The sequence below is a fragment of the Zootoca vivipara genome, chromosome 8 (genome assembly GCF_965207765.1).
Source record: "Zootoca vivipara chromosome 8, rZooViv2.hap1.1, whole genome shotgun sequence".
NCBI classification, from domain to species: domain Eukaryota; kingdom Metazoa; phylum Chordata; class Lepidosauria; order Squamata; family Lacertidae; genus Zootoca; species Zootoca vivipara.
The window spans coordinates 30,736,934-30,809,022 of NC_142591.1; the positions used below are offsets into that span (position 1 = coordinate 30,736,934).

The following is a 72,089-nucleotide window of genomic DNA, read 5'->3' on the forward strand; positions in this document are numbered from 1 at the left end:
TTGTAAGTCGAATCCCATAGGAATGCATTGGGAGAAAAAAACCGTAAGATAAAGCAACCCTATCTAAAAATTCGTAAGTAGAAAAAATCCTATCTAAAATGTATCCAAGATGGTGGACGGAGCTCCATTCGTAAGTAGAAACATTCATAAGTAGAGTTATTCGTAAGTAGAGGTACCACTGTACTTGCACTTTGACATGCTTTCAAACTGCTAGGTTGGCAGGAGCTGGGACCGAGCAACGGGAGCTCACCCCCCCCCCGCCGGCCTTCTGATCAGCAAGCCCTAGGCTCTGTGGTTTAACCCACAGCGTCACCTCCGTCCCAGCAGTATTGAACATAGGGCCCACCTAATATTGAGTCAGATCATTGTTCTATCTAGCCCAGTATTGTTACTTGATCCGAGAGTCTCCAGCAATAGCATTACCCAGCTTTTCCACCTGAAATCCTTTCAACTGTAGCTCACAGCAACTGAACCTGATATTTTCTGTTGGAGCTGTATCATTGATTTGTGAATCCTCTTTGCGGGAGCAATTGTTTATATGGCAGACCCATTGTCAAACTTTTCTGGGGGGTTTTAACAGCACACTTTCAGCCACCTGGCCCTTCCAGCTTTCTGTTAATGCATTTCCGTGTGTGTGGTATATGAGAGGAAATCCCCCTTATCCTTTGAGTCTCTGTGCAGCAATTGGTCAACCTAAACTCATCCCAGCCTTTTCTATGGTTGTGCTCTCCGCTGTCAATGCATTCTGAGCACCTCCAACGGGAGATGGATAGTTTTAACCCGAGGTGCTTGGTTTTGTACTGACGCTTTCATTGTAAAATGTTAAGGGGAAAACTACTATGATCAGGACCCCTGAAGGGTCTGATCATACAATTGCCTGGAGGGTTTTCTTCATGAGATCTCTTCCCTATCAAAATGTCACCTCTATTTTTACTTTGCTTTCCTGCGAGCTGTGCCATGCCTCTGTGGTACTCCATTGTCTGACCTTTTTCATTGCAGGGGAGAAGGATGAGTGCTTATGCTGACATCTGTGCATCCAAGCAGGCGCAACAGGGTACCCCGGAAGGAGGCTACCAGCGCTATGGAGTTCGCTCTTACCTGCATCAGTTTTATGAGGACTGCACAGCATCCATTTGGGAGTATGATGATGATTTTCAGATCCAGAGATCACCAAGCAGGTGGAGCTCTGCATTCTGGAAGGTAACAGCTACCCAATATTTCTCCTGCAGCAGGTCTGCATCAACTATGACCTTAAAAGCCAGGTGGAGCCTCATCAAACATGTATTGTGGCCTTCCAGATGCCAGATGTTTTTGCAGTTCCAGGCAGGCAGCAAACAAGAACATTTTCTGAGCCCCTCTTTGGCTGCCATTGCCCTAGTACAGGGTCCCCAAACTACGGTCCGCGGGCCAGATGCGGCCCAATTGGCCTCCCAATCCGGCCCGCGACGACCCCCGCCGCCCGCTGCTGCCGCCCGCTCTTACGGCGCACAGCGCGGCGGCGCACTTCCAGATCGGAAAAAAGCGCCGAAAATCGTTTGTGTGCATGCGTATGGGCCTCTCCCGACCCAGAAGAGGTCATTTCCAGTGCACTTCCGGGTCGGGGGGAGGCCCATACGCATGCGCACAAACGATTTTCGGTGATTTTTCCAACCTGGAACGCACCACCGCGCCAGTATGTGTGTGTGCGGACGCGCACTCCCCCACCCTCCGACCCGCTGCGCGCGCACTCCCCTACCCTCCGGCCCAAAGCCACGTAAGTCTGAGGACCCCTGCCCTAGTAGAAGAGCTGCATTGTAGTGTCAGTATATTGTAATGAGGGAGAGTACTCTGGAGTGTTAGAATTGTGGAAACAAACAGACCATATTTTCACTGACCAAAGCAGGTCCAGATTTTCAGAATTAATTGATCCAAATTCAGCTTTTTATCTCTTCAGGCTATAATAATAATAATCATAGAATCATAGAATCATAGAGTTGGAAGAGACCACAAGGGTCATCCAGTCCAACCCCCTGCCAAGCAGGAAACACCATCAAAGCATTCTTGACATACGGCTGTCAAGCCTCTGCTTAAAGACCTCCAAAGAAGGAGACTCCACCACACTTCTTGGCAGCAAATTCCACTGTCAAACAGCTCTTACTGTCAGGAAGTTCTTCCTAATGTTTAGGTGGAATCTTCTTTCTTGAAGTTTGAATCCATTGCTCCGTGTCCGCTTCTCTGGAGCAGCAGAAAACAACCTTTCTCCCTCCTCTATATGACATCCTTTTATATATTTGAACATGGCTATCATATCACCCCTTAACCTTCTCTTCTCCAGGCTAAACATACCCAGCTCCCTAAGCCGTTCCTCATAAGGCATTGTTTCCAGGCCTTTGACCATTTTGGTTGCCCTCTTCTGGACACGTTCCAGCTTGTCAGTATCCTTCTTGAACTGTGGTGCCCAGAACTGGACACAGTACTCCAGGTGAGGTCTGACCAGAGCAGAATACAGTGGTACTATTACTTCCCTAGATCTAGATGCTATACTCCTATTGATGCAGCCCAGAATTGCATTGGCTTTTTTAGCTGCTGCATCACACTGCTGACTCATGTCAAGTCTGTGGTCTACCAAGACTCCTAGGTCCTTTTCACATGTACTGCTCTCAAGCCAGGTGTCACCCATCCTGTATTTGTGCCTTTCAATTTTTTTGCCCAAGTGTAGTACTTTACATTTCTCCTTGTTAAAATTCATCTTGTTTGCTTTGGCCCAATTGTCTAATCTGTTAAGGTCATTTTGAAGTGTGATCCTGTCCTCTGGGGTATTAGCCACCCCTCCCAATTTGGTGTCGTCTGCAAACTTGCTCAGGATGCCCTCAAGCCCATCATCCAAGTCATTGATAAAGATGTTGGATAAGACTGGGCCCAAGACAGAACCCTGTGGCACCCCACTAGTCACTACTCTCCAGGATGAGGAGGAGCCATTGATGAGCAATAAAATGAAGGATATGCATAGTTAACATATTATAATTAAATGCAATCAAACCATTCCACTCGGTTCCATTCCCCCCATATTACATAGCTACATTCAGAATGAGTTCAATTCAGAATCACAGAGCTGGGAGGGACCATCTAATCCAGCCCCCTGCAATGCAGGAACCTTTTTGCCCAAGAAGGAACTCGAACCCAAGACCTTGAGCAGGCATCCCCAAACTGCGGCCCTCCAGATGTTTTTGCCTACAACTCCCATGATCCCTAGCTAACAGGACCAGTAGTCGGGGAAGATGGAAATTGTAGTCCAAAACATCTGGAGGGCCGAAGTCTGGGGATGCCTGACCTTGAGCTTAAGAGTCTCATGCTCTACTAAGACACTTTTTCCCAAGTTCATACACACGTATGCATCACACCCCAAGAAACTTACTTTGAATTTATTGGCACGTCTAATTTTTCAAAGGTAATATTTTTCTGTGTGTGCCTTGTGCTCAAATACTGTTGATGTTACAGGAGCTTAGGTATCTGTCCCTATGCACTGGGTTGCGGCCTTCATGCATATCTTATATTATTCATCCATGTAACAAATTATGGCATAGATTATTCCCCATTTTACAGATAAAGAACTGAGTATTCAATAGATCCACATTTGGAGGAATTTGACTACCGGTCCTCCAAATTCAAAATTTCACTTAAGCTTAAGGTGATAAAAATAATAGAAAAATTTATGGGCTTCAGCAAGTCTTGCCTATAATATCTGGGTAGAGGGAAATTAATGCCATGAGAACAATGATGAGTGGGTCAAATGTCTGCCATTTTGAATTATAGAGTTGGAAGAGACCACAAGGGCCATCCAGTCCAACCCCCTGCCAAGCAGGAAACACCATCAAAGCATTTTTGACATATGCCTGTCAAGACTCTGCCCTATTTGGTAAATTCTGGGGTCACAGGAGACAGGTGACTGCCATTTCCCTTGCAATGTCCATTTCCTCTCCCAAAGTTGTGTTTCAGATCCCATTTCTCAGGAACCCACATATTTCTAAGCCTACGGATTTATTTATGGACACGCACATTTCCTATTTCTGCCCCACATCCCTGCTGAATTTCCACTGTCTTTGTATCCATTGACTGCGTGCAGATGCTGTTAAGGTTGTGAAAAATCATCTGCCGACTCGAATTCGACATGACAGAAGCCTCCAGGGGCTCACGATGGCACTGCACGTTTCATTGGTGTGATGGCAGGTGTCAGTGACATGCCACGTAGATTTAATAGCTAAGACTGGAAACAATAAAGCAAAAAACTGCCGCCACGTCTTTGCTGATTTCTGAATCTTCTTTTTGTCTTCTAGGTCGGACTCATCTCGGGGACGGTGTTTATGCTGACAGGGGTCATCGTTCTCGTCGTAGGTTTTCTTGTGCCGCCCAAAATCGAAGCCCTGGGAGTAGAAGATTTTGTGGTGGTGGATACCCGTGCCGTGCAGTTCAACAGAGCCCTTGACATATGCAAGTTGGCCGGAGCAATATTGTTCTGCATCGGAGGAACCACAATGGCGGCCTGCTTGCTGGCATCTGCGTTTGCTAAAAGCTACTCCAAAGAAGAAAGGTACCTGCAGCAGAAATTTAAAGAGAGAATTGCAGACATCAGAGCCCATGCGCACCCCGTCACCAAAGCCCCGGCGCCTGGAGAATCCAAGATACCCGTCACGTTGTCCAAAGTTCAAAATGTCCAGCCGTTATCTGAAACCTGATGTTTGTTTTTCTCTTTCCTGACATACCCATCTTGTGAATTTGAAAAGGTCAGCTTTGGCCTGTGTATCAATCTGTGTTTCCCATGCAGTGTAACTGCAGCCAGTGGGGAAAGGAGCAGATTGGGAAGGAGGTGGAAATGGCTTGAAGGGGGCGGTTCAGCCACCAGTGGCTTGAGCAAAGCATTCATGTACGAGTTGTTCTCTCATTTTTAATAGTTGCATTGAACCCTTGCAAAGCACCAATTGATTGCCCTTCCCTTTAAATTTGTCACACATTTCGTGCTGCTTCCAGTTAATTCCAGTTAATTCCAGTTGATTCCTGTTTTATCGTGGACGGCTTCAAGTTATCTTCTCTTGGCTCTATAGCCAAAGTCCAACAAAACGAAATTGGAGAGAACCGTCATGCAAACAACGGGATCAGCTTTCTCATTTCCACCATGTGTGCTTGTACTACTGGGGAAGAAAGTTGTCTTGCAAACCAAAAGGCAGCTTTTCTCTTTAGCAGCATGAGCTGCTGTGGTGGGAATAATAAAGGGAGCCAGCCAATGCCCTCACTTGATCATTTGTTTGTTTTTAAATAGAAATGGCAGATCATTAACATGATATTCCATATTTTGCCAGTCCTGTTATAGAAGAGTTACAATAAGCCCTTCTTTATAAAGAAATCCATCCATTACTGTCATCTGAAGAGCAGCCTTTAGAGTCTACCAGTGAAATCCACTGAGCAGGGCTTTGTTCCATGTAAGTGTCTACCAGACTGCAGTCACTAGAATCCCATGCATTCTTGTAGCAACCTTATGGTGAGAGGTATGGTTCTCTAACCATCAGACGTTGCACTTCTCAGTATTATGATTGAAAAATATCCTGTTCTGAGCTGAGCCCCAAATTTAACACCTTCTTTTTCTGGGAAGTGCAATTTTGAAAGTTGCCATTTTAAAAAAGAAGAAAACTTTTGTGTAGAAGTGTATACCAAGTTAACCCACCTGCAGGTCTGGTCTCAAGTTTTCAGTAGGGGGGGGGAATGTAACTGAGGCTGTTTTTCCATACAGCGTGCGCATTTCGCAGTGGTACAAGATAAGAACAGTAAAAGCCCAGTTCTGTGCTTCATGTACTGTGCACTGTAGTGTGTGCACAGAGCTCTTGAAGTGTGCACAGAGTTCCTGGGCACATGAAGAAGACCTTTTACTTCAATGGTGGGAGCAAATGTATACACACAAAGGAATACATGTGTAGATCTGCTCCCTTTGTTGAAAAGGGCATCAAAGACCCTCTGCCTGCAGCAATTTCTGGACTGGGGAAGCCACGGGGCAAGTTCCTCCATGTTGTTGCCTAACTTCCATGAATTCCAATAGGATTTGTGCAGGAACATTTCCTGGTGAATCATGCATATTTTTTTAAGCTAAGATATTCTTCACTCCTTTAATCCGATTGCCTGAAAGAAACCATTAAATGTGATGCTTCTATTTTTCTAGATAATAGAAAGAGCTTATCCTTAATCATAGTACAGTACAGTTGTCTTGATGCTTACCTACAGATTTGTCCTTTCCACTAAAGATATAAATCATCTTTGTCTCTCTCTTTGTCTCTCTCTCTCTATAAAATTCTCCTCCTTTTATTCTATGGATCTAAAACAAGACTATGTAAAGAGATGTGACCTTTATATTCTTTGACAATATGTGCCCACCTTATAGTTCTGTCTATTTTTTTCAATGGATTAAATAAAATTATTAAGAACTGGTGCTGTTGATGGGAAATGTTTCCTTTCAAAATATCAAGTGGGCATAAGGAGCTGGTTGGCCCAGCACAGAGACGGGGAACCTACAGCTCTCCCATCAGCCCCAGTCAGCATAGGTCAGGGAGAGAGAACTCACAACGTAACACCGGCAGTGTAACCCCATTTCTGGGACAAGGGTTCATGACCCTTTTGCCAACCAGTCAAACAGAGGGGCCAGGAAATACAACAATGATTGACAGACACAGACACTTTCCTTTAACCCTGCCATAGGGCTTACGTTTAAGAAATGTTTTCGTTTACAAGTTGCATCTATGACAAAGTTATGTGAAGTAGTTGTTTGGGCAACAGATGATGTCAAGGGCATCATGTTCCTACCTTCAGTTTAGGTACCATATATATATATCTAAAATCAGCTCCTGTCAGGAGTGGTGTGTGCAATTTCACCCTCTTTCTTTTGCAACAGATGCACATCTGGGATTAGAAAGGTTTCCACATCAAATGGAAGCACATCTCTTCCCTCTCTAGTTAGATGCAGCTCCGAGATCGTGGGCAATACCATCCCACTATATCTCCAAGGACTGACTTCTCTCTTCTCTCAGCCTCTTAAGTCGTTCAGCTGTTATACTCGCCCTGCTATCATGTAACGTGTGAGGTCCAGAGGGTGGTAACACGAGAACAGGCCTTCTCTGTAGTGGCTCCCCATTTGTGGAATGCTCTCCCCAGGGAGATTTGCCTGGTGCCTTCATGATATATTTTTAAGTATCAGGCGAAAGTGTTCCTCTTCAACCAGGCCTTTGGCTCTTATGATGAAGGGAGATATATAAATCAAATCAAGAAACAAAATAATGCAAGGATGAAGAACCTGTGGCCTGTCAAATGTTGTCAAACTGCGTCATTCATCATCTCTAACCTTGGCCACGGTTTCTGTGGCTGGTGGGATGTGAAGTGAGTCCAACATTATGTGGAGGTGCAAAGGTCCCCAGACCTGGTTTAAAACATGAACTGCTAAAATTTCAATTGTACCATGAATTCCATGGGAGGCCTTGCGTTTGTCTCACAATATTAATTCCCCATCCACATTAGGGGGCTAATTCTGCTTGTCAGTCCTTATAGGGTCGTTGCAAGAGTTACTGAAATAATACGAGTGAAGCGCTTAGAGAAAGCATTCTATAAATATGGTCATTCTTCTACAGTTACATGCATTTATAGCCACAGTGTCAAATTTTAATGAAAGGACTTTGGTCTTGCTCTTTTCATGTCAGTAGGAACCTTGTTTACTGCAGTTTGCTTTCACTGCCATCAAGCTAGCAGTGTGTGGGCAGCAGCAAGGCAGAGCACAATGACCTTTTCCAATGTGATGTTTAATTAAAGATTGTGAGGAGCAGGATTGTGACATTTTGAGTATTGCAGTGTGGCTTGCTGAAGGACATTTAAAATGATGGCTGCAATATCCACTAGTCTCCTTCCATCTTCCCCACTTCCCTTTTGATAACATCATTTCTGAAATCAGATTGAAAATCTAATTTACACCCCTTTCTAGAAAAATAAGGCAAGATGATATATCTCAAAAATTATTGCTCAGAAAAAAGAGAGGCCCAGACGTTATCTTGCAGTGACCTTGTTCAGGATGAGAAACACTCTAAAGAATTGGAAACTTACAGTCACTGGTTAATAGAAATACTAATGCTGAGGCGATATCTCTGAACAGCAGTTGCTGGAAATCACAGGTGAGGAGAGGGTCGTTGCACTCATGCCCTTTTCATGGCCTACCAATGGGCATCTGGTATGCCCCTGTGAGACCAGGATGCAGGATTAAATGGGTCGTTGGCTTGATCCAGAGGCACAATCAGCTTTTGGCATTCAGTGATATACACACTTGTGTGAAGGCCTGTAGCTCATTTGCAGAGCAACTGGTTTGCATGCAGAATATCCCCGTTTCAATCCCTGGCACCTCCTGGAAAGGATTCCTGCCTCTAACCCTGGAGAGTTACTCCTATAGGTAAGGTAAAGGACCCCTGGACAGTTAAGTCCAGTCAAAGGCGACTATGGGGTTGCAGCGCTCATCTTGCTTCAGGCTGAGGGAGCCGGTGTTTGTCCACAGACAGCTTTCCGGGTCATGTGGCCAGCATGACTAAACCGCTACTGGCGCAACAGAACACCATGAGGGAAGCCAGAGTGCACGGAAATGCCATTTACCTTCCCGCCACAGCGGTACCTATTTATCTACTTGCACTGGTGTGCTTTCGAACTGCTAGGTTGGCAGAAGATGGGACAGAGCAATGGGAGCTCACCCCGTTGCAGGGATTCGAACCGCTGACCTTCCAATCAGCAAGCAGCCCAAGAGGCTCAGTGGTTTAGACCACAGCGCTACCCACATCCCTAGTTACCTTTTAGTTACTCCCATGCAGTGTATTGAGTCCCCACAGCAGATGATACCTAGCTGGCTGGACCAATGGTCAGTAAAAGGTCAATTCCCGTGTTCCACTGAAAGAACCCTGACTCTCTTTGGGAAACCTTGGGGACATATGGGAAACAGAGGCGACTTTTGATCACTGGGGTTAAGTTATTATGAAGAGTGTCTTTAGTTTTTAATCTAAACTTATTTTGGTTTGTTTCAGAGGGATATTTCATATAGGTTTTAATCATATTGTTGCCTATCACATTAAAGCAGGGGAAGCATCTGGTCCTCATTTGACCCTTTGTCAAACATAACACAACTAAAATAGGGTTCATACTGTTTTTCTTTAAGAGTGTCGCTCAACGCTCTAGAATTCTTCCCACCTTTCTAATGTCCTGAGCATGCAGACTGCAAGTGATCTTGTCACCAGTCTGTAAAGCTGACAGGTGGATAGAGGGCAATAAGAAGAAGAAGCTTGGGGGGAAGTAAATATATTGAACCACAGAAGAGAAGGAAAATAGCCTTGAGAATGGAAGGGAAGGCTGTTACCAAGCACTGGTGTGGGAAATCTGATTTCTGTAATATATGTGCAGCATAAGCCATGATTTTCCAGTAATGGTCTTCACGACCTCTTCTCTGCTTCTGTGTAGATATTAAACAAGTGACACATTTTTATTTTTTTTAAAAAAAGAAGAAGCTGCAATTCTCTCTGCTCTTCACTAAACATCAGCCTCTTATGCAAATTCAGAATGCTATCCTTCTTTGCTTCTGGATTAAAAACCCCGAAAAGCCATTTTAACAGAAGAGTAATCACTCGTGCAATTTGTGCTGAGATCAAATTTGGCGTAGCTTGATTGGCAATCACTGCCTTTTATCTCGTTTGCGTTGATGAACATGCTCTCAGGATGTTTGCCTCTGCCGCTTCCATTCGGATTTGCACAGCCATTTCGCTCCAGCCATCTGGTTGTTCTCTATGGGCTGCCTTGACCCTCTTTTTTTTTGCTTTTTATTCCCACAGTGCAGTGAGTCACACATGAAAGGCTAGGGAGTACATATGCCCTCTCTTCCTCAGCTGTGTGTGACAGCAGATTCTCCCTTCTGGGTTTTGAGGTAAACCCAATATGACTCTTTTGTAGTACTGAATCCCTTTGCACAGTAAAAGGGGGGGGGGAGTCTGCATCGTTCCTGAAAACAGACAATCAGTAGCTTAGAAGCATCATTAGTGCTGGTACAGTTATGTTATGATGAACAACTTATTTATACAGTGCTACCAATGGACATGGAACGCCACATCATTTCATAAACAAGGACATATCTCTACATTAAGAATATAGGAAAAGCCTGCTGGATCAGGCCAATGGCTCATCTGGTCCAACGTGCTCTTCTCACAATGGTCAACCAGAGGCCTGTGGGAAGCATGCAAGTAGGACTTGGGTGCAACATCACAAGACACACCTGCGATTCCCAGAAACTGGTATGAAAACTGGTATTTGCCTTGGTAGGGCCAAACTAGGGACATTAGCTTGCTCACTTGTCTGCTCCTTTCACACATTTATTATCTGTTTGACAGAATTTTCATCTTGCCTTTCCAAGCTTGTTTGAAGCCAAGATGACCAGTTAATTTCCCCCAGTAAAACCCAACACTTGCAAATTTTGGAAGCACTTTCGAAAGGGGAGCACCGATAAGGGAAAACAACCAGACCCTAATGCACCAGTTAAGCATTGTCAAACCAGTACTGTACCATCCTGAGGTGGTATCTGGTGAAAACTCCATGCTGAAAGATTCAGCAGCGGTCTTGCTTCCAAAACACTCCTCCAAACTCACAAAAACCTTTCTGAATGTAAGTTACTATGTTAACCGATTGTTCTATTCCAAAGCAGCAAAAATAAATAAATTGTCAGTCAATCTTTTTCAATTATATTTGAAATTTCTTTGAAAAGCAGAGCCTGCCACAGGATAACAAACAAACCCCCATACGTTTAATGGAGTTAGGGTGCAGAATTGTATTAAGAATTTTTAAGCTAACAAATAGATTTGACAGTTTTAGCCTTTTGTTCCCAAAGTTCCTTGAAGAACAACACAGTGAGCTATGTTTCATATTGGGCCAGACACAAGACGCAGCTTCCCCTCACCCATCTTTAGGTACAAAGGCAGTACAGAAAGACAGCCGGGGCCTGAAAGAGGACAAGAAAGATTTTCAAAGGGCAGCCTGTCTTTGAAATGTCAGCATACAATGAATAAAAGTGGCAGAATATCTGGTGACCAGGATGTGGGCATCTGCTGCATCATGACATCCTTTTTGTGCTTCTCACTGCTCATCCCCAGTCATGAAAGATGGTGGGTTGACGGTGACAGTCATCTGCTTAATGTCACGGTAGTTTATCTCAAATTGTGTTTCTGGGAGTTTGGACTGAACTAAACGGGCACATATTGGAGTCAGCTAGATTCCTCCTCCTAAGATAGCATCACCAGACTACACTATTTTCCAGATATAGAACAGCCTAATTGTGGATGTTATCTCATAAGGAGACGGCTGAATGCCAGGGCTGAAATTGAAAATGCAGGCCAGCCTAGGTATTCGGAAAATTAGCACCTGAAAGCAAATGCAGGGAAACTTCAAGAGATGGGTTAGTCTCTGATCTCGATGGTCAGATTCGATAGTGGTTGGTTGGGGGCATTCTCACACAGCATATTCAGATACACCCTCATGCATTGGCCCACCCCTCCCGCTGTCCTCTCTGCTGCAATCCTGCTCCCTGTAAGCCTGTTAGACAACTGTTTATTGAGCTGGGTGGGAGGAGGGTAATAATTTCAAATTATTTGGATGGGCCAAACAATGAGCATCCCATGTGCCATTGCCCCATCCCCAGCCTTTCAAAAAACCTGTTTGACTTTACCTGCAAAATCCAGTAGCAAGAGGAATTTGACATGAGGCAGTTTGACCTGTGGGGTTTGCCCAGATTCTTCTAGAAGATTACCAGTAGGAGGGGCCAGCCCAGGCACTCATTGCCCACCAATCATTTCTTGCGGAAGGAAAGGGATCGCTAATGCATTCACAGATTTAGACAGCTGTGTATGTATTATGTTTCACCTTTTCTTTTCTTTTGGTGATTTTTTTATTAGTTTTCAATTACAACAATCCAATAGCCTCATTATAGCAATGGCAGTTTATAATGCAATTAGTAATACCAATCATTCAGATGCCAAATTATACAATTTAGGTGGCCACCCGCATGTTATAATTGATGGTTTTGATGATTTATTTTATTTCTGTGTTCCAAAATCTTATAAATTTCAGTTACGCTGTGGTCAAAATAACAATCCCTTATATCGCAAATACAGTTTTGATGACATGTTTTACCCTTTCATTAACATGCACCATTTTAAAAGTCTTTCTATAGAATCATAGAGTTGGAAGAGATCACAAGGGCCATCCAGTCCAACCCCCTGCCAAGCAGGAAACGCCATCAAAGCATTCCTGACAGATGGCTGTCAAGCCTCTGCCTAAAGACCTCCAAAGGAGGAGACTCCACCACACTCCTTGGCAGCAAATCCCACTGTCAAACAGCACTTACTGTCAGGAAGTTCTTCCTAATGTTTAGGTGGAATCTTCTTTCTTGTAGCTTGAATCCATTGCTCCGTGTCCGCTTCTCTGGAGCAGCAGAAAACAACCTTTCACCCTCTTCTATATGACATCCTTTCATATATTTGAACATGACTATCATATCACCCCTTAACCTTCTCTTCTCCAGGCTAAACATACCCAGCTCCCTAAGCCGTTCCTCATAAGGCATCGTTTCCAGGCCTTTGACCATTTTGGTTGCCCTCCTCTGGACATGTTCCAGCTTGTCAGTATCCTTCTTGAACTGTGGTGCCCAGAACTGGACACAGTACTCCAGGTGAGGTCTGACCAGAGCAGAATACAGTGGTGCTATTACTTCCCTTGATCTAGATGCTATACTCCTATTGATGCAGCCAGAAATGCATTGGCTTTTTTAGCTGCTGCATCACACTTTTGACTCATGTCAAGTTTGTGGTCTACCAAGACTCCTAGATCCTTTTCACATGTACTGCTCTCAAGTCAGGTGTCACCCATCCTGTATTTGTGCCTTTCATTTTTTTTGCCCAAGTGTAGTACTTTACATTTCTCCCTGTTAAAATTCATCTTGTAGGAATTTGCATCAAGGACTATCTGGTTTCATTCAAATGGCAGAAACTTATGGGTTTGTTATCTACCTTTGAACACAAGCAGAATATTGATTAAAAATAAAATTCTTGGCATATCTGATTTCTTGTAACAATTCAGTCATATGATCTTCATGTGAACCTGACTTTTTGTGTTAATGGCGATGGTAGGTCTTCAGCCTAATCTCTGCACTATGCTTGCACTCAAGGGTTATTCTTCTTAAACACAGCTCAGTTTAGTGCAAGCGTATTGCAAGTCAAGTTCAAAGAGGAAAAAGAATGCGGAAGTCCCAAACACAGAAGTTGTTTGAACCACCATCTGTCACCATACATATTTTTAGAATGAGATAGGTAGGTTAGTCTTAAAATTCTTAAAAACCCATAGAATTAGAGGTTACATCCTAGTGATGAAAACCAAGAAAAAGCACACTCCACACACACATCATTGTGCTGTTGGTGAGGTTGCTATAGCGTTAGAAATTTTCATCTTAGGAAACAAAAAACTGTTTTATGGTTTTATTCCCTATATGTGGCACCTCAAAGACTTACCAAATTTATTTGGGCATAAGCTTTCATGGAGATGCATGATGTGTTTTCCTGAGTTACATGTACAAGGTGGAGTGATGGGAATGTAAAAAAAAAAAAGTGAGGTTAGAGGGAAACGAAATACAGAAAACAGCAAACAGTGATAATTACATCTTTAACAGTGGTGATTCATAAAACAGTTTTTGATCTTTTGTGAATTATTATGCGTGTAATTATCACTGTTGTCCTTTTCTGTATTTCATTTCTTTCTGATCTCACGCTTTCCTTTCAGTTCCCAATGACCTTCTCCCACGCAACTACGCATAAATGTACCCCACCTGCATCTCAGGAAACTGCGCCATGCATCTGACGAAGTAGGCTATACCAATTGAAGGCTGACGATGGAGTCTGACTAAATTCCATCTGATAGGCTAAGTAAGAAGGATGGAGAAAGATGGGAGATGGGAATCTACAGCACAAGAATTGCAAGGGGACACTTGAGAGTTTAAATCTCAACAGGAAAAAAACAATTTAGCATTTTGTAGATTGCACGACAGGGGACACGGGTGGTGCTGTGGTTTAAACCACTGTGCCGCTTGGACTTGCCGATCAGAAGGTCAGCGGTTCGAGGCCCTGCGATGGGGTGAGCTCCCGTTTTTGGTCCCAGCTCCTGCCAACCTAGCAGTTTGAAAGTACCCAGTGCAAGCAGATAAATAGGTACTGCTCCAGCAGGAAGGTAAACGGCGTTTCCATGTGTTGCTCTGGCTTTGCCAGAAGCGGCTTAGTCATGCTGGCCACATGACCTGGAAAAACTGTCTGCGGAAGCGGACAAACGCCGGCTCCCTCGGCCTGTAAAGCAAGATGAGCACCGCAACCCCGCAAAAAAATATTCCTGGGATGTTGTCACTTCCCTGTATGCTACTTACAAACTGCAACAGCAGGAATCTTCATGTAATGAAACTAGGTCATTCTAATAGCAACTTACTAGCTTTAATATATCCAAAGAACAAACCCTAAAATACACTAAAATTTGCTGAATTCAGGATGAAATATATAATTACAAAGAAACTGGTATCGCCAAGCCAAACAATGTTTAAGATTTTTTTAAGTAATTGTATTTATCAACAACTACAAACCAAACTAAATATTCAGCCTATTACAAAAAGGAGCGAGAGAGCTACATCAAGGGATGTAGCAAAACTTAAATGAACTGCACATGGATTTATAGGGCAAACGTACCATCAACCTAACTTATGAAACATCAGTTGGCATTAACATATCTGACCCAATATGCCTGATTTCTCATGACCTGCAAACTTAAGCCAATGAGATGAGAACACAATTTTCAAGATGACGTTTAATTTTTAAGTAATTTTATTTTCTCCCATAAGTGTTATTAAACCCTAATAATTGTGATTGGCTAAATGTTTAAAGCAATGCGCTTTTAGAATCAAAGATAAATTCTTTATAGAAATTTTTGGCTGATTGATCCGTTTATCCCTCATAGCTAGCCTGCTGGAGAGATCTTCGACCTAAGTGAATCTGGCCCACTCATAGCGACAGAATTATGCCGGACACGTTTTGGGTGGGATAATGAAGTACATTTACTTAGAAATAAGTAAAGTCAGTGGGGTTTTCGGCCATATCGATGCACATTGGGTAGGGCTGTTAACGCATGCTAACATAGTGCAATGTAACTATTTGGTATTATTGAAACTATTAAAAGAAGTCCTTCAGCTTGTGTCACATTCTGTCATCCCATCCAGCTATCAGTTCCTGACATGGAAACTCTTGATCAGCACATGGCATTCACGCTTTCCATGGAAGAAAGGACACCTGCATGTACAGGTGAGTGTAACTTCCCATACACACAAGAGCCCACCTGCACAGCACAGGTAAATTTCCATCCTGTTGTGACCCCCCCCCCTTCACTCTCCATATCACACAAAGTGAGACAAATTAGATCCTGGAAATACACCACAGCTCATGTTCACAGAGATTTATTCAGCTATAAAAAAAAATATGACAGGCTCTCCATTTTAAAGTCGCAAAAATATTCTTCAACTCTTCTAAACAAACATGGGGTACACATTAGGCCTAGTTCAATATTCAACATTCTGCGATGGCAGTATTTCTTCAATTAACACCTATGCTTCCCCTTAGAATTCACATTGGAGAAAGACCAAATCTGGGGACTATAATTCAATCTTCCTCTTAATTATTCATTTAATTATCTAAGTTCTGGTATACCACATTATCATGCCAGCGTTCAGTGGGTGGAACTCCACCATATTGTCACATTATAAATTAATAAAGCGCACACACACACATACAAAATTGCTTTGCACTCCAAATAGTAAATCCTTCATTTTCTGGTAACCTATGTCCTTCAAATTATGTCTATGCTACTGCCGCATACGCATTGGTTTGTTCATTTTTTTCACTCTCCTGTGGGCTGGTGATGGTGACTCTTGGAGCTGAGGTTTTCTCATAATTGGAATCATCCTAGACAGAGAGAAAGGGGGGGTTGCATATTTTAACTTGTCATATGGCAGAGATTTTTCTTTTGTATGTGTTGATGTGATCGAGCAGAGCCTGCATGACCAGGACCCATCAAGCCAAGTGCAGATCCATAGCCATGTGTGATGGTTGGGAACTCTCCTTCTTTTGCTGTTCCACAAGGCAGAAAAGCTCTGAAGGTTGATCAGACCCCTTGTAGGCCACCACAAAGGGCTGGCTGGTGAACTATGTTTGGCTTGATGGGCCACAAGGTATTCAGTTGAGCGATAAAGCAACTAGCCTATAATGTGCTTGAATAAAAACAACAACAACTGATTTCTTCATGCTATGTATGAAACAAGTAGTTTTAGAAACCATTAAATGATGACAAGCGAATAAGCTAGCATCCTTAGTTAGCTTCTTTAATGTGCAAGGAAAAAAGTGAAGAGGATAACTGGGTGACAAAAAAAAATAGCAGCGTGATTATACAAGCTAATTCATCCCAGTCTAACTTTTTATTTAACCAATGGAAGTCAGAGTGCACAGAAGACTGGTGACCGGCAAACGTAAAGGTTGCAACGTTATCACAATATTGGTGTCGATGCAACATGTGAACGCGTTACCACTGGGATCACCCAGTAGGAGATTATATACCGTCCTCATATAAAAGGTTGCAAAAAGGCAAGAAGAACTGCTCCAAGGCTGAAAATCCAGCTATGGAATATGCTGGCTGCAAACAAACCTATTGTTAGAGCAGAAAAAATGAAAGCAGTAGCACATCGAAAGAGCAAAGACATGTTACCTGTTTTTGATCATCAGTACCTTCTTTTGTTTCTTCTTCATGGCCATTGTGACCCATCTGTTCACCGTTTTCCTCATTTGTTCCCCCATGCGCATGACTGCTAGGCTCATCTTGGTCAAGGTTCTGCCCTTGCTGCTCACCATCATAATGGCCATTCAGATTCTCTTCTGTTCCGTTGATGGCCTCCCCTGTGTCGCCACCCTGATCCGCCTCCCCATTCATAGCTGAATAGTCTTCTTGATGCCGAGCTTTATGTTCCGGTGCCATGGTCTCTTCCTCATCCACAGTTTCCGCTGGCCGCTAGTAAACCCAAAAACCCAAATTGTGTTATGCTCAGCTCTTTTGATTAATATAGAGAGAACACATATGAGGTTCACAGACAAGCCAGGGTAAAGCTACTTTAAAGAGAGGAACTGTGCTCTGAACTGTGATGCAGCCCAAGCATCTCTACAATTACAGCACCAGGCTGTTTCAGCAATCTTATTCTGGTATAAGGGAGGTAGGCCTCAGAAAACCAGACACTGGTGACAAACTACAGGGGAGCCTTGTGAGCTTCCCAGCTGCAACTAACTGGACACTGTTAGGTCCAAAATGCTGCATATGGTTGATCTTTGGTCCAATCCAGAAGGTACTTCTTATACCCCACATGGGAAGCTCCTTTGAAATTAAAGGGTGGCTAAAAAGGGCTTGCTGATCAGAAGGTCGGCAGTTTGAATCCCCGCGACGGGGTGAGCTCCCGTTGCTCGGTCCCAGCTCCTGCCCACCTAGCAGTTCAAAAGCATGTCAAAGTGCAAGTAGATAAATAGGTACCACTACAGCAGGAAGGTAAACAGTGTTTCCGTGTGCTGCTCTGGTTCTCCAGAAGCGGCTTAGTCATGCTGGCCACATGACCTGGAAGCTGTACGCCGGCTCCCTCGGCCAATAACGCGAGATGAGCACCGCAACCCCAGAGTCCGTCACGACTGGACCTAATGGTCAGGGGTCCCTTTACCTTTACCTAAAAAGCATCAAATGATAACAGCATGGATAATGCCATAAAAAGCAATAAGGTCGAATATCCAGCTGAGCAAGCAATCCCTTGGATATTAAGTAGTTCCTTATACCCTGACCAAGATCATTCCAATTTAATAATTTCAGACAGCACAAACATGCCTTGACAATACACACGGGACCTAGCTGAACCTATTTTATAACCACCCAGTAATTCAACCAAGCAGCCAGCCTGTTTTTGTACTGTTTTCTGGATTTTTGCCTCTATTCTCAAAATAGGTTCCAAAAATCAGCTCAGATAAGCCCATCTATAACAGAGTGCAGGTAAAATCACAGTCTGAAAGTAACTCCCGTGCAAAACATGGGAAAGCACTGTTTGAATAAAAAGCACTTTTTAAAAGCATCTTTTCAAAAGTAGCTAGGCATTGACTATGGATATTACCTGTTGCCGTTCAGACAAAAGGGGAAAAACAAGATCCTAACAGGCACACACAGCAAGGCATAAATGCAGCTTCAGAGAGCACTTAGGCTTGAAGAAATGAGCAATGCTTAAATACCGCTGCCATTTCCCAGTGAGCAATGATTTGTTATATATCCCAAATGCTTTACAAAGCAAAGCAAAACTCAAAACATTTTGTTCCCTAACCAGCTGGGGTTGCTAAGTGACAATGGAGCACCTGTTTACAAAATTTAAACATTTGAAAAGGGGGGAAAAATAGTTGCTTCTGGGCTGGATTCAGCCTGATTGGTTTTCACTGCAAAGAGACATGTGCATTTGTAATTGTGTACATTTTAACTTTGTCCAACTTTAAATTTGAAATTTTGATTTCAGGGGCTAAATATTTTGGTTGTAAGTTGCTTTGGGTTGCCCTGGGCAAGGCTGGCAATTTTAATAAATAAATAAATAAAAATATCTTATTTTGAAATGTGGTAATATCTGAGCGCCAACATAAGCACGAATCTTTAAGATACAAGTCAGATTTCAAAGGTCTCAATGGGCTGAGTCCAAAGAGGTCACGGCAAAGCAGAACAAATTGCACTAATGCAAGAGAACTTCCCACTCATCCTCCTACCTTCCCATGTGCCCCCTGCATCCCTTCAATCCACTCCAGAGGGTTGGGGGGGGGAACCCCAGAGCAGATGGGGGGCTGCAGGGGCAGGCACAGAAAGGAGGGAGGCTTCTGTTGCACAAACAGACATTTTCCCACTTGAGCAATGACTTCATGGAATACAAACCCATTATAATTTATTGGTTTAGATCAGGCATCCCCAAACTTCGGCCCTCCAGATGTTTTGGACTACAATTCCAATCTTCCCCGACCACTGGTCCTCTTAGTTAGGGATCATGGGAGTTGTAGGCCGAAACATCTGGAGGGCCGCAGTTTGGGGATGCCTGGTTCAGATGCAGTTTGTTAACATAACATTTACGTTACCAGCATAAGCACAGTGAGTAGCCAAAGGTTGCTCTGCAAGGAACTACCAGTTAGCAGTAGGGCCAGCTCTTTTGTTCTACGATTTTGTACCTCTCCTTAAGTGGCCCCACTCTGAATCAGGCCAGCCAAGACCAGCATTATTGGGGTACCATCAGTCCACTCATCCCTGGGCAGCATCCAGTCCACCTGTCATCTAGACCAGGGGTAGTCAACCTTTCTATACCTACCGTCCACTAATGCATCTTTATTGATGCTCGATGGAAGGAGGATTCAGCTTGTGCTGTAGAACCCCCTACTGCCCACCTAGAATCCTGAAATGCCCACTAGTGGGCGGTGGGGACCAGGTTGACAACCCCTGATCTAGACAGTGTTATAAATGGACAGAAAACAAGTCTATTGATTACTTTACTTTATACCATTAACAGTGGTACCTTGGTTTTTGAACATCTCCGTTGATGAACATTTTGGTTTTTGAATGCCATAAACCTGGAAGTAAATGCTTCGGTTTTCAAACACGCCTCAGAAATTGAACATGCCACGTGGCTTACATACTGAGTTTTCCATATTGAGTTTTCTGTATTGAGTTTTCAATTTTCGAACGTTTCAGAACATCTTCCAGAATGGATTACATTCGAAAACCGAGGTACCACTGTAATTATTATGGAGGACTTCCTAGCAATCCACCAGAAAGTACTTTATATGCTTGAACAACAAGTGCCTTTCTTATCTGGTGTCACTTGAGAACTAACCTTTCTTTTCTGATTGCAAAATTCAAATAGGATTTTGAACCAGAGACCTGCCAAACATCATGGGTAAGAAAGCCATTAAGAGGCATTAAACATGAATGTTTTACATCTGCACAAGGATCCAGAGGACAGGGTTCACTCGCAATACTGTGACTAAAAACAAAAGCACTTCCATCAAGGGGTATTTCTCAGATGCCAGTTTCAAAACTTGAATCAACGTAGACATCCGTTTTTCCTCTAGAACGAAGACTAGCCTGGTGTCCTTGGAGGCTTTAAGTAGAGGTTGAATGGCCAACTGTCATGTATGATCTAGTTGAGATTCCTGTACTGCAGGGAGATGGACTAGATCCCCCCTTCTAAGTCTATGATTCTATTATTCCTCTGGCCCTGTTGCTGCCACCGCACCAATTTCCCTCTGATTTACTGCTACTATTGACACCATCGCCACTTTTTCTAGCCTAACAAAGATGATACGGATTCACAGCAGCTGCATGAATACGCACACAAACAAACAAACACACAAACACCAGCTTTGAAACACTTGATAAACCATAATGAAAAGATGCCATGAAATTCAAAAGCTCCAAACCTATTAACATCTTCAAGATTCCCATGCTATCCTCACCGGTCCAATGCACCATCAATAAAGCAATAATCAAGAGGCCAACAATAATAGCTCTTCTTTTATTACATTCCACGCACCCTAGAGACCCATTCCACAAATGCTGCTGCTGCCCTAAACAAATGACTATGGGATTTAACTAATCATAGTTTCAGGGTCCTATGATTTTCATCATTATATTGCTTCATGCTTGTAATCTGGCTGAGGATTACCTCATTCTCCATTACAAAGATTGAAAGATACCCATCTTGAACGTGACAGCATTTATCCTGTTATTCATTCTATTGGCTTTAGGCACATAGTTCAATTCCTTACAAAATTTGATATTTTTTATAGGGGGTGGTTTATTTGAAACTTGAGTGCCATAATACTATTTGTGTTCAGAACAGTTCAAATGCAAAACAGAAACATTTTGCATAAATCTAATGCTGGTTTGCACTTTTTGCCGTTTATTTTTATACCCCATCCATGTGGCCCGTATGAAAGTTCTAGTACTCAATAGCTAAGCTTTTGCTTTAATAGTACATTGCTGCACTATTCAACGACCATTATTGAATAAGGTTCTAAAAAGGTTACAGAAACCAGAAAATGGAACTTAGGTATTCCAATGCCAGCCAAATTCAAAGGTTTGCGTTCCTTCACTGATGGCAGTCTTAGTACATTAGCCAACGAAACAGTTTACCAATAACAGAAAAAGGATGGACATGACAGCAGTGGAAAGCCCAAGAGAAATAAGCCACAACTTTACGGCAAACTTATTTTCATTGTGAGTCACTCGTTCAAAGCTTGCAGCTTACCTGGTCAAGTGGGACCTCAGTTTGAGTGTCTTCATCTTCCTGGACTTCCACAGCCCCCCTCATTTCTGATCGCTTTTTGCCAGCCTTGTAAACTCCTTCCTCCTCTGAAATTGGAAAGAAGCAGAGTCCAACTGTGACACTGTGTGGTAATGTTAGTGAACTGCACCCAAGGACAGCCTGGGAAAGGTTTCTCGTTCTTCACAGGTGTTTACTCTTACAGATTTAAGACATGCACCCATCGTTTTTGCTTTTGCTTTATAAGAGCACTAGCATTCTTACATGGAAAGAGAACAAAAATAACCACTGGAAGGAATTCAGTGTTGTGCTGACCCTCTGGATAAGATTTGGGGGTGCCACAGGGGCACCCAGAAGAGGAAGAGAGAAAGCCCTGTCGTGCTAGTGGGAGCCTTTGCACAAGCTTTCCACTAGCACGCTGGGTTAGTTGAATCTGGGCTTTCGGCTAATGCTTTGTCAAAAGTTGCACTAGCTCAATTCTGAGCTTTAAAGCAACTAAATATCAAACACGCTTATAAAGGAAAACATAGCACACATGTTTCACAAAATAGATGTTAACAAAACCCTCAAGTTGTTTTTTGCCAACAAAGCTTCACTCATTAGATTTCTTTCCGCATGGATAACAGCTGGTACTTTGCTATGTCCACCGTGGTTAAAGACAGCGATAAGGAAAATCTGTCAAGAACTACTCAAAAATCAATTTCATTTATTTCAAGTGAAAAGAAATTGTATGTTATTATTACATATTTTTATACATTCAAATAATTATTAAATCATAGAAATGGGATAACTATAATATATATGAAGGCAAAGAAGACAAATATTACATAGCCTGGTGGAGAAGAAGGAAGCAATAAATGTGTCACCAACCCAAACTTGGCTAACCCAAATTTAGAAAGGAGATGTATTCGCAAATAGGAACACTGATACATTTTGTTTCTGGCTTTTGAACACGGTGGAGAGACAGTAGAGGGCTTTCTCAGTGGCTGCACACAATCTGCAACTCCCTTCTCAGAGAGACATACAGTGGTACCTCAGTTTGAGACTGCAATTCGTTCTGCGGAGGCGTTCGCTCACTGAGGCGTTTGCTCGCCAAAGGCACGCTTATGCTCATGCGCAAAGTGCCGATAGAGTGCTTCTGCGCACGCAGATCGCTTCTGCGCACGCAGATCGCTTCTGCGCACGCAGATCGCTTCTGCGCATCCAACGCCGCGGAACCCGGATGTAAACTATTCCGGGTCCGCGGCGTTCGCTCACCGAAGCGTTCGTAAACAGAGGTAGTCGTAAACCAAGGTTCCACTGTACTAGCAGTTCATGCAACTTTCCGCATTTTTTTTCAACTGGTATTTTAAATTGGCTTGCCATGCATTTCTGCCTTTTGAATTAAATACTTCTGAATGTAAAGTTTTAAACATGCAGGGGAACACAGCATGCAAATAGAAGAATAACTTTATATACTATCTCGCTCTATCCTGGGGGGGGGGGAATCAGATGGCTGTATTAATCACCTGCTACAAAACCCAAGGCTACTGCCCAGACAAGGGATAGTCAATGCATAGAAGAGGGGAAGAGGGGGAAGGGTGGAACTTGGCTGCAGATGTGGAAGCAGCAGCTGGAATTCAGCAAACAGGATTCCCCACTACCTTTCTGCTAGAGTCCTGTGAGTGTAGAAAGCATGGGAACATGGAAAAAACCATTTGGAAGCTGGAGTTTAGCACAGCTTCCTATGCTAATGTGGGGGGGGGGGCCGACTATGGACTCCTGTGTCACTGAAAGACATTTCTCTGCTTTATCCAGCTCAGTATCTCCATTCCGATTGACAGAAGCTTGCTGATACACTTTGATAAACAAGAAAATTACATGACTATATTAAATAGCAAATGAGTTATAAATTCCAACAACTAATAAGAAATCAATATACTTTAAATAATAAAACACAGAAAATTAATGTTTCCTGCATACGTTCCCATTCTAGGCAGACCTAACAATAAAAAAAATTATTGCAGCACAAATGGCAGTATTATGCATAGCCATTTAATACATTTCAAATTTGAAGTTGATTGAAGTTCAGCATTAGGGAGAAAATAATCATGGTAATAACACTCTGCCCTGAATATTGTATGGAAATCGGGGGCATTTACAGAGCTGTAAGCTCTGTATCTAAGTTAATGTAACTACAAAAAAATATTTAATGTCATTTACCAGATGCTGCCTCATGAAGCAAAAAAACAAAACAAACCCATAATAAATGCATTGTTCATTACATCCAACAAATACCCAAAAGGGATGGAGAGGATTCAGGATTGTTTTCTAAGCTTCATCCAAGCCAAAAACCAAAAAACTGGCATTGTTGCAGGAATCCCTTTTAAAATGTCTCAAGAGAATTATAAATCTCTCAAGGGAAGGGAACATTTTTGTGTACAAAACAGCAGCCTCTGCTATGTTCTCTCACAGAAAACAGGAAGATGAGAGGAGACATATTTTAAGGGGCAACATAACAGAAATGAAACAAAAATTGATGACAAGGAAGCAGAACCATTTTCAAAATCCATTTCCTGATAACAATGAGCTTAATCCATTCTGCCATAGGCATGGCACTCACACACAGAATCAGTAACAATCAAGCCCTATGTACATTTACTCAGAAATACGTTTCTGCCAAGAGCAGAGACAGGAAGTTATGTTGCTGTTGTTATATAAAAGTGTGAATTATTGCTGAACTGGTAATATGGAACTTGAGCTGGTATAGAAGAGACATGGCATAGCTGAATTGGCATAGGCAAGCCTGGCGTAAATGAGACACTGCCTGTCTGCTTATATGTTATGAAGGATTAGAGAAATTGAGTTATCCTAAAGGGACAGACTGGCACTGTGGGTTAAACTACAGAGTCTAGGGCTTGCTGATCAGAAGGTCGGCGGTTCGAATCCCTGCAATGGGGTGAGCTCCCATTGCTCGGTCCCAGCTCCTGCCCACCTAGCAGTTCGAAAGCACATCAAAGTGCAAGGTGGGAAGGTAAACAGCGTTTCCGTGCGCTGCTCTGGTTCGCCAGAAGCAGCTTTGTAATGCCGGCCACATGACCCGGAAGCTGTCTGAGGACAAATGCCGGCTCCCTCGGCCTATAGAGCGAGATGAGCGCCGCAATCCCAGAGTCGGACACGACTGGACCTGATGGTCAGGGGCCCCTTTACCTTTAAAGGGACAGGCTAGGGGCAAACCAAAACCACACCACAGGTATTATTAATTCTTTAATATGCACACCAACAACCATGACTGAGTGTTAATTTTCAGTGATTCAATATGTCCTGTTTATATGTTGAGTTCACTTTTATAACAATAGCTGGAAAACACCATCTTGTGATAATGTTTTCCTGGAAAATAAATTACTATGCACCATAAACCAGAGGGCCCAAAGGTATGGCTGTTTGACTGTGCTGTTACCCTATCGTCATTCTGCTTGTAGCAATGGTAATGACCCCAAACTATTATGTTGCAAAGAATACATCTTATGAAGCAGAACTCCATTCTCTGTTTCAGAGAGATGGAACAGCACAGCAAAAATTGTTGACGACAACAGTAAGATAATGGAAACCAGAGACCAGTGAGATAATGGAAAAGGTCTTCATAACATGAGAAAATGGTTCCAGTAAGAGTCAAAGACTCCAAAACTGTAACATACGGAGGTGGTACTAGAATGTGGTTTTCATAATATACCACCTGTGTTCAATAACATTATGAAACTTTATGTATTTCACATAATGACTTGAACCAGCCTGTCCATTCTTTTGCTGCCACCTTCTAGAAAAAGCAGGCATAGCTGCCAAGTATCCCGTTTCCGCCGGGAAAACCCCTTTTTTCCTACCGTTTCCCGGCGGTCTCCCGTTTAGGTTTTTATCCCGATATTCTCCCTTAAATCTGCTTCTGCCGGCGGCCATTTTTCTGGTGCCGCTTTGCCCTTCTATGGGCACCAGAAAATGGCGGCGCCAGCGCTGGAAGTCGCTTCCACGCATGACCGGAAACGCGTAAAAGCGACTTCCGATGGCGCTTTGCCCTTCTATGGGCATCAGAAAATGGCAGCGCCGGCGCCGGAAGTCGCTTTTACGCGTTTCCGGTCATGCGTGGAAGCGACTTCCAGCGCTGGCGCCGCCATTTTCTGGTGCCCATAGAAGAGCAAAGCGCCACCGGAAGTTGCATCCACGCAACTTCCGGTGTCGCACGCTGCCGATCCCGGATCTTTCCGTCCAGGACTTGGCAGGTATGAAAGCAGGCCGTTCTTGTTGGCTTCTCAAACCTCCATTCAGAGTCTGTAATATATATTACAAGCCAGAACCAAATGGGTGGAAGCAATTTTTGCTCTTTCTTGTCACACATAATGAGAATATCCATTTGCAAGTATTTCTCATTAATGCATACATGCTCCACATAGATGTCAGCTCTTGAAAATTACTGCCAAAATTCCTCTAAATACTAATACATTACCATTCGTCTTTCAGAAGAATACCTATCAACTTCTCAGCATGAAGAATACATAGAGACATTACAACCTCAATTTGTATAGCAAACCAAGCCAAACTGATATTGCAGGTACATAGCATAAGGAAACTATTACCTTGTGGGTAGTAAAACCCTCATTTCAAAGAACTTGTGGGGGAGAGGAATAGTTTCAACCCCAAGATAGTCACAAATTGTTACACATCCTTCTCAGAAAAATAAAAGGGACATTTCAACACCTGCTGCATAACCTCTCCAATTAAAGTTATTTAATTTTTCCTTTAAAAAAAAATAAAAGATACAGCTAGCACACAATATTTAAAAACTGGATGCAGGGATTAACCTGCCCTGCCTAAAACAATAAGACTCTTTGAAATACAAGAAAGGACTCTATCATATGATAAATATAACAGTGTTTTCCCCCCTCTATAGAAGGTCACAAGAATGTTTTAGAAACTGAGAGCTGATTATTACAGAACCATAGATGGACCACATTTGCAGAGATGTATGAAAGAGAACTGTTTTTCAGTGGGTCTCAATCTTTCCAGAGGATACCGCCCAGAAGATGGTGCTGGGAAACTGCTGCTCCATTAGTGGCTACTGGGGAACAGGGTTCCACAAAGGACCAATCTTAGGTTATCTACCCATATGAATCTGCCCAAGCCTTAAGATGAGTAATTATCTTGATTGGCAGGCCTATAGATCGGCAGATCTATATGAAAACACTATGAGAAATTATCCAGAGGCTTGGGATGCTGAAGTGTCATTAGTTTGCTTATGACACTCAGATCTACCTCTTGTTTCTATCTTCTGATCTTAGGGAAGTACAGGCACCCATGTCCTGCATCAATGTTTTTAGAATCGGTCGTGGCTTGGTGAACAAACTGAAACTCCACACCTGACTACAGTGCTCTGGTCCTTAGTGGGGTTGCACTGCTGCTGAAGAACAAAATACATGTCTGGTAGGGCTCCTGGAGCAGGCATTGCCCCTGGATGACCTAGCAATGACAATGGCCAAGAGCACATTTTACCAGGTATGTGTCACTCTCCAACTGCACTGGTACCTAGGGAAATCAGACACACATCCAAACAGTGTTAGGGAAAGAAATAACTAACAGTCTAGTTGAATTCTGCATGTGAAATGTGGGAGAACATATTGCCCTTGGCCTCAGCAGTAAAACATAGGAGGGTTGTTATTTGGTTAATTTTGGCATTCTGGTTCAGTTTAAGTTGCTTAATCGTTTGGTTGGTGCCGTCATTTGCTCTGCAATGCTTGAGTAGCAGTCATAGCTCAGTGGCAGGGCAAATTCCTTACATGAAGAAGACCCCAGTTTTCAAACTCCCGGAAGAGGGCTACAATATTTTCCTTGGAAGTCTACAAAGGAAAGTTGGAGGCTCGTTCTACCTGCTGATAGGGTCGAACAACAATGGGCCCACAATCCTGGACTATTCTTGAGAACAAATCAGTACGGGCCTGGATTAGAGGACAAAGTTTGATTTAGTGATCACATTGAGGCATCTCTTGTGGAGGTGAGGGAATACCTTTGGCACAGCCAAGGAAAATTGAAACTGTACCACTTGGCTCCACATTTGACTCTGGGTAAGGGTTAAGGCAGGTGACTTTAAGAAGGAGTAAGGCAGCAATTAACACCTTTCCTTCCTGGAAATTGTGGTCTGACAGGAAAGTTAGGAATTTAGTGAATAGCTAAGGTTGACTTTTGCATATATTTGAAAGTCATGGTCAAGCCTACTCCAATATTTTGTCCCTTGTCTCCATTCTGGATAGCAGGACAAGGAACAAGTTGCATATTAAAAAGAAGTTTTAATTAAAAAGGCTCAATGGTTACCCAGCCTACATATTTCAACTTCAGAAAAACGGTTCAAAGGAATGCAGGATGCAGATAATTTAAAACTTCTCCACAACATTATACTTAACACTTCCCAGCTAAATTCATCAGGTGCCTACATGATTAATTTTGAAGCACCAATTAATTTATGTTCACTTAAGTTGTTGCTGGCATTTAATTAGAGTTTAGCTTTCATGTTCTTTATCTCTGTTGTTGTTGGCTGCTGAATTTGCTTTTGCTTTTTAGCTCAGGGGGTCATTATTGTAGTAGATTATTTTATTGTTTCATGTGAGCTGCCTTGGAGGCCTAGATGTGGTGTAAAGCCAGGGGGATTAGCATCTTAAAAGAATTTTTTATTCATAGCATGAATTTGCCAATCTCCCACATTGTAACGTGTGGCAAAAACAAACCATGACATCTGTTTTAGTATTACATCTAAACCAGGGGTTGAGATTTGTTTCACGCAAAAGAAAACACCATCTGTAAGACAAGAACAATCCTTACCTTACTGAGGTTTGCTTGAACCAAACGGAAACAATATCCCTGGCTCAGAAGTTTTGAAACTACAATTCCCATCATCCCTGACCACTGGTCCTGCTAGCTAGGGATCATGGGAGTTGTAGGCCAAAAACATCTGGAGGGCCAAGGTTGAGGAAGCCTGATCTAACTCTATTATGTATTTTTGGCCCCTTAAAAGAGCTTATTGAGAAACTGGTTTCATTCCGAAGATAAAAGCTCACTAAGGATTGGTTCTTTCTGCATTACCCTGCTTGTGTGACCATTTGAAAATGGATGTAGGCAGCCCCAGGAATTGAGGTGGTACCCACACCTGTGCAATGGCATTGCGGTGTGCATGTACCAGGACTGCAATCACCGCTTCCTCCTTCATTTGCCTGGGGCATGTGCAGGAAGCAAAAGACCTGAACAGCCTAATCAATGGAAGGGATTTAAAATGCAAAGTGACCCTGTCCTTGCCCAATGGACAGGCTTTCCTGATAGTCGGGGGGGGGGGGAACATTTTAAAAAACATATATCTTTAAGTTAAGAGGGCCATGTCAAGAAACAGTAATCCTTAGCAAAATTCATACTCGCTCATGATAAAGACACAAGAGTCACAAATAGTAATGGCAGCCAAACTTTAAGATTTAGCCACTGTTCTTGTTACTCCTTAAAATAGCGTCTTCGGGTACTTACCATTATCTGTGGGAACATGAGACCTGGTCACTGCTTTTATGTTTTCTTTTGATTTAGCAGGTTTTTTAATATCTTGATTCTGTACGTGCTTTTCCTTTCTCTTTGGAGGTTGAGGAGAGGACACTGTTTCTGCTGTGTCAGTAGATTTGGACTGATGGTTCCATCACAAAAAAGGAGAAGGAGACTATTTAATTTGGGAAAACTTAAAACGGAACTTTACATAGGCTGCAATCCTATATAGTAGGAATGTCCAACAGGTCGATCGCGAACTACTGGTCCGTGGTCTCCCCCCCCAAAAAAACCAACAACTACAACAACTTTGCCTTCCTAAAAAAAAGCTCAACAACTTTGGTAGCTCACTATTCAAAATCTGTTTTATTATCAATATTCCCAAACTCGAATCTTGCCAAGAGCATGCTTTGGATTTAATGTAGGAAAGTAATATATTTGATGGCAGAGAGCGCAGGGAGCTAGTCGAACCAGAGCCAATGCAACCACTTAGGGTACTTTCTGTAATCAATAAAGTTGTGGCCTAAATTCTGCCAAAAACCAAACCAAAATTTGAATCGTGTGAATTTATTCACTGAACACGCAAACATGCAAAGGAAATAAGAAGCTCAAGTCTCTTAAACTTCTTCTCTTTGTACTTCTCTTTTGTATCCAAAGAAGAATCCTTGTATAGACCCGCAACAGAAAATGACATCTTATCTGATAAGAGTTAAACAAGCTGTTTAACCATGAAACATATATTACTTCTGAATACTTACGCTCCCCTTAGACTTTCCAGATCCACCAATAGGAGGTAGTGAAGATGACTTGTAGCTGCAGGAAACAATAATGGTATTTCAGGTTTAAAACACTTGTAATGTTCTCAACATCATGAATTATTCTGCTGAAACAGCCTATCTATTGCCAACAAACATAATGTCTTTATAAGGGTGCTTCTAGACGGTCACTATTTCCAAGTGCAATTCAATCACGTACTGGCAAATCCAGGTTGCACAATCAAAGTCAGTTTGGTGCTCTTGCGTAACAAACCCACTTCCCCCAAAATAGACTTTCTGCAATAAGGAAAGTGAGAGGCAAAATGCACTGCAAAGTGTGGGCAACAACTGACTGAAGTAATGCTGGATAACATCCACCCAAACAAATCAGAATGGATGGTAATTAAACAGAGGACACCATCTAACCGCTGCACAAACCTTCTGCAAATGAATCATGATGAATGCTCAAACACAGATCATCTGGAACAACCCAGGGTATTTAGAAGCAAATGATTTTGTGAAATATTTTGCTATTGTCATACATAGGAAGGACCCTATATAATATAAGAAATTACTGAAAAGCTAGAAACCATTTCAGATATTCACAAGTCATGGCTGTCATCTCAAAGACCAATTGCAGAGGAAGCAGTTACATACAATGTCCTTTTATTTGTGGTCTAATAAAACACTTGTGAAGGACAGTAACTTTTGCAACTGGGCCAAAATAAATTTGCTCAAGAAGCTATGGAAAACTAGGAATGGAAAACTCCTCAAGTGAGAATTGTTGACTTTACCGGTTTATTCAAACAGGAGCTCTGATCTGTTACTGTGTGAAGAGGGTTAGAGTGAATTAAGGTAGCTTTATGGAAGCTTCGCTCTGTCAAACAAAGCAAAACCCTTCTTTATCCTCCTAACCTGTTGCTTTGGGTCTAATTCACACTATATGTTTTTGTCTGTGCAAGTAATCATAACTTAGATGCTCATATAAACAAGCAAAACATGTGAACTAGGCAATAAAAGATATCAGCAGCAATTGCAGCTGCACTGGATTCATGACACTGTATTATCATGATTCAAGTTCATAAATATGGCTAGTGCAAAAACCCATTAAACTTACCCATACGATCGTCTCATGGTGGACTTGGTGAACAGTAATTCACTATAGGGCAACTTCTTAAATTTGTCTCTGCCAACCGCTACGTAAAACTGCCCATTTTCCAAATCCAACCCACTCTCGACAGGTTTTCCGTCTAAAGTGTAGAGCCTGTAAAATATATGAGCACTTTCCTTTAGCAACTGAAATAGAACACCCACACCCTTCAAAGAGTGAACTAACCACTGAGAAGTCTAGTGGTACATTGTGAGCCCTCTTCCAGAAGAGAGAAGCATTCGCCCTTGGCGCCCACTTTGCCCCATCATTGGAACAACGTCATCTAAGCTGGAAGGAATTGTCTGAAGAACCACGAGCAGGGCTCCCACCAGTTGTGTGTTAGGAACATAGGAAGCTGCCTTATACTGCATCAGACCGATGAGTCTGTCACGCCAACTGGCAGTGGTTTCTCCAGGGTTTCAGACAGGGCTCAGCCCTACCTGAGTTTGGTCCCAAGTTGTAGAGGAAACAAGCCTAACACAATATGTCTTTTCCGATGCCTTTCCATGTAAGCTTTATCAGTACTCGCTTTGTCCTTTTTCTTAGAAGCAGTGACAACACTTCTCGTTTTTAACAATTTTTGAAATTGAAATTGGGGTGAGCTGTTTCTTTAAAAGCATTTCTAAATTGCTTAATATTTAAATCTCTAAGCTCAGCCAGACTGTTGGGTTTTGAGGAGCGCAGGATCGCTAAATGCATATGTTGCTTATTTATGACTCACTCCTCTCTATAACTCTGCAATTTCAGGTTTCCTCGAATACCTTTTTGGGGAGGGGCATGTTCTATCATTTGCAGAAACCAAACTTAGCATTTTGCTACCACTTACATTACACCAAACAAAAAGGCAACTCTACCAGCATCTCTTAAATATGCTGGGAAGCTCTGTTCCACACCTGCACCACTAATAAGAGCCACTAGATGGGATGGAAGGCCAGTTCATCTATAGTGCACTTTAAAATGCTGATGGGAAATCAGTGTAGTTAATTATTCAGCAGTCTACTGGTCAAAACCTCAAAGAATTCAGCAAGTGTAAGGCCCCCTAAAGGAAAAGTCACACTTTTAAGTATGTGAGCTCAGAGTGCAGAAATTCTTCCACATAGCTCTATACGACTCCATTGACTGTGTCGTTCACTCAAACTTTTCAATGTGCTCCTCAGATCAGAAAAGCTCTGAGTTTATTAAGGAAAAAAACTGACACCAGCCCAGATTGCCAACAAAACCCATTTAGAACTGGCCAGATTTTGAGACATTCTAACTGATTTGTTAAAATGTGCACGTCTACTTGAGTTTCCCATAATTCCCATAGCCTGTGTGCATGTAGCTAAACTACTGTTTGACATGCAGTCACAAAGCATTCACTAAACTAGTAACCCTGGGGGATGTTTCCCATATTGAAATGTTAGCTGACGGAAATGAACCCGAATGTCACTTATAAGATTTTTTTAAAAAACTGTAACATGAAGAAATTTATTTATTTATCTATTTCACAAAATTTCTAGATGACCCTTCAACACAGACAGTGATCGCAAGGCACTTTCCAACTAGTATAAAACATTAAATAAAAAAACAGTAAAATGCAATCATTAAACCCAGTCATGGGTAAGACACAACAGTGCAGGATAAACCTCTGAAGTTATTAGAAAACCTCACTAATTTCCTCCCTGAATTTGGTAGTGCACATTACTTCTTCTTTTTTAAGAAGAGAAAAGGGGAATTGGCCTTCACCAATTTTGCTGCAAGTTTAAAGTGAAGTTTTACACAAGTAGGTTATGACAGCAGTATAGTATAGGGGCAAGAGTGTTGGACCAAATCACCAGTTGGCCATGAAGCTTAATGGACAGCCTTAGAGCCGGTCCGTAACTCTCAGTCTGATGTACACAGCCATGAGCTCCTTGAAGGAAGGCAGGAAATAAACCTGTGAATCAATATATAAATGAAGTCTGTAGCAAGTGAGACATAGGACCTGTCTGTCCCAATGAGGTTAGACAAGTAGGTAAGATTTTAGACAAGTATGGTAAAACACCATACACTGGTTATACTGCAAGCAGACATTTCCGTTTTTATTCAGCTTATGCAAACAAAAAACAAACAAAAACAAAACTCTCTAAACTGAACTCCACTAATTCCCAATGTTGCCACAATCAGGGACCACCCATCACTGGAACAGTCACCATAAACATGGTAATGCAGTGCACCAGCCATGACTCAAGGAAACATAAACACACATTTCCCATGCTGTGATTTTTATCACAGGTGTGATTGAGAGGCATTCTTCTATTAACTAAAATTATAACTGAGGGAACAGCCCTTCAACACTGGAGTTCACATGGTCAAATGGAGCTTGTGTGCATAGGAGGAAGGCTCCTTGGGAATTACAACTTCTGCAACCCAATCTAAACAGGTCCTCTACTTCAGGCGGAAGTGGCTATAGGCATGTGCAAAGTACAGGGATGTCGTCGGAGTTGTCAGGCTGGAACGTCTCATCCACTTGTCAAATTTGGCCTGCCAGGGAGTAGGGAAATGAGGGAAATGAGGATCTGGCCCGCCAGCCAGATGCAGTTCTCCACCCCTCCCCTACACTATACTGCAGGCATCCCCAGACTTCGGCCCTGCAGATGTTTTGGACTACAATTCCCATCATCCCTGACAACTGATCCTGTTAGCTAGGGATCATGGGAGTTGTAGGCCAAAACATCTGGAGGGCCGCAGTTTCGGGGTGCCTGCTATACAGGGTCTGCCTGCCCATTAACCTCTCTGAGGCACCAGAAATGTTGCATCAGCAGATATGGTGGGGCAGTGGCACTAACCTGACCTCCTGGCAGGGGAGTCACTGCTGCTTCCTGGAAGGGAAGGGGGAGGATGGCAATGTGGAAACACACTAGCAGGGCCAATCCAGCACTCCTACTGGTACATTTGCAATGCCAACTTCCCACCACCTTACCCCCCTCTGTAAACAACTGCAACATTGCTGCCGGGAGGTCAAGTAAGTGCCCCGTTGTCTGCAACTGAAATGTAATGCACAAGCCATGCCATTTGTGTGGCTACTGATGTGTGTAATTGAGGAAAAAGCCCACACTAATGTTCAGATCAGTCTTGGCTGTACCGAACCCTCTAAACGTTGCATCTGTTTATTTAATGAAGAGTTTTTATGTTTTTCAGAATCAGTGGCCTTTACCGGAACCTAAGCTAATGATAGTTCAGCTACAACAAGTCACAACAGCTAATTTGTTAATTATTAAACAAACAATGATAAATCGCACTAGCTAGCTCAATGTGTCCTCTAATGTTTTAAGAAATCAAATACAAAAACTGGATTTACAGGAAACATGGAAAAAAACAAAAGGGAAGAAACACAGTGCGCTGTACAAATGCCTCTCAAGGTAACATGCTTTACCTTTGGGGTTTTCCCAAACAAAAGCTCTCTTCTGGACCTGGACCAGTTTGCTTTCAAAGCAGAACTGAAAACCCCCAATCCAAATGTTAACAGCAAACTATTAGGGCATTCCAACAACATGTAGGGTCATGCACCCCATCCCTGTCTTTCAAGTGCTGCCCCAACCTTTCCATATTGAGTGGGAAGATCTCTAAAAGGGGTTTCTAAGCATGTTCATATGAACACAGGGTTCCTGGTCACTTGGAAGAAGAAGAGTTTGGATTTGATATCCCGCTTTATCACTACACGAAGGAGTCTCAAAGCGGCCATCATTCTCCTTTCCCTTCCTCCCCCACAACAAACACTCTGTGAGGTGAGTGGGGCTGAGAGACTTCAGAGAAGTGTGACTAGCCCAAGGTCACCCAGCAGCTGCATGTGGAGGAGCGGAGACGCGAACCCGGTTCACCAGAGTCGACCGCTCTTCACCACTACACCACACTGGCTCTTCTGTGGAAGTGGAGACTTCTGTGTTCCCTTCAGACCTTCACACTTAACATAGGAAGTCAAGGTGACTCACATGGGACATAAATGTTGGGGACGGGGCAGTGTGCCTCTGCACTCTGAATGTCTGAAGTGGCTTTTGACTTACTGTGAACAAGGAAATGAAGAAAGGTGTTCAAGCAAAGGTGAGAAGGCAGAAGCACAGAAGTCCAAGAATGGTTTGGCTGCGGGGAAGATCTAAGCCAATGCGATTTCCCCCCAAGCACTGCCCCATAATTACCTGAGCCATTATCATAGTCGTGCACACGGGGTGACCCAGGTGTGCTCAGGCACACAGTAATGTTTATTTTAAAAAAGCCTGGAGATTGTGGTGAGGAGAAATTAGGGAGTGGAAATCTAAAGATTTCCCAGGCTGCCTATATGGCAAGACACTACCAGCCAGCTCCAGCCAATGCAAGGCAGCCAATACCTTAGCTCAGGGGTAGCCAACTCCCAAGAGACTGCGATCTACTCACAGAGTTAAAAACTGGCAGTGATCTACGCCCCCCCCCCCCCGCTTTTGTGGTTCAGGTCAAAGTTGTTGAACTTTTTTTAGGAAGGAGGAAGACCGATTTTTGGGGGGGGGGATTCAGGTCAAAGTTGTTGAGTTTTTTCAGGAAGGAGGTAAAATGTTGAGCTTTTTTTAGGGGAGCCACAGTTGTTCAGCTTCTTTGGGGGGAGCCAATGATCTACCAGTGATCTTCTGAAGATATCCAATGATCTACCGGTAGATCACGATCTACCTGTTGGACATGCCTGCCTTACCTCATGCATTTGCTGGCGGCTTCTACCTAGTAGCAAAAGGGCCAAAACCCCAGTTTATTATGTATATGTACAACATTAGAGCACTTTCGCCGCTAGAACTTGGTCCTGCTCAGCTGCACCTTGCTAGCAAAAACCTGAAACTGTGGTCACATTGACAACATGCCATTTCATCTTACCTGTGCACAGCACCACTTCTGAGTGTAACCTTTTCAGTAACCATTTCAAGAACATGATCCCATTGATTTAGTGCTCTTCTGGGGATGAAAAGACGCACGGCTGGGCTTACGAGGTCACCATTAGCAATCAGGCTAAGAAGAGGACAGGAAAAGTTGCAATCAGTTGGGTGTTCTTCAAAATAATGATGCTCAAACTGCCTATCAGAAAACCCAACTTACAAAACAGTGCAAGGCTCCTGAAGAGGCTTTCTAAACCGTGCAGACACGTTGATTCTGCTGTGGGAAACTGGCTTCACCTGAAAGATTTAAAAAATAAATACATCAGCAACTGATTCTGTCTCAACTTGTCATTATGACGACTTTTAAAATCTTACCTTATTCTTCCCAGGATAGACCAATTTTCTAACAGAACCTTAAGCATATTACATATGACTCTGATTAGTAGTCATGTTTTATTTGTGCTTTTGTTGAAATTGTGCTTTCCACTTTCTCATCAAAATCCTTAGTTTTTCCTCTTCATCGTAGCTGCGTATTTCTAGCCACGACTTCCCTGAGCTTCAAAAGTTAATCAGTGCCTACTGATTTGCAAGTGGTGCTGCTGAGTCACAGGAAACTTGGCCTCCCAGTGTCAGATCTGCTAATTTCTTGGCTGCCTCTCATAGTCCATGTTCAGCGGCTTGGAAAGAAACCTATCTCCCATTTGATACCAGTCAGGAGGCTATCAAGCTATATCCACCTTAACAGCTCCTCGTGTCTAAATGAGGCAAAGTATTGGTTTAGACATAATACTCTGTAAAAGCAGTCCAAACCCAGTTCAGCAGAACACATCTGAGCCTATTAATCCTATATGTACATGAGGCTTGTGCCTGTGGGCATGCACCCTTTCCCTCCTTTCTGTGGCATGTTTAAAGGTTTCCTGTGTTAGGGGACAATCCAATCCCAAAATCCACAGGGACAAGAGTTGGGAACTGGTGTATCTCTGGCATAAGCATCAGATCCCATGAGCTGGAGATAACACCACCATAATTCCCTCTTCCTGGCAGAGCCTGGCCTCAGATGGCTGAACCAAAACCCCTACACCAGCACAAGCCCCGAAAAATGGCCATCCCAGGGGAGTGGCAGGTAGTGTTGGTAGCAGAAGTGCCAACTTGGCCACACGACCGTGGATGCCCGTGGAGTGTGCATGGCACTGGCACTGAAATTTGTGGGTGAACCAGCCTCCTCATGGGGAATTTTGTGGGTGCTGGGTCCCCCAGGTCCCCAGGGGGTTGCCACCTATGTAATAGGCTATTTTTGCACACACCCCACAAAAAATAAGCAACTTTAATTCTTGAATTAGAGAGGAACCATGAACTGGAAGCATGATGTTGCAGGGAGAGGGAGAGATTTCCTTAGAAAATGTTCTAAAAACTAGCAATATTTTTCAGCTCCCTAACTTTTCAGGAACTGCTAGAGCTTTTGCTCTACGTACTGGGCCACAAGGACTATGTGTAGAAGTACTTATCTAGACAGTAATGGATTCCAGTGATCATTTATTAACTATTATTTCAATTTATATCCCACCCTCCAGAAAAGAAAGCCACACAGCATCAGTGCTATTCAATATATAATCAAATGCACTTCTGAGCCCTTTCAAAACTTCCAGGATGACACGTCTTTGCACTCAACTCTCATCCTGACATCCAGTAAGCTATACCTGCAGTTAAAATACACTCAGAACTACCCACTTAGCCCAGTAAAAGTTTCAGGCAAACTATTATAGAATTTGGAGCATTAATGGGACAGCCTGGCACATCTAACCAGTGGGAAATCAAATCTTTTTTCTGGATGGTGTTTTGTATGTGACTTCAGAGGATGATTGCCTTCTAACATTGCAGAGCTAAAGAAAGACTCACTAATCATAAAGAACAAGCCATTGAAAAGATTCCCAGAAGTGTGCAATTAATTAGTTTCCTCAAGCTGATGAAACCTATCAAAGCTTCTTGACAGGATACGAGGCTATCGAATACGCCTCCTTCTTGAGTCCTTCTGGAAATAAGCCACCCTGGCAATGATGTAGGGAGGTCAAAAAAAATATCTGAAGGGGTGTATATCTTCCAAATATAGATGTTGCAGCAATCTGAGTTTTAAATGAGCCTCTAATCAAAGAGACATTAGTATTTTTGCACTCCTTTGGTGCGTCTGGAAAACAAAACTGTTCCATTCTAAAATAAGCCAATCATTTGGGAGTGCATGGTGTGACCAAGGCATGTTATTTTTTCTTTTGAGAATAATTACAAAGTTACACTGATTTGTTAAGTGTGTTACAATGGAATGCACAAAATTATGCAGACAAAAAACAACAATAACAACAACAACAACCCTGAAACACACAACTATCAAACAACAGGAAAAACGAGTGCATTACAATTAAAAAAAAATCAGGACCTACTGAAATCAAGAGACACAAATAAGTCCACTGATTTCAGTTGGTCTACTCAGAGTAGGCATTAGTTGGATATGAGCTCATTCCATGATTCTGGAGTGAGGTAAAAATGCGATCAGGTAAAAAAATCCATTTTCTGAGAATTAAAGAGATTAAGGGTGAAATATGCCCACACATCTTTTCAAGTGTAAGAGTAAAGCAATGAACTTCTCTCAGAAAAATCTATTTTCTTAAAAACAAAACTTTAAACAAAAGTTCATATACACTATAATTATCCCTTTTCATACAACCAGTGAACACATTAGAGGGAAGGAAGCACTCACACAACAGACCCCATTCCCAGTCTCTGTTCATTCATTGGATCTTTTCTTATCAAAGCTATGCAAGTTATACTAAGGCTTTGTTTAGAAGATCAGATGGCTAAATCGGTTCAGGAGCAAGGACAGCATTCATGGGTTCATCTGAAAATTGGTTAGCCCTAATAAAAACAATATTCGGCTAACTCTGCAGCTTTCCTGATTAAGTAAACATTTGCTTAGACATTTTTCATTTTGGTTACAAAAAGAGCTTTGATTATGTTGTTGTTTAGTCGTGTCCAACTCTTTGTGACCCCATGGACCAGAGCACGCCAGGCACTCCTGTCTTCCACTGCCTCCCGCAGTTTGGTCACTCATGTTGGTGGCTTTGAGAACACTGTCCAACCATCTCGTCCTCTGTCGTCCCCTTCTCCTTGTGCCCTCAATCTTTCCCAAAATCAGGGTCTTTTCCAGGGAGTCTTCTCTTCTCATGAGGTGGCCAAAGTATTGGAGCCTCAGCTTCACGATCTGTCCTTCCAGGGAGCACTCAGGGCTGATTTCCTTAAGAATGGATAGGTTTGATCTTCTTACAGTCCATGGGACTCTCAAGAGTCTCCTCCAGCACCATAATTCAAAAGCATCAATTCTTCGGCGATCAGCCTTCTTTATGGTCCAGATTTGATTATACCAAATACAAAATATATGTTTGCTTATAGCAGATACTGCAGTGAGTTCCCCAAGCCTGCATCTTGTATGTGTTCTCTCATAGAGACAGACAGGTCCACACATTTAGGCCTCCTGCACTGCCCATTGCATTTTATTGAGACTGGGAGATCTGATAAGCACAAGGGGATTTCTACTGTGCCATTTCAGAGGGGGAAAGAGGGTGCTTTCTGTTCGGTGTGGGGATGCAGAATGTGCTCTTCTGCCCCACTAATGGTGAAATTATTCACAGGCAAAACAATCAACTGAGGGACAGCCTGTAAAACACTTGTGGTTGGATTAATCTTTTCCTGAACATTTTTTGTTATGGGGAAAAGCACACACAAAAGACTGCAGTCTTGAATAATAATAATAATTTGATTATTTATACAATGCCCATCTGGCTGGGTTTCCCCAGCCACTCTGGGCAGCTTACAGCACATAAAAAATGGTAAAACATTAGCATTAAAAATATCCCGATACAGGGCTGCCTTCGGGTGTCTTCTAAAAGTCAGGGAGTTGTTTATTTCCTTGACATCTGATGGGAGGGTGTTGCACAGGGCGGGCGCCACTACCGAGAAGGCCCTCTGCCTGGTTCCCTGTAACCTCACTTCTCGCAGTGAGGGAACTGCCAGAAGGCCCTTGGAGCTGGACCTCAGTGTCCGGCCTGAACATTGGGGGTGGAGGCTTGGAGGATCATTTAGGCAGGGGAATAAAGAGGATTGACCCTGCTAGGCACTTTCCTGTTCCAAATTGCTCACCCTCTGCTCCTTTTTCCCACAGGGGTGGAAAACGCTGGAACCAGTTTCTTCCCCCGCCCCCCCCACCTATGAGTGGAATTGCAGTGGAGGAGATTTTGAGCAGAAAAATGGATGACAGGCAAATGGTCTAACAGCCCCTTCTCACCATCTTCTTTTGATTGTTTTTCCTTTAAAAAAATGGATGGGGGGGAATGATATACAGTGGTGCCTCGCTAGACGAAATTAATTCGTTCCAGGGGTCAATTCGTGTAACAAATTTTTCGTCTAGCGAGTCCCAGTTTCCCATAGGAATGCATTGAAACTTAATCAATGCGTTCCTATAGGCTCTGGGGGACTGGCGGCGGCATGCGACGGGGCTTCGGAGAAGGTCTCCGAAGCCCCGCCCGATGCCGGCTGTGTGCGAGGCGGCTGGGGGAGAAGCTCACTTCTCCCAGCCACCGCCTTGCCTGACTCCCCCGACATGGAGCGCAGCTTCGGAGACCTCCGAAGTTGCGCTCCATGCCGGCTGTGCGCGGCGAGAGGCGGCGGTGGGGGAAGCTTCTCCCCCCGCCGCCTCCCACCTGCCTTCTCCGGTGTGGGGTGCAGCTTCGGAAGCCTCCGAAACTGCACCCCATGCCAGCTTTACGCGGCGAGAAGCTTCTCCCGCCGCCGCCTCCCGCCTGTCTTCCTCGGTGGTGCGCGGTGGTGCGGTGGCTTCAAGGGGAAGACAGGCAGGGGCAGCCGCCGCACCGCCGCATTTTGGCGCTGCCCCCCCTGGCAAGGGAAGATTAGCTGTCAGCTCCCCGCGCTGACAGCTGATCTTCCTTTGCCGCCTTCTATGGCCGCGCTTCGTAAGACGAAGCGGCGGTCATAGAAAATTTTGTCGTCTTACGAATGCCTCGCGCAACGCAAAACTCTTTCGTCTAGCGAGTTTTTCGTTGTGCGAGGCATTCGTAAAGCGATGCACCACTGTAACTATGTGTAATGTGATAATTTGGCCATGAGCTATGGATCAGTTCTTAGATGAACTATGGCAGCACACTAGCCATATGATCTCCATGCTGATGTCCAATGATCTGCAAACTGCCATCGGTTCAGGTTGCACAGTAAATATAGTTCTTAAAAAGGCTTAACACCTTGAAGACCATGGTCCAGCGGTATTGCCTCCCACAATTCTACCTGTGTGGTAATATACTGAACTGGAGGCTCCATTGCACACATGCCCTAAGTTCCAGTTTCAGGTTTACAGTTCAACTGCTCATATATTTATTTACAAATCACCACAATACAGCATTGTCTAGAATATGATCCCCTCGGGAACCACAAAGTAATATATTAACCAACGTGGAATCTGTAATTATGTTAAGGATCTCACATCACCGCAGCCTTTAATCGCCAGCTCAGTAAACATGCTTCAAATGATATCAATAATCCAAAGTTACTCAGCTGGATAGACTCAGTTGGACAGGCTCTATTTACCTCAGCTGCACAGGCTCAAACTTCAACACAACAGCTTGCAAATCAATGGGATTTAATTGCATTAATTTAATTTTAGAAATAGGACTCTCGGTTCCTAGATTGCTTTAAGCGGACTGGCTGTGATCAGGAGATCCTCGCAGCAGGTGACACACATGTTAAGGATCCGTCAGGAGAGCTAAACCAGAAATTACGTGAGAAACATTGAGTGCCCAACTCAGTATTTCCTTCATAATGCTAATATGGGCAGGATTTGCAGGGAGAAATCAGCAGAAGGGAAGGGATGATTGACCCCCACCCCTTTAGTCCTATCCATCAATTTTCTGTTGCTAATGTTGCCCTCCGGGGTCTGAATTTGAAAGCTAGGCCAAGGAGGAATTGTCTCAGAGAGGAAGGATTTTGCTAGGGGTAGTTGGTTAAGTATGCTTCCTTCTCATCATTGATTCTCCCCTCTTCCACCACATTCCCAGTTACCTTGATAAGCAAAGGCCTGGAGCCACGTCAATTCTGAAAGTCCAAATAATCTTCCATTGGGAGGAGAGCAGGGAAGTGATTGACTGGGAATCACATACTTATCCGCAAAAGGTGATTAGTTGTAAACCACTACGAGTGCAAGGAGCAAACATTTGACTTGTATCCATTCTACCACGAAAGTCTAAGTTAGGTCTAATAGCAAGGAAATTCGTTTTAGAAAACCAGACCGTCTCGCTTTCCCTACAGCACAACAACACTGCACCAATTTATCTGAATGAAAACAGTAGCGACAATAAAGAGATGGGAAGCCTATCCTCTAAGTTCACCTTGCATTAAGGGCAGTGCAGGACAAAAGTGATGAGTTGCCACCGTCTCCTGAACTTGGTATATTGGTGGAAAAGGAGACGTCAGCAAAAATGGAAAGGCAGCGCTACTGAGCAAAGGACATAACTTTGCTTGACACACCACTTTTAGAGCTGCCAACTACTTAAATAAGTTTTAGAATCACCTGCCTTTTTATTGATCAGTAAATTAAACAATTAAAAATAAAACACATTTTCAAATTGCCAAAGCTTCAGTAAAGGTTACCTTTTGAGATAATGAAGGGCATGCAAAACAATCCACAATTTAGGCAGCAATCGGGAGCAGGGAACCTTTAGGCTCCCCCACCCCTTGAGCTAACTGACAGGTGGGCAGAGTGACCACCTGTCAATCACCTGACCACATGATGGCTCAAGATGAATGCTAGGTGGGGGGTCCTGCCCACCCCCTCCTTCTACCCACCTGTCCTGCGCCATGGGGTGGGAGGAGGGGTTCTGCTCTGCCCATGCATTTCCTACAGGTAATGTGCTGGCAAAGCAGCATGCCGCAATTGATCTCTCTGATCATCAGCTGTTGAGAAAAGACTTCAGTCCTGCTCTCTTCAGGGAGCCATTTCACCAGGGTGTGAAGCAGATTCCAGCAGGATTGAGGAAAAACCACTGCCCATCACCTGACATCACTCAGTGACATTAGTTGACAAAAGGGCATGTTTTTTGGGGGGAAATGGGCTTGCAGACCATATTGGACTCCCCCAACAGGCCAAGATTAACCTGTGGGCTGAAGCTTCTCCATCTGTTATATCCCTTTACCCGGACAAGTCACACTGAATCAACAGGACTTATTTCTAAGAAGACAGGATTGTGTTGTTAATGCAGACATTGTCAATACCAGTCAGTGTCTGTAGAGTCATCCTTACTTATTTCTTTTTCATTCCATATTACAATTGACATGGAGGGTCAATATATATGTGTCTGCTTTATTTTCAGTATCGCAAATTAAAATTTGCCCTTGCCAGTTAAAACTAGTCTCTTCCTATCAGTCACTGAAACTCTTTTTTTAAAAAAAAATCGTTTTACAAATAAACACAACAATTTAAACACAACGAATACATACAAAAAAAATAAAAATAAAAATAAAAAACACAAAAATCAAAATACCATAAATCCTTTTCCATTAACATTGTAAAAGGGGACTTCCTCGAGTTCCCCCTATCTGCGGTTCATTTCTCATTCATCTTTAGCAATTTCCAATTCATTATTTAAAACTCCTTCCTATTTCAAATCCCTCATATCACCAAATTATTTAACATAATTCTCATACCCGCAGTTTCTATAAACTTCTAAATCTAATCTCAATATACAATTTTAGCATATTTTTTAAAATAAACTTTAAAATCTTTCCAAACTCTTGATTAATATCATTCATATCATGATTAATATCATGATCCTATGCATGTTTTACAAAAGTGTGTTCCAACCTAAACTTACTGAAGCTTGCAACTCTAACCATACTTACTTACTAAGGATCACACTCCCACAGAAGTATATTAGTAAAGTAAATTCCAAGTTCCTAGAATGGAGGAATCGTTTCCTAAATGTTTTCTAACTAGTAAAAGTAGATTTTTCCTACATCACTCTGGGCGGTTCAGCACTCCTCCAAATAGCACATTCAGTTGGTGAGAATTGCAGCCAAAATAGAACCACTGAGGAATAAGAAGGTGAACCCTAATGGTGAACCCTGAAGTTTACAGTAGAAAAAGAACACCTTTTTTAAATAGAAAAGAAAACCTAAGAGAGCAAACAAAATCCCAACCAGCTCAATGAGATCTAAGCATGCTCACTAACTATGAGTGGGGGAGAAGAGGGGTGGAGGGTTTCTAGACATCATGTTCTACCTCAAAGTTTTGTTTTTATTTTAGCCTCTGAAGTGTAGGTGGGTTCCCACACAGTGATAACAGCAAGAACCTTTATTGAACTACGGAACTGGACAACAGGGGCAAAACAACTGCTTATATAAATTTCTGGAGGCCTGGGCCACTCCCACGTGATTGGCTGTCTAAACTTCCAAGCTGCGAATCATAAGTCAGAGTTTAAGGGCCAATGGCAGAGGCCCAAATCCTGAAATGTTCTGTGACTGGATATCATGTATCAAATCAGAACACAGGGGCTCAGAATCCTTAGTCCAGACTCAAACTCAGGCAAACACAGACCACTGAATATACAACAACCTCCTTCCCAGGCTCATCAGGGAAAGAAGTTAGATCTCGAGTTGAGGACTCAGAGGCCACTGGGCAATCTAGTCCCCAGCCTTTCCCTCCAGTCTTATTTTAAACCACCCCATTGCAAGAATATTCTTCTGGCTCTATTATTTCTCCCTCTATTTCTGTGGAATGGATCAACTTAGTAACAAACAGCATTGCATGTGTATTAAATATCTTTTGGAAACCTGTTGGGAAGATGACAATAAAAACCCACTAGAGATCACACAAAGAAAAAAGGCTTGAGATATACCTAAAAGATGCATATAGGCTTCTGTTTTGTGCGCCAAGAGGTACTACCCTTGGGTGTCCAGGCTCCACTCTCTCCATCTAAGGGTCTGAGTCCCAGAGGCCGTGGCAATCCTAAATAGGTAATCAGATCTACTGCTAAAAATCACAACAAAGTGATAACCTAGGACAAAATTGCTTCTATCACCATCTGCAGCTGTTTGTTGTTGTTTAGTCGTTTAGTCGTGTCCGACTCTTCGTGACCCCATGGACCATAGCACGCCAGGCACTCCTGTCTTCCACTGCCTCCCGCAGTTTGGTCAAACTCATGTTCGTAGCTTTGAGAACACTGTCCAACCATCTCGTCCTCTGCCGTCCCCTTCTCCTTGTGCCCTCAATCTTTCCCAACATCAGGGTGTTTTCCAAGGATTCTTCTCTTCTCATGAGGTGGCCAAAGTATTGGAGCCTCAGCTTCACGATCTGTCCTTCCAGGGAGCACTCGGGGCTGATTTCCTTCAGAATGGATAGGTTTGATCTTCTTGCAGTCCATGGGACTCTCAAGAGTCTCCTCCAGCACCATAATTCAAAAGCATCAATTCTTCGGCGATCAGCCTTCTTTATGGTCCAGCTCTCACTTCCATACATCACTTCTGGGAAAACCATAGCTTTAACTATACGGACCTTTGTAGGCAAGGTGATGTCTCTGCTTTTTAAGATGCTGCCTAGGTTTGTCATTGCTTTTCTCCCAAGAACCAGGCGTCTTTTAATTTCGTGACTGCTGTCACCATCTGCAGCGATCAAGGAGCCCAAGAAGGTAAAATCTCTCACTGCAGCTGTTTAGCCACGGTCAAACTAACAATACCACCAGAGATCAATTTTTTCAGGGGAGGGGAGGGGGGAAAGCAGGCTGAATTCAGTCCCTCCACCCTTGTCAAACCAGTAATCACTACTTTTACCAACAGCTTTACTGCGGTTGTACATGCAAAGTCTCTGTTGCTACACAGGAGTAAGAAGTAAACTATAAATGTATACGTGAACCAAAGCTATTGTATATCATGATAAGTGTCCTACTATGTTCAGAGTATATGCACTGAAATCAATGTGTCTGAAGTGAGGTATCACCCAACGACATTGTATGTAACATTCATTCTTATACCATGATAAACCTTATTCAAAAACGTTTAGACAATTTAGCAATAAAAATCCAACACGGATACTTACATCTTCCAATGCTAACTGTTGGCAAAAAACAAAATAACATATTTAGCATGTTACACTCATTACCATCTGTTTATTTTTGACATATTTGTAAAGCAGGTTGTTTTAATACGAATGGATGCAGTGACCTATCTGATGTGGTTAAAATAATACCTGTTTATCAGATATAAAACTGGCCACACTGTTCTTTTATATGTATGGAAACTGGTCAGTTATCACTATTTATTAACCCAGTAAATATCATTATTCTCCATCTCTCCTTACTTCCCTGTTCTATTTTGCCATACCTTTTCACAGAATTTATGTACAGTACGTTCCAGTCTAAACTAAAATTACAGCATGACTGTTGGGTTGAAAAAGACATTCTGGCTCTACTAAAGCTTTTATGTTGACATGATGAAGCAATATTGATTTTCATTTTCCAGAATTCCACTCTCCACCTCATACCTCAAGCAGCATAAATTCCCACAAGAATCAGCAGCATTCCACCTCAGCTTGGTCCGCTGATCAGATGCAAACTATTTCTAACCTATTATTATTATTATTATTATTATTATTATTATTATTATTATTATTATTATTATTTTCTCTTTTGCTCATTGTGCACATAAAAACACACACACTCCATTTCTTCCCCCACCCTGGCAGATAGCTAAGGCTTGCATTTCTGGCTCCAGAGACATCAATGAGCTATTAATGCTACACCAAGGCCAATGGGGTAATCTCTTCACTTCAGAGGGCAAGATAATATGAAGCATAACAAGGTGATTTGGCTTATACTTATATACCGTAGTTTAAAAAATAAACATGAGAAAGCTGAAAATACTGTGAACCACTGCCATACCAATTAGCTTTTGCCACCCTGGGTTCCTTTGGGTGGAAAGATAGGATATAAAATTAATTAATAAACATGCAATCAATAAAATAGACTGAGGCAAATAATTGTCAGGTTTTGAAAGGCCTACCTCATCTGACGTACGTAATGGTAAGGAGTACTTAAGATTCAAGCAAATTCTATTTTGCATGATCTACCATTATTGGAGCTCTGCACCCCTAAAATTGTCAGCTCACACTGCTCGTCGTTAAATATTTCAGTTCAACCTCTTTACAAAAAGCAAACTTGGATGTATAGTACGTCTATAGGCAAATTTGTTCAACATCTTCCTTTTGTTGCAGGATTAAGGACGTATATATCTAAATGGAACCTCAATTTCCAAATCTGATTCTTCATAAGCACAGTCTAGCTGGACCGCCTTATATTTTTAAGATTTCGTCACAGCAGCACATAGTAAGTTGATCAGCTCATGTAATGAACCATGGTTAGCTAGGCCAGTTTAGTACAATGGTCTATTATATTCAGTCCTCTCTGGTAAACGGAGTATAAATATTTGCATTCCCTTAGGACAGACTGAGGTCAAGGGAACCCAAAAGTCTGATTACATGCTCTTACTCTCAGGTTGAAAGGCTATCAGTCAAATGAAAAGAAACCAGAGAGCGTAAAAAAAATGTTTAAAAAAATATTTAGAACAAAGGAAAAGCTTATTCAGATTTATCAAATCACTGTTCTTTGCATATGATTAGATTGCCCCCCCCCAAAAAAAGCAATAACAGGTTACTCCAAGTATGTGGGTGCTTTGCATCACTAACAGAAGAAATCTGGTCTCTCTTATCAAGATTTCACAGATGGATCTGTGAGTGAAGTCCTTTTCTCACCTATTTGCATCTTGTTTTTACATACAGTCATACCTCGGGTTACGGCCGCTTCAGGTTGCGCGTTTTTGGGTTGCGCACCGCGCCGAACCCAGAAGTCCCAGAATGGGTTACTTCCGGGTTTCAGTGCTCACGCATGCGCAGAAATGCTAAATCACGCTTTGCGCATGCGCAGAAGTGGCGCTGCAGGTTGTGAACGTGCCTCCCGTACAGATCCCGTTCGCAACCCGAGCGTCTACTGCACAGTGGTACCTTGGTTTACAACCATAATCCGTTCTGGAGGTCTGTTCGTGAACCAAAACAGGTTGTAACCCAAGGCGTGCATTCGCCAATGGGGCCTCCAAAAAAAAATGTTTGTAATAAAAAAAAATGGATTGTAATCCAAAAAAAGTTCACAAACCGGGACACGCACTTCTGGGTTTGACGTGTTTGTAATGCAGAACGTATGCAAACCAGACTGTTCACAAACCAAGGTACCAGTGTATATGCATAGAGAGAGGGAGAGCAAGCGAGATGTTAGCCTACTCTTTTGTTACAACGACAAGGACAAATTACAGAAAATGAGGAGGTCTAAGCAAGCATATTGCCAAACATAGGAATTAATGCCAGATATCTGCAAAACATGCATATAAACATTCAGTAGACTACACAGAAACACTAGTTCCTTTCCCCAAGCCACTTGCCAGCCGAAGTTCTTTTCCACGCATCCCCTGTCACAACCATATCCTGCTCTCTTCTGAACATGCATAGGGAGTTGTACTAGCACAAAGTGCAGAATCATTCAGTCTGCACACGTGTACCTCTGCAACCACTTTGCAGAAATCCTAGGGGTATGCCGGGTAAAAAGGGTTATCTGTGTACACAGACATCCTTGTACCAGCGTTGCCTCTTGTTGGGACTGGACTGGACTGTATTCATTGGTATAACCCACAGACTGGCATGAAGAAACGTTTTCAACCCAAAGGATTCATTTCCTCATGCATAGCCCACTGGAGCCCACAGGTCAGTGGTGGGTGGAACCATGGGCAAAAAGTGGGTGGGAGCTACATATTTACCTTTGTACAGTAGCCTACATTCCAACAATACATGTCACATGTTTCTATACGCCTCCGGTGGACTTTTCACCGCTCGTCAGTTTCAAGAAAAATGCAGCGAGCAAAACCAACCCCTGTATATGGCGTTTATTGACCTGACTAAGGCTTTCGACACTGTAAATCGTAATGCCCTGGGGACTGTCCTTCTGAAAATTGTCTGCCCAGATAAATTTGTAAACATCATTCGGCGCCTCCATGATAATATGACAGCAACAATTGCAGATAACAATGGCTCTCAAAGTGGACCATTCACAGTGGGATCAGGTGTTAAACAGGGTTGTGTTATTGCCCCAACTCTATTTATTATTTTCATTGCCATGATCCTACACTTTGTTGAAGGGAAACTCCCCACCAGAGTGGAAATCATATATTGAACAGATGGAAAGCTCTTCAATCTGAGCAGACTGAAAGCAAAGAGTAAGGTTACCATAACTTCCGTCATAGAGCTTCAGTATGCTGATGACAACGTAGTGTGCGCATGCTCAGAGGATGACCTCCAAACCATCCTAAATATCTTTGCAGAAGCTTACGAAAAGCTTGGCCTATTACTCTACTTCCAAAAAACCAAAAACTAAATATCTTTGCAGAAGCTTACGAAAAGCTTGGCCTATCACTCAACTTCCATAAAACCAAAGTGCTGCACCAACAAGTACAAAATAACCCCTCTGCAGCACCACAAATCCAACTCAATGGTGTAATGTTGGAAAATGTCGATCACTTCTCCTACCTAGGCAGTTATCTTTCCACAAGGGCCAACATTGATGCCGAAATCCAGCATCGACTGAGCTCTACGAGTGCGGCTTTCTCCTGATTGAAGTGCAGAGTGAGGACCGGGACAATCGTAGGGAAATCAAAATGCTTGTTTACAAAGCTTTTGTACTACCAACCTTACTATATGCTTGTGAAACATGGGCCACTTATAAACGCCATCTCCAACTCCTCAAAAGATTCCATCAATGGTGTCTCCGAAAAAAATTACACATCACTTGGGAAGACAGTTGAACTAATATCAGTATACTGGAAGAAGCAAAGATCACCAGTGTTGAAGCAATGATTCTTCAACATCAACTTCTGGTCATGTTGTGCGGATGCCTGATGATCGTCTTCCAAAGCAACTACTCTATTCCGAACTTAAAAATGGAAAGTGTAATGCTGGTGGTCAACAAAAGAGGTTTAAAGACTATCTCAAGGCAAATCTTTAAAAATGTAGTATAAACACTGACAACTGGGAAACACTGGCCTGTGAGTGCTCCAGTTGGAGAACAGCCTTTATCAAAGGTGTCATGGGCTTTGAAGACACTCGAACTCAGGACACAAGGGAGAAACATGCTAAGAGAAAGGCACGCTTGGCAAATCCACACTGTGATCAACTCCCTTCCGGAAACCAATGTCCCCACCGTGGAAGGACGTGTGGATCCAAAATTGGCCTCCAGAGTCACTTACGGACTCATTTTTAAAACCGTGTTTATGGAATACAATCTTACTTGGCTACAAGTGATCGCCAAAAAAGAAGAAGACCATCCGGGAAAGCTAGGGGCATTATTGCAGTTGACAAACATATTCCCACCAGGCAAAAACACCTGAGGCAGGTGTATAGCAGTGCTATTGTGGGACATGGCCTGGGGAGAGTTCCAAGGGTGAGACAGAGATGCCTGGAGGGCCACATTTAGCCTCCAGGTCCAAGGCTCCCCACTCCTGCTATACACAGTATTAGAATGTTTAGCCGTTATCTTTCTGAGGGACACAGTTGCAATTAGCAAAACATGTGTCAACCAGAAGCATCATCTTTGTTTTCTCAGGCTTTCTGGTCAACGCTGCACTGAATCCTCAAGGTATTCATTTCAGAAGAATAACAGTGTTTGTATGGCGTGATGTGCTAATTAGGTTACCAAGATACTAACTATCAAACAACTTGGAGAGCTATGCTCTTCCAGAGTTTTAAGATGCTAAATTCAGTGCTTCAGGAACCGGGTCACTCAACCAGCAAGAAATAAAGTTGTTGGTTCTCCTTTTTAAGTATGAGTCGTTTGTATTCTACAATACTACATTCCTATAAAACATAATGGATTGCCCTTTTAATAGAACACAAATGCTTCACAAATCAAGCCTTTCTGTTTTTAATGAATCTTATTTCTGAAATGTTTACTTATCCTAGATAGTAAAGTTGTCAGCACATAATTTACTTCACTATAAATATAGGTGAGCCCTGTTCTGGATCTTTACACCAGCCTCTTCAAGAAAGTATGTTTCCAGGACAACCCTATACAGGCCTACTGAGTTCAACACGGCTTAAAAGTGGGTTTTGGAATGCTGCCTAAATTAAGAAGACTTAAGACACTACTGAAAATGTATTTCATGGACACCCCTGACAGTTACATCCAGTCGCGAACGACTCTGGGGTTGCGACGCTCATCTCACTTTCCTGGCTGAGGGAGCCAACCTTTGTCCGCAGACAGTTTTTCCGGGTCATGTGGCCAGCATGACTAAGCTGTTTCTGGCGAAACCAGAGCAGCGCACAAAAACACCGTTTACCTTCCCGTCGTTAAGGAGTGGTACGTATTTATCTACTTGTACTTTGACATGCTTTCGAATTGCTAGGTTGGCAGGAGCTGGGACCGAGCAACAGGAACTCACTTCATCACAGGGATTCGAACTGCGGATCTTCCGATCGGCAAGCCCTAGGCTCTGTGATTTAGACCACAGCGCCACCCACATCCCATCACAGCCAGTAGGATTCCCAAATATAAGCAAAACGTAAGAGCTGAACTGCAAAGGCAATCAACTCTACAAATCAAAGGCAATGTGCATGTTATTCACAAAAATAGAAATGATAAAGAAAGAACATTTAAATTATCCTCACTTTTAATTCAAGCCTCAAATTAGCCTCTAAGTTAAGGGTGTGTTAACTTGGGCGCTGTGGTCTAAACCACTGAGCCTCTTGGGCTTGCTGATCGGAAGGTCGGCAGTTTGAATCCGTGTGACAAGGTGAGCTCCCGTTGCTCTGTCCTAGCTTCTGCCAACCTAGCAATTCGAAAGCACGCCAGTGCAAGTAGATAAATAGGTACCACTGCAGCGGGAAGGTAAACAGCATTTCCGTGCACTCTGCCTTCCGTCACGGTGTTCCATTGCACCAGAATTGGTTTAGTCATGCTGGCCACATGACCCAGAAACTAACTATGGGCAAATGTAGGCTCCCTCAGCCTAAAGCGAGATGAGCGCCACATCCCATAGTCACCTTTGACTGTACTTAACCTTCCAGGATCCTTTACCTTTTTACCTCTTATGGCACGTACAAATGAGTAGTTTAGGTGTTATTATTTCCCTATATCTGAACATGCATCTTAATTCTACATTACACACTCCATCAAAAATTGTACTCTCTCTAGCAATGAAATCCATTTAAAGATCTCACTGACGTAAGTTTGATTCATGTACTAAGCAGCACATGCTGGTGGATTTAGAATTACTGATACTATATAATTAGTCTGTCTCACTTGCAGGAAATAATCACTGTAAAATGTTAATTTCCTATTTTATATCTGCGTTAAATGACCATGAACTATCGTAACAATTCTGTTTGAATAGTGCAGCCTGCCTTTCACTCTTCTTCACAGTCTTTTCTCCAGGGAAACTGGTTCCGCGAATAAGACAAGGGACCCACAGCAACAAAGAAAAAACAAACACAAACAAATAATCCAGAAGACACTGGATTTTAACTTTAAAATAGATGCTGAGTTAACATAAACTAACAAGAAAGTTCATATATCACACACAAAAAATGGTTGCCACTAATAACAATTTTGAACTAAAATTATGGTCTGAGCTCCCAAACATACAGGATCACAGTCATACAGCATCCATAAGAGCTGCTTGTCTGCTTTCATCTTAAGTCTGCTCAAAACCCTGTCTTACAAGTTGCAGGGGTTTCCAGAGGCAAAATTCATTTGTTCTGTTTCCTGTAGTTGTGAAATGTGATTAACAATGCTGGATGAAGGCTAGTGGTACCCCAAAGGGAAGCCCCAGAGGAGGAAGGCTCAGAGCCAGGGGATTGGTGGTGGGACACGGAGGAGAGGTCAAAGGGAGAAGATTGGGAAGAGGGGCTGGATGCTGATGGGGCAACAGGGTTTAGTGAGCAGGGAGAGCTTGTGGCAGAGAGCAGTTCAGATTCCAAGACTAAAGCAGGGGGCAGGGAAAGAGGCAGCTGAAGAATCCAGGGAACCTCCCACTCCTGCTGCGACAAGCTCCGCTCCCCCCAGTCTCCAATATCATGCAAGATAATGGGAGCAAGAACAGAAGCTAGAGGTGAGCAGACACAGTTTGAGACTGCTTGGGAAACATACAGGAGCCAAGGAGCCTTAGAAAGGATGGAAGGCAGGGACCTTCATTCCTGGCAATCCTCCTGGAAAGGGTGGCTGAGTTGTATGCCGTTTCCTTGAATGAAGAGTTAACTTCCCTGACAACAGAGCCCTGAGACGTTCATGCTGACCTGCGTCTGACTCCAACCCTATCAATACATGCGAATGCAAAGAGTCTTGTGACACATGACATTGCCTGCAATCCACTTCATCAGATCGTTAATAAGTTACCGCCTCTTTAAGAGAAACCAAGTGGAATCCTGGGGCAAAGCAGATCTAGAGCAGTTGTGTTTAAAGTTTTAAGTGAGTGGAGTTGTCTGTCTAGGGTCTCTCTCAAGCTGTTAGGGTGGCTCTTACAGTGTCTACTCAAAAGCAAGCGCCACTGAGTTCAATGATATACCCACCGGTAAGCGATTTCAGGATTGTAGCTGATTCAATAAATGCTTTGTTTTCATCTCCCTAGATTCAAGTATAATACAGACTGGTCCTAGTTTGTTTGAATGTATAAATTACTTTACCTCATTCCTTATTTCCATAGGCCGACTCTTCAGTTCTCCAATGTCCAAGTAGCTGCAAAGCAACAAAAGGGACATAGGTTATGTACAAGTGCAACCTACAGTGGTGTAAAGCAGGCATCCCCAAACTGCAGCCCTCCAGATGTTTTGGCCTACAACTCCCATGATCCCTAGCTAACAGGACCAGTGGTCGGGGAAGATGGGAATTGTAGTCCAAAACATCTGGAGGGCCACAGTTTGGGGGTGCCTGGTGTAAAGCATGCCTTCATGTTTAGGGTTCTACCCAGAGAGTCATACCCTTTTACAGGAAACTCCATTCCATCTCACCTCCCTCCACCCCAGGCAGTCAGCATTTCAAGTCCACCAAGCATACATAAATACACACATAGACAGACAGTGCATTTACATCTGCCAATCTTGGGAATGCCCCAGGCCTGCTGAATATGGGTGCATGGCTTCAAAAAGACCCACATTCTGATAGCGGTTTGATGAGTACAAGATGGGGGGAATGATTCATATGTGAGGCATATTTATTGAACAAAAACATTCAAAGTGCAACCATACAGACATCTACTCAAGGTACAGTAAACCCAACTGAGTTCAATGGGCTTATTCCTGAGAAAGTAAGCATGCTATACATTTGCAGCCCAGAGCTGCCTTTAAATCCCAATAGTGTTCATCAGCAGATAGGCAGGAAACCCTTTACTGTCTGTGCCTGATCAAATTAGAATGCTTTGCTAATAATAGTAAAGAAAATGAGAAATCAAGAAGCTGAAAAGCCAAGAGACCCTAGCAGACACTGCTCACAATAACTGAACCACGGTGCAAGTTCTACATTATTTTAGTAAAGGGGAACAGGGCGCAGTAACAGAGGGAGATTGGATTATCCATACCCTAAATTAAGGAACCTTGGTCTAGGGGCTGCAATGATGGCACAGAAAAGATTGGCTGCAATTCTTATGTTTTGATAGGCTTGGTTTCATGATAGGACTCTGTATTTTAAAACGGCATCTCCTAGTAACTAATTGATATGCCCTGCCAGCAGCTAAAGACAAACGGAAAGTGGATACAATTTGATGCAAAGCTTTTTTAAAAACTGTCTCACTGAATTCCTGGAATTTCAAAAGCTGCTAAAGACTCAGCTACATTAGTAAAGAAACAACGATCTGTATGCACTATAAACATGCAACACCAAGTGGCGCCAGAGAGCAGGAAATTTTTATATGCGTTTTTTCCATAGGGTTTTTTATTTTGCCATAACGATCTAATTTCTGACTTATTTATAACATTTTTTTCCTGTGTGTAAATCCACCCAGTGTCTCCTATGACTTCTATTGTGCCTAAGAAAAGGAACAGCTCTGTACATCTGGGGGTGCAGCTCTTTGTACATCTACAAAGCACAGACACACACTCTCCGTCCTACACATATTTATCTTCACATAAAAATGACCTTTAAAACAATTACATACAATGTCCTTAATTACCACTCTTAAGAAAGTCTAGTCTGCAGAGCCCACTTCAGTTTACACTGGCCAGCAAATTCATTCTTCTTTATTGCTGAAAAATAACACAACCTGTGTCCCTTCCAACGCTACAATTCCACGATTCTATGGTTAACATGTTGCTTTCTGCCACACAGATTAGCTGTACATTTAGCCATTTGTTCTAAGCTTATGCAGCTGCAAGTGTGGGGCCGGAGGCTAAAAGGCAGAGTATTGAGTGACAAAAATATCTCCAATGATTCCTCTACCAGCATTTATCCAAGAATATCCCCAAGTTTTATTATTTTAATAGAGACTACCTGTGCTTCATTAACATAACCATTAAGCCTGCAATCCTATACAGAATTACCTGGGAGAAGGCCCTATAAAACAAAGCAGGATATACATCTGAGCATCCCCAGGACTAGGCTATATTTCTCTGCATTCCACGTTTACTGGAACAGAGCCAAAGCACACATAGAACCTGAGATACAGAAATGTCAGATACGATTACCAAATACCACAAAATAGCCTCACGTGTTAATAATGTTTGAACAATTGAAGCTTTTTCTGTCAATTGTTGGGGGGTTTTCTCCTCAGGGACAAAGATTTCATGTTGAAATGATAGAAACACCTTGCAGGAAATGTGCACAGGGGCTCAGGGGGCTGGGCAGATGAAACAGATACAGTACAACTTTCAAGCTGCGAAAAGTCTCAGTGCTTACGTTGACAATGAATCGTCTTGGACAAAATGGGATGACGTGTCAATACTTTTTGAGGCACTTGGATAGTGCCTTTTAAAAGATCACATAAAGTTACGTTTCCGTGCCATTTTGGTTTGTTTTTACTCACTTGAGTTTTTTGAAGGCCTCCCTGCCACCGGCGACATAGTGCTCTCCGCTCTGAATCTCATCTAGCTGTCGGACGCGGTGGCCACCGCGGGGGGTGTAGATATTCCGCACGGCCCCAAAGGGAGCATTCACCCCACCGGTCACTTCTTTTAGGAAGACATCGAAGCTGGACACCTTCTTCTCGTGGATGATCACTCGGCGTCCTGGGAAGAACGGATCTCCGTTGCGATACACCATCACGCTCTTCACCACCGGCTGCGACAGGCATGTTGGCTTGGCACTGGGACTGCTCATGGCCGTGCTTCGACCCACGTCTTCCGATTCCTCCTTTGAACAGAAGCCTTTGGCTCGCACACCTGTTGGTTCAGCAAGTAACAGGCTTTATTCTCCCTACCACCTCTCTCTCCTGCAGACCTGTTAAAATCCCTGTTTGCAGTACGCATACTGCATGTGTACACACACAGCCAACCAAGACGGGCACACTGGGACCGCCACCAATGGTATCTCTCTGCCTGAAAGTACCAGGAGATGCTCTTAGTGCCTCCCTAAGGTGTCAATTTCAATGCAGTTTAAAGAGCAACTTGTGCTAGGCAACCAGTTCTCGCCACTCTCCAGAGAATGGTAATGCCATCAGGAGTTTCTAATCCTATATACTCAGTCTACAGGTGTAAAGCAGGAACAGTGACTGAGCAGAATAAAGAACCCCCACTCTTTCCCAACTTTGTAGTCCCAGCATCCAGCTTCGTAGTCACTGGAACTAGGCAACATGTTGTTTTTCTTCTCCAGGAGACTCCACTCCCCTAGCTTTTCTCCATTCTTCTATGCCATCTTCTTCATCCTCAAAATCAACCGTGAGGTGGACTGCAAGTCTCCAAAGGGGCCAAAGCTCAGCAACAGGTGGCATGCAAAAATGGAGAGGAGGAGAAGGACATTATCATCAGGTATTGGGGGGAAATAAAAGTTTTCAGCTGGCAGTATTTTATTGGGCCCGGAGATAGTGGGCAGGAAGTGGGATAACAGGACTTTTCCTGGCTGAATTCCGATAACATCCGAACAGAAATATGTTCAGTAGAACAAGAAATGGGGGGTGGGGGAGTACAGAGCTGTGAGTCACAAAATAACTTTATTGCTTAGTTGGTCTTTTTGTAGTTGCATGGTTTCAGATCTCCCTTCTACCACAGATCCACAGCAGAACATAATGACAGAGCTGCAAGATGTTAATTGGACTGTATCATTTCAGACAGAAGGTAAAGCAACCCATGTTGAGAATCCTTGCAAGCAAAAAATAAGCACATCAGGGAAGAAAGGTTTTCACTTAACTACTTGCAGGGAGGCATTTTCCCCTTTCTCTTTCTTTTTTTGTTACATAGTGAAGCATTAAAAATGGTCATTCCTCCACATGCAGTCTGAAGAGTTAACAGTTCATTTTTCACTGCCCTCAGGATGCTGTCTCTCACTGCCACATCCTACTGCAAATGACCAAGTAGCTGCAGCCCCACCAGTGTCACATTCAATTGATCCACATGCTTATCCCCTAATTTACCAGACACACTCTCACTGCAACCTTGATAATATATACCCCTAGTGATTAATTTCTACACAAGTCCCGGGGCTCAACCTTGTCAAAAAGCCACATCAGAGGCATGGGGGGGGGCGGTCTGACTGTGGTTGCTCTGTGATGAAGTGGAAGCACTCTGCATATCCTCAGGAGCATGTTGATCATATGACCATTTCATATGATCCTGCAGCTTGGATGCTGGCCGGTGAGTTCTGGTTTAAATTCACTTTAAACCATGGGAGTGAAGGGCAAGAGACATAGCTGCCAATTTATCCCTTTTTTTAAGGGAAATTCCCTTATGCTGAATAGGCTTCCTCGTGAGAAAAGGGAAAACTTGGCAGCTATGGCAAGAGAGCCCATCCTCTGAATATTCCGTGATGTCTCTCTCAGCTGCTTTTTAGGAGGCATGATTTGGCTCAAGGCAGGGAGAGAGATCAGTGCACTACTAAACCCCTTTGAGGGCCCTTCGTATCAAACACCCCCATTTTCAGCTTCTGCTGAGGAAATAGCAAGCCTACAAGATGCCTGGAGCACAGCTCTCTTGCCAGGGTGGAAGAAGTGGGCAAGAAATCCCTGTGCTGCTCTTGCAAATGGCTTCGGGCAGATCCTACCCCACCCCTCCCCACACCAACTTCTTCTTTGCATTTCCTTCAGGAAACCCGTGTGCCCAGTTGCAGCTTTTCCCCACGCCTGCTCTAAAAGCGACACTAAAAGCGCTATATATATATATAAACCCAAAAAAACCTGTGGCTGCTCTATGGCGTGCACGAGCGTCAGTCTTAACCCAAGAAGGGAAAAGAGGCCGATTTAAACAAACAACGTAATTCACACGACCGTGGGGGGGGGGGAGCCGCCGTTAGTATCACGTGTGAACACGCAAATCAGGGAACGGGGACAACGACGCAGCACAAACTAGGGAGCATTTTTGGTTTGGGTCCCCTGTGGAGAAGGACAGAGCAGGAGAAAGGGGAAGAGCACCTGTGCACACAGCAAAGTCCAAATTCTTCTTCTCACTCTGGATATAGGGCAGCCCGTGTCTCTCCCTCTCTCTCCACCCAGCAGCGGCTGCTCAGCTGCCAGCACCATGAGCTTTACCAAAGAACTGCAGGCTGGCGATGGCGGCTGTCGCTACCGCAGAATACCTGCCTCATTCTCTCTCCGGGCTGGTTCTCCCAAAGGTAAGAGAGAGGAGTAGGGAGGCTATTCTGGTGGTTTGCTGCTGCTGCTGCTGCGGGAACTTCGGCTCCCAGGGGGGGGGGGGAGGAGGAGTTGGAGGAGAATGCTATTATTATTATTTTCTTCCCCCAACCCTGCAGTTTCCGTAGCAACGCACATAGTTGCACTCAATGCAAGGAAAGGAAACTGCAGAGACGCCGCAGCCCTGCAGCTTTCAGGGGCGCCCACAAGGGAGAAGGGCGCCTAGGGACCCCCCCCCCCCGTGGGTGGTAGGGAGAGAAACTACAATTCTTACCCTTTTCAGTGCCGGATTTACGTATAAGCTAAACAAGCTATAGCTTAGGGCCCCACTCTCTTGAGCCCCCCCCCCCAAAAAAAACTTCACTATTAATACACTTCTTCTTAATTGTATTTCAGTTCAACAATTACTTTGATAAAATACATATGTTGTTATGTACAAATGGCTTTAGATACCTGTTAGGTCCATAAATTACCATACAGCATATATTTAACACAAAAAAAACAGTGACAATTTGTTGTTGACAAAGGACAGCTGGGCATATAAAGGGCCCTATTACCTTCCAGTAGCTTAGGGCCTCATCAAACCTAAATCTGGCCCTGCCCCCTTTTCCTTTTACTACGCAAACCATGGCAGGTGGGAAATGGCTTGAGAGGAGCCTGCCATTGGTGCAGAAATGGCAAGAAAGGGCACATGATGGATTGGCAGGCAAAGTTCCTCTTGGGTACCTGGTGGGCCTGCAGGGGAGATTCCCGAGGGCGTAAGATGGCAGTTGGAGCATCCCTCGCTGCTCTTGGGATTCCAGAGGCGGCTTGGGTTCCTAACTGTTCACAACTGCCATCTGTGGAAGAACGAGCCTGTGGATTATGACTACTCTTACTCTTGTTACTAAACAGATAGAAACCTCCGAAGATTTCTAAGCACTGACTGGCATGGCGCAGGTATTGAAAAATGTTCATAGTGCCGCCCGAGAGCAGGTGTTCCATTAAGCGTTCATGTCTTGCTGAGTCTACAGCACCACCCCACAGAAAGGTGCCATGTACCATTTGCTGCAGACCGAATGCCAAAGAAGATGGCGAGATCATTGCTTTTTCACCGATCGGATCGATGGATGATAGCCAATGCACAGGGCCAAGCTAGGCATTGCATGGGAGCTACACGCAATAGCTTTTTGATGAGTGACTGCGTGTATTGTTAATTTCTATTTTATTCAGCGGCCCGCTCCTGATTACAGCTTTCCACAATTCCTCTTGAAAGAGAGAGAGAGAGAGAGAACAGAGACAATTACACATGTCTCCTGAGTATCTTTGGTTTAGTAAAAAGAAGCAGGCCACAAGGATAATAGGCTATCATCACAATCACCCATTCCCACCACCCTTCTGAGTAACACCCCTCCCCATCCTCTGATTATACATAGGGTCTGGTGACTTCTGTTTCAGTGTATCTGAAGAAGTGTGCATGCACACGAAAGCTCATACCTATGACAAACTTAGTTGGTCTCTAAGGTGCTACTGGAAGGAATTTTTTGTTTCGATCATATTCACACTTACCCAGGAACTCCATTCAGGGCATATTTCCAAGAAGACATGCATAGGATTGAACTGTAATTCTCATACAAACCTTGGAACAAGATGACCCGTTAATGCTGCTAAGAAGGAAGCGTATTAAGGTATCTCCCTCACTTCTCGCCTCTCCTTCCCTCTACTCCCTTTTCCAGTTTATCACTTCTTTAGTTATATGGTACAGTACTTCTAATCAATGCTTTTTTTCTTTAAAAAAATGTTTAGGGGTACTCTCATTTTGACTCTCGAAAATCATTGGGAACGGAAATGAAGCCGTCATTGGAGGTGGTAACAACGAAACTGACCAATCACCGTGCTAGATTCCCACTCCTACTTCATACATTAAACGCTCCCTTCCATCTGAGACTCAGGAAACACCATGACAGGAAATGAGGCCGCCATTGGGGGGGGGGGTAGCAACGGAACTGACAGTTCACTGTGCTATTCAACGGAACTGACGATTCACCATGCTAGAAAAGAAACTAAAAAATTTAAATCACAAAATGTTTAGGGCAGGGGTCCCCAAACTACGGCCCCCGGGCCGGATGTGGCCCAATCGGCCTCCCAATCCGGCCCGCGACGACCCCCGCCGCCCGCTGCCGCCGCCCGCTCTTGCGGCGCACGGCGCGGCGACGATCTAAAAAATCGGCAAAAAATCGCCGAAAATCCTTTGTGCGCATGCGTATGGGCCTCTCCCGACCCAGAAGAGGTCATTTCCGATGCACTTCCGGGTCGGGGGAGGCCAATACGCATGCGCACAAGCGATTTTCGGCGATTTTTTCCCCGCACGGGCGCGTGTGCGCATGCGCACAGGCGCGCACTCCCCTGCCCTCCGGCCCGCCGCGCGGTCGGCGCGGCGGGCACCGGCCCACTGCGCGGTAAGTCTGGGGACCCCTGGTTTAGGGGTATGCGTACCCCTGCATCCCCCCCCCGAAAAAAGCACTGCTTCTTCTAATCATCAATTTGTCCTTCAGGGATCTACAGCAATGATGGCCGGCCGGCCTTATTGTCAAGTATGACACATATCAAATCCAAAAAACCATGGCTGTGCACATGCCATACATTTACAGCATGTGACTTCCCCCAAAGAATCATGGGAACTGCAATTTGTTAAGGGTGCTGGGAATTAGAGTTCTGTGAGGACAGCTCCCAGGATTTTTTGAGTGAAGCAGTGTGCTCTAAATGTACACAGCCAAAAGTACTTCAGTGAACACTATACAGTAGTACATATGTATGCACACTACATATGTATGCCCAGAATATCATCTGAAGGCACATGAGGCCACCACGCTGAAACTAAGCAGCTCTAGTTCTGATAAGTGCCTGGATGAGTAACCTTCTAGGAATCCTGTGTATGGCCCTTCAGGTTCCATGATAGAAGAAAGGCCGTGATATAAACTTGAGAAAATAAATATGTACATCACCAGATAGCAAGCAGGAGCAAGACAAGAATGAGTGCAAGGCATAACTCTTTGCTCATGCTCCGCAATTTGCTTGTCCCTGTACAATTTGTGCCATCAGTACCCCAGGTCTGGAATCTTCTAAATTCCAGAGCATTCAATAATCCAGATGTGAGTTTTACATCATTTGTAAAATTTGATTATTGTCGAAAAGTGCAAGCGCTTTTATCATATTCAGATCGTAATCTCCTGGTAGTTCTGCCGCCTTAAAAAGCTCAGGGGATGGTGGCACAAGAGAGGGCATTCTCTGTGGCAGCCCTTTGGTTGTGGAACTCTCTTCCCACATAGGTGCATTCAGAGACTTGATTATACAGTTTTCAACACACACCTGGAGTACTGTGTCCAGTTCTGGGCGCCATGAAGGATGTTGACAGACTAGAATGTGTGCAAAAGAGGGCAATCAAGGTGATCAAGGTTCTGGAAACCAAGCCTTGTGGGGAACGGTTGAGGGAACTGAATATGCTAAGCCTGGAGAAAATGAAACTGAGAGGGGACATGATAGTCATCTTCAAATATATTCAAATATCTTAACCCATCAAAACCCAAACATTTTCTGATGGTTCAGTCTGGAAACTAGAATTTATCTGATAGATGCTTTGGGGATGGAATTGTTTAAAAGAATATTATATAATGAACAACAACAACAACAATTGCTCTTTATGCATCTGTTCTGTCTTGTCTTGTATTCAGTTATCAGTCTTGCAAACTTTCTCCAAAGGCATACTTTAAGCTTCGGTCAGTGCTTTCTTTAGCTGCCCAAATGATTTTGTTGTACAGTATCTCAAAATGCTCTGTACATCAAGTCTTAAATATTGGGCTCCTAATACAGCCAGATTACATTTGCTTCAGTTTGCAGGCCCAAATATCCCTACTACCCTTACCTTAATTAAATTTATTTGGAAATTAAATCCCATTTACTTATTTTGTACAAGTGAAGCACTGGACAGGAGCCTTAGAAAAACTTTATAATTGGGAAAGATTTTACAAGAGAAAGCTCAACACCACTCTTTTTATTTGCACTTGGCAACTTTACTAGTCCTCCTTTTTCCAGAAGATTAGCTCTGACATATTTTTTTTAACCAGACTTTTACAAGACAATGACGAAAAGGGCAAACCACAAGAAACCAATGAAAGGAGACCACAAATTGGATTAAATCAGGCTCCCCCCCTCTTATTTACAGGGGTGTCTTAACTGAGCCCTGTGTTATTCATAGTATAAACTATACTTGTCTATTCCAAACTTGCCCCACCACTGGGCCGGGCCAGCCATTAGGCAAGCTGAAGCAACCAGTTCAGGCTGCATATGCTACAGGGCAGGCAACGGTGGCTCCCAGCTGTTCCTCATAGAACCATAGAGTTGGAAGAGACCACAAGGGCCATCCAGTCCAACCCCCTGCCAAGCAGGAAACACCATCAAAGCTTTCCTGACAGATGGCTGTCAAGCCTCCGCTTAAAGACCTCCAAAGAAGGAGACTCCACCACACTCCTTGGCAGCAAATTCCACTGTTGAACAGTTCTTACTGTCAGGAAGTTCTTCCTAATGTTTAGGTGGAACATTAGGTGGAACATCCTGAGCCTCTCAGCTATTTTCCTCTATTGCCACCACTTCATCCTCGAAACTGGGTTGTTATGTTTGATGCAATGTGAGATGCTATCCTGTTGCCAGTGCTAAAAGTCATCTTGTGTGTGTGGAATGGGGAGTGGAAGCCATCTTGTTAAGCAAGGAAGGCCTTGCTAAGCCCCACTGAACTCAGTTGGTCTTGCTTCAAAGAGAGAGAGAGATCTGTCTGCCTGTCTGCTTCCACTATGAAACAGTCGGGTTAATTCTTCCTTCAGTAGCACCTTAAAGACCAAATAAGTTTTTATTTTGGTATGAGCTTTCGTGTGCATGCACACTTCTTCAGATATTTGTTTTTCATTAAGAACTGTACCATGCATCTAACCGGGAGTTTCATTTCATAGAATCATAGAGTCGGAAGAGATTCCTAGTCCAGCCCGCTACAGTGCAGGAATCTTTTTGCACAATGTGGGGCTCAACCCCAGAACCCTGAGATTAAGAGATCCATGCTCTACCGACTGAGCTATCTCAAGCTGACAGTTTGTTTAACAATATATATATACCTGCTTGATTGTGGACAAAAAAAACTCTCAATGGTTTACAATAATATAAAACAAACGTAACAATCTCGATGAAAAAGTAATTTAAAGGGTTTGAAAATATCCAGGATTATTAAAATCAACAGAGGCTTAATAAATATTAAAACACCTGCGTGTCTTGATTGGTTTGCCTAAAGAAAAATATTTTAAGTGTGTGCCCAAAAAAGTACAGGTTCGCCCTTTCCACTGCAATAAATGGAACTACATCTCACGCAAAAAGATGCATGTGTGTTATCAGAGTACATTCAGTTCCTTGATTTAGCCAAGCAGGTAATCTTGGAAGCCTCCATCACCAAGAAATGTCTCCACCACCCACCCACCCACCCCCAAAAAACCAATATTCAGAAGGCTACAAATTCACGTAGCCCCTGACGGGAGAGGTAGCAGGTATAGAACATTGACTAAAGGGAAGACAAAAATGTGTTCCCATCAAAACAGAGAGGCTTGGCTGTGTGAAACTGGCTCACAAACAAGAAGAGGCTGGTATGATAGCGAGAAGACATTATAGCTTCCCGAATCTCTCACTGGCAATGCTATAATAACCTGTGTACCAACAAGAGCTTCTCCCAGCTGAGTGTGAGAGAGCTTGTGGAATGTTATCTGCGGAGGGTCAGTAGTAACCCCAATGAGATCTGATGGTTAAATTTTTACTCAGAGAAGGTCAGGTATGGTTACTTTAGGTGGTTTGTCAGTGAAGGGGGGCTTCATAAAAAGGAATTCCATTCAGAAACAGCAAAAGTGTGTTTCTTCATTTTTCGGCAGTCTTCTTGCACGAGTATAATTTGTACTTCACAAGTCCCTACACATCATATACAGTGGTACCTTGGTTTACGAACAGCCCTGTTAACGAACTATTCGGTTTATGAACTCCGCAAAACCGGATATTTACCTCGGTCTATGAATGGAAGTCAAATGGTGGAAGGGCACCGGCAGTGGGAAAGCACCCCTCGGTTTAAGAACGGATTTGGTTTAAGAGCAGACTTCAGGAATGGATTAAGTTCGTAAACTGAGGTACCACTGTATTTAGTCATTTTGATGCATGGCACCAACACACTGTGTAAGGAATAAGGGTGAAATTCCCATGAAAGCACTAGAATGCACCTGATAGCCTTAATTCAAAGTATGAACATAGTAAGTAAAATTTAACCAGAAATATCTTTGTTTAAAGATCTGCACTATAAAACACTGCTCATAACCAACTCAAGACTTTTGCCACCTTTCTCACACTCCTTTGCAGAAGGGGTAACACTGGCCTGACAGAACATTATTAGCATTTATCAAAATTAAAACCATTTTGTTTATTGACTTGCACTGCTCAGTGCTGTTTTGCCAAGCCAAGCGACTATGTTGCTTACCTACCTTTAAAAACAACAACCTACATTTCAACATACAGGATGATAAAAGCAGACAGGAATTTTCTCCTTTCTTTTTATCTCAGCTTTCAGGAAGGGGAAAAAAATCCCCCCCTGCTGTGAGCTACAAAGAAAGTGGTTAACCATTACAAAAAAAAAGTAATTTAGAGGGGAGCAGTGTTTGATGTTCTACTGTTACTGGTTAACAGTTGGGTTTTTCAATTTTGCCTTAATTAATAAATGTGAAAGGGCAGTACTACCACTTCAGCATACACTCCTTTTTTATATATCACAGTCTTCAAATGCCTTGTGCCAGTGTTTCTTAATTCTAAATGATTTATTACCGTTAAAGACAGGCAGCCCAGTCACAGCTCTTGTGCTGCCATACCTAACGGCACATTCTAACCCAGACAGGTGGACAGAGATGCCTTTGTCTACTCCATTGTGCTTTCAGACCACATTGCTCAACAGTGGGCCATACCCCAACTCCATTCATGCTTTGCTCCTTCCCCATCTGAAGAAGTATATTTGGTTTCAGAGCTCTGCCACGTAAAAACAAGGGAAGACTATGGGTTGCCTCGAGCCAAAGGCTGCTACTATGCTTGACCTTGGATTGGCCTTTACAATGGCACAAGGACCCTAAATGTCCAGGGCTGGAACCTAGGTGGAGCCCAGTCCACGAGAGCTACTTCAACATAGCAGTTTATGGGATCCGAACAGTCCTCCCAGTTCCAGCAGTTCTTATGGGCTTTAGATTGTTGCCCTTGTTGGTGTTTTGGTAGCCAGTCAGCACCTCACTCATATCTGTAGAGAAAAATAAACAGTTCAATTACTGTCTCTTCCTTTCTGTATGGTCAGGTGCTATCTGAGCTACCAGATGCACTTAGAAATAATAATAATAATAATAATAATAATAATAATAATAATAATAATACTGTAATTTATTATTTATACCCCACCCATCTGGCCGGGTTCCCCCAGCCACTCTGGGCGGCTTCCAACAAAATATGAAAATACAGAAATCCATCAAACATTAAAAGCTTCCCTAAACAGGGTTGCCTTGAGATGCCTTCTAAAGGTCTGGTAATTGTTGTTCTCTTTGAACTCTGGTGGGAGGGCGTTCCACAGGGTGGGTGCCACTACCGAGAAGGCCCTCCGCCTGGTTCCCTGTAACTTGGCTTCTCGTAGCGAGGGAACCGCCAGAAGGCCCTCGGCGCTGGACCTCAGTGTCCGGGCAGAACGATGGGGAGGAGACGCTCCTTCAGGTATAGAGGACCGAGGCCGTTTAGGGCTTTAAAGGTCAGCACCAACACTTTGAATTGTGCTCGGAAACGTACTGGGAGCCAATGTAGGTCTTTCAGGACCGGTGTTATGTGGTCTCGGCGGCCGCACCCAGTCACCAGTCTAGCTGCCGCATTCTGGGTTAGTTGTAGTTTCCGCGTCGCCTTCAAAGGTAGGTGGAGGTTGTTGGCTACCAGCCACGATAGGCACATTCTACCTCCACTCTCAAAGGCAGTACACGTCTGAATGCCAATAGCCAGAAACCGCAGGAGGAGAAAGTGCTGTTGGGCTCAGGTCTTGCTTGCAGGTTCCTCATAGGCAACTAGCTGGCCTCTGTGAGAACAGGATGCTAGACCAGATGGGGCACAGGCCTGAAAGGCTCAAACACCAGCCCAGATTACCAAATGTTCTGTGGTAATAGTCAAAAGGTAAAAAGGACCCCCTGGGATGGTTAAGTCCAGTCAAAGGTGACTATGGGGTTGTGGCACTTATTTCGCTTTCAGGCTGAGGGAGCCGGCGTTTGTCCACAGACAGCTTTCTGGGTCATGTGCCAGCCTGAGTAAACCACAGAAAGCCGAGTACACTGAAATGCCGTTTACCTTCCCGCCGCAGCAGTACCTATTTATCTACTTGCACTTTGACGTGCTTTCGAACTGCTAGGTTGGCAGGAGCTGGGACAGAGCAACGGGAGGGAGCTCACCCCGTTGCAGGGATTTGAACCGCCGACCTTCTGATTGGCAAGACCAAGAGGCTCAGTGGTTTAGACCACAGCGCCACCCGCATCCCAGGTAATAGTCAACACACCTTTAAAGCCCTAAATGGATGGCCTGGGGCCAGATTACTTGAAAAAAAATGCTTCCCCCCATAGGTACCTATTCAAACCTTGAGATCCAGGGCCCTGCTTTGGAAGAAAGAACGGAAAACAATCGTAACTCCTACAGAGTGAATTCAGTTGCACCCTCATTTGGGTTGTTGCGTTACACAAAATTCTCTACATGGGACCAGTATATTAAGGGAGTCAGGGTTCTGCATAACTTTGTTTATCCTTCTCCCTGAGCTGCCTTGGCCATTCCCCGCCTCCTTTTTGCCCTCTTCCCTGACTTAACTTCCACCAGCAGAGCTGTGGATAGATACCTCATCTGGGAGGGAGACAGCGCCTGTCCCAGCTGACATATTTCGACATTAGGATTGCCCTGTTACTTAGCTAGGCAGACATCCCAATAATGTTATTATAATATCTCATGGTTCCTGCCAGTGGAATCTAGCAAAGAAAAACAACTCTACTCTGGCCTCATAGATGCACCGATGTGAGGCTTCATTTTGGTATGCATATGAGCATCACGGCCAAGGATACACTAGCAGGCATAATCTTCGCATGATAAGGCAAATTTAAATATCACCGCTCCTGCATGCAATGCCATCAGGAAGGGCTTCCAAGCACCATGCAGAAGCAGAAATTAATGTTTAAACCACTGGACCACGGTGACTGTTCTTCACAGGATTATGGAGGTCTATACAGAAAATTGTCCCGATGCCACATGGAAGGCAGCTGGAATTTCAATGAACCTGTTTCAGTTTTTAAGTAAACTTTAGCAAAAAAACAAAACCAATTACATTTCACTGCACGGGAACAACCTCAATATATCGTTCTCTATTTTTTCTGCTATATCTGGTGTTACACATACGTAATAATGTAATTAAGGAAACGTCCCTGGTAGTGTTAATTAAAAGATTTTAACAGAAGGGTATTTTACCGCTTTCTGTGAAATAGCTTGTCCAATCATGATTTAGAATTACAACAATCAACGCTGTGCATTTAAGAACAAACAAAACAATAGCATTTGGTTTATGCACAGCAATAATTCCAGAATAATTGGACTGCCTTAATCAGCAGTTTGAATTACTCGTTACTGGGTGCTCTGACTCACTAGTGCTAATTGGAGCAAATGAAATGAAATGATGGCATTTGCACATTATTTTTAAAACCTGTGCCACCATTATTGCAGGGGCTCATAAAATTCCCTGTCCAAACATTAAATTACAAGGCAACGAAAGCCATAAAAGCATGCCAGCTTCCTTTTCGTTATAAATGCTACACCCCTGTGCGAACTCTGTTAATTAGCCGCAGGCTGTTGTTTTATTTTTAAGTGAAGCTCGGTCTCCTGAGGTGCATTGGAGAAGAAGTCAGAAGATAGGTGAGAAGATCCTTATGAAAGAAATGCAAGTCTGCCACAGACTTAAACGGAAAGAAGAAAAATTGCACACACAGAGACTGCTTCTCTCTGCTCAGTAATGTTGAAATAAGAATTCTTTGTTAGCATGCAAGCTACTCCAAGAAGATTTTTATACAGTCCTACCAAAGGGTGGGTCGAAGTGGGGCGGAGGTTAATGTCATCCATAACTAGCAAAGTTTATTCTTAACATTCCCCCTCTGCTCTCTTAGCACTCTGTCACCCTCTAGTGTGATTTTGCTACTACTGTACAACAAAAATTGAACATAGGTGGTTGTCTGAGCTCTTAATGATTCCTACTGTATTCTGTAGAATAAAGTCTGGAGAACAGCACATTCTACTTGACACTGTATGCTAACATTTGGAAATGCAGGGGCCAAGCCAGGTTTCAAAGCAATGGCTTCAGTAAAAGATGGAATGGTGGGAAATGAGAGACACGAAGGGAATGTGTTTGAGGAAAGGACTGCAACATAACTCTGTCAACTCAAGCCCATCAAAATTGACAGGCCTTTATCAAGAATAAATTAAAGGGCACCTCCAAGATTCTGATTTCTACTATGGTTTAAGAATTCCTTTCCTTGTCCAGTGCACTGACAAGACAATTTAATTCCCAAACTAGAACATGAAAATAATAGTTGTGACCAACCTCATTTTGATAATTGAATATGCTTTACTATGTAAGGTTATGTAACTGTGCCATAGCACCATTATACCGCATATCTGGATTCATTCGTATTACCATTCTGTAATGCTAAAATAATCACTAAAGATATTAGGACAGTTGACATTTCATTCTACCAGTGTAGCTTAATTTATAGGCCTTAATAGGCAACGATAAATATTACCTCCACCCTGCGAAAAGCTTCGCCCAATCATTTTGGCACTTCAAGATGCTGTTAAAGGCACAAGTGGGTAACCCTATAACTTACATCCCCAAACTTTGGCCCTCCAGATGTTTTGGACTACAATTCCCATCTTCCCCGACCACTGCTCCTGTTAGCTAGGGATCATGGGAGTTGTAGGCCAAAACATCTGGAGGGCCGCAGTTTGGGGATGCCTGCCCTATAACATTCACTGGCTAAATTTCTACTATAATACAGCTGTACCTTGGTTCTCGAACTTATTCCGTTCCGGAAGTCCGTTCGACTCCCAAAACCGTTCAAAAACCAAGGCACAGCTTCCGATTGGCTGCAGGAGCTTCCTGCAGTCAAGCGGAAGCTGCGTTGAACGTTTGTCAATAAAGGGATGTGATTACAATACTCTTGGGAAATCTTCACAATTACAGGCTCTTGATTCTTTCATATTCTGAAATATATATGAGCTTGGTTAAATAAAATAAAATAAGCTCTGCCCACCCCCAAAAAAATCTGCACTTGCATTAACTATCATTCCAATACTTCCTAAGTAAGGCTGCAGTCCAAAGAACTCTTTTCTCCCAAGTACTGTACTGATAAAATGCCAGTTTTAAAATATGCTTAAAACATAATTACAGACAACAAAAGGACTTGGACTCCTTGGCAGGTTTTGAATAAACACCCACAATTTATTAGTAGAACATAGGATAGATAAGGCAATGATATGTACAACTTTATAACATTCAGAGAATAATATGTGTAAACAAATCAGAGGAGGGAGCTCAGGGAAGTCTCTGGAGGGTGGAAGAGGGAGGGATGGGAGGGTATAAAAATGGGGGGAATGTAATTGGCTATATTGATTGATAATTTGTTTTGTTCAATTTGTTCAATAAAAATATATTTAAAAATAAAAATAAAACATAACTACAAAGGCAGCTTTATGGGCTTCCTCTTTTAATAGGTTGTTTTATACAATTTTAAGTGTTGGAAGGGACCCTCAGAATCATCTGGTCTAACCCCTTGCAATGCAGGAATATGCAGGTGTCCCATTCAGGGATCAAACTTGCAACCTTGGCATTAACAGCACCATGCTCTAACCAACTGGGCTGGGGGGGGGGGAGAGAGAGAGAGAGAGACGACACTTTTAATCTGCATAGTCCTGCTGGTTTCTATATGCCCCAGGATAGCTGTGTTTTTCTGTTGCAGCAAAAGCAGCTGAGGATTCTTATGGGCTGTGGTCCACGAATATTTTGCCAATATAAATTTATTAGTCTATATGGTACCACCCAAAAATGTTGTTTTTATAGGCTGAAGAATAACTGCCAGGGTATTTACAGGATCAGGTCTTGGGGGGAAAACAGCTGCTAGTGTTCTCCTGCTCTTGTTTTCCACACGATATTTTATTAATGTCTTTTGTTTGGGTTGTATCCTTGACATCCAGCCATCTCAAACACTGTTTCACTATTTCATATACTGCCACCTGCTGCAGGCACACAAAACTCAAACTAATTCCCTAGATCTGAAAGTAATTTTTAATCACCCACTAAAATAGAGGGAGAAATCTGTCATTAAAGCGGCAATCCTAAACACACTTACTAGGGAGTAAGCACCGTTAAACACAGAAGGACTTTCTTCTGAGCAAACATGAGTAAATCTGAAATTTCAGCAGGGTTTTTCTAGTTTCGCTATCATCACCATTCCTTCTAACAGCAAATTTGGGTGCTGAAGAGCTGACAGGATTGGAACCAAAGGGGGCACTGAGGAAATGAGAGGAAGATATTAGTATGCTCAGATGAATTTCAAGCTATGCAAGAGTACAAAAAAACATTAAGGTGGGGGGAATCTCCCCAGCCCAAAGTAGCCTAATGACTTGAGGTGTCACAGAATGTTGTGTCATTTGGGGGGGGGGAAATGGGGCGGGGGTGGAGAAAAGTAAATCGACTTGCTTGAGCATCTTGCAACCTACATTATCCTGTAAGAATATGGTATCCTGAACAGGGACACTCCTGTTAGTGAGCAAAGACAGTGCAACAGCCAGCCACTTGAATTTAGATGAGAAGTTCACAGCTAGCCTGCGTGACTGACCAAGTATAATGTGCTGTCTTCCAATCCGAATGCCAGTAAGATTTGGGCAACTGTGTTCTATACCAGCCGTATGGTAAGTCTCTTTGGACACAGCTCACTGTGGAAAGGTGATATGTAAATAAACTCAGCCCCTCAAATCTAACTGTTTTCAAAGGCTAGAAATGCTGTCCCCACCCACCAGAGTCTTCCAGCCCCCTTCCCCCCTGCTGGCTAGAGAAGCTCCTGTGACAGGATGATTTTGATTGCAAATGGTCAAGAGGGAAATGAAAAAAGGGGGGGGGGATAACATGAATATTCCAAGTCAATCCAGAAAGCTGGGCAGTGTGTCAGGTGTCACAAGACAAAAATGTTGCCACATTAATTAAGATGTACAAAACTCCTTGACCCCTGGATTTAAAACAAGTTAAAATTTAAATTTAAAAGAGCCCAGGATCATGAGAACATGGACCAAAG

At 43.3% G+C, this 72,089-nt stretch overlaps 2 protein-coding genes across 5 annotated transcripts in view; one reads left to right on the plus strand and one right to left on the minus strand.

The window, feature by feature from the left end:
• The window catches only part of NRSN1 (neurensin 1), a 17,734-nt gene extending 11,283 nt beyond the window's left edge, over positions 1-6,451 (plus strand). Inside the window, exons 2-3 of the mRNA XM_035125418.3 lie at positions 1,000-1,200; positions 4,314-6,451. Of these exons, the coding sequence (XP_034981309.1) occupies positions 1,009-1,200; positions 4,314-4,712 (591 nt within the window). The 5' untranslated portion in view covers positions 1,000-1,008 and the 3' untranslated portion in view covers positions 4,713-6,451. The remainder of the gene's footprint in view (positions 1-999; positions 1,201-4,313) is intronic.
• Positions 6,452-15,540: 9,089 nt separating this feature from the next.
• DCDC2 (doublecortin domain containing 2) lies at positions 15,541-58,813 on the minus strand. Of its 4 annotated transcripts, none has more exons than XM_035125975.3 (12): positions 58,438-58,706; positions 55,903-56,257; positions 53,573-53,624; positions 45,899-45,913; positions 35,978-36,054; positions 35,759-35,890; positions 30,872-31,018; positions 29,758-29,812; positions 28,991-29,141; positions 21,446-21,549; positions 16,878-17,157; positions 15,541-16,061 (listed from the first exon to the last, which is right to left on the minus strand). In XM_035125975.3, exons 2-12 carry the CDS (start codon positions 56,193-56,195, stop codon positions 16,057-16,059), a joined length of 1,311 nt encoding a protein of 436 aa, XP_034981866.3. In that variant the 5' UTR covers positions 56,196-56,257; positions 58,438-58,706; the 3' UTR covers positions 15,541-16,056. The 4 variants fall into 4 exon arrangements, with proteins under 4 accessions (XP_034981866.3, XP_034981863.3, XP_088531392.1 ...); XM_035125972.3 differs by having other exon boundaries at positions 16,858-17,157; XM_088675266.1 differs by lacking the exon at positions 45,899-45,913 and having other exon boundaries at positions 58,438-58,813.
• Positions 58,814-72,089: the final 13,276 nt, after the last annotated feature.

Coding starts and splice junctions, on each gene's coding strand:
- DCDC2 (XM_035125972.3), bottom strand. CDS start 56,195: ATGAGCAGTCCCAGTGCCAAGCCAACATGCCTGTCGCAGCCGGTGGTG. Junction 29,813..30,871: donor ACCATGAGACGATCGTATGG/GTAAGTTTAATG, acceptor TGTTTCCTGCAG/CTACAAGTCATCTTCACTAC. Junction 17,158..21,445: donor CTGAGGTCCCACTTGACCAG/GTAAGCTGCAAG, acceptor TGGGTTTACTAG/CGGCCAGCGGAAACTGTGGA.